The sequence below is a fragment of the Helianthus annuus genome, chromosome 3 (assembly GCF_002127325.2).
Source record: "Helianthus annuus cultivar XRQ/B chromosome 3, HanXRQr2.0-SUNRISE, whole genome shotgun sequence".
Lineage (NCBI taxonomy): Eukaryota > Viridiplantae > Streptophyta > Magnoliopsida > Asterales > Asteraceae > Helianthus > Helianthus annuus.
In genome coordinates, this window is record NC_035435.2 from 167,478,543 (window position 1) to 167,550,631 (window position 72,089).

The 72,089-nt window shown below is 33.9% G+C and overlaps 4 protein-coding genes and 1 non-coding gene across 19 annotated transcripts in view; 2 read left to right on the forward strand and 3 right to left on the reverse strand.

Annotated features, from left to right (window-relative positions):
- Positions 1 to 6,342: 6,342 nt before the first annotated feature.
- On the reverse strand, positions 6,343 to 6,888 carry LOC118490561. The gene has a single exon (XM_035988265.1). The coding sequence runs from the start codon at positions 6,886 to 6,888 to the stop codon at positions 6,343 to 6,345; it is 546 nt and encodes a 181-aa protein (XP_035844158.1).
- A 6,310-nt stretch (positions 6,889 to 13,198) lies between these two features.
- On the forward strand, positions 13,199 to 15,225 carry LOC110930579 (50S ribosomal protein L20). The gene is made up of 3 exons (XM_022173907.2): positions 13,199 to 13,333; positions 14,589 to 14,805; positions 14,907 to 15,225. Exons 2-3 carry the CDS (start codon positions 14,620 to 14,622, stop codon positions 15,096 to 15,098), a joined length of 378 nt encoding a protein of 125 aa, XP_022029599.1. The 5' UTR covers positions 13,199 to 13,333; positions 14,589 to 14,619; the 3' UTR covers positions 15,099 to 15,225.
- Positions 15,226 to 32,203: 16,978 nt separating this feature from the next.
- Positions 32,204 to 43,322, forward strand: LOC110930577. 3 transcript variants are annotated; one of them, XM_022173903.2, is made up of 14 exons: positions 32,204 to 32,537; positions 34,795 to 35,641; positions 36,151 to 36,513; positions 36,629 to 36,858; positions 36,958 to 37,376; positions 37,483 to 37,535; positions 37,624 to 39,086; positions 39,424 to 39,532; positions 39,684 to 39,864; positions 39,971 to 40,038; positions 40,121 to 40,230; positions 41,074 to 41,796; positions 41,870 to 41,945; positions 43,066 to 43,322. In XM_022173903.2, the coding sequence occupies exons 2-14, from the start codon at positions 34,804 to 34,806 to the stop codon at positions 43,077 to 43,079; spliced, it is 4,647 nt and encodes a 1,548-aa protein (XP_022029595.1). In that variant the 5' UTR covers positions 32,204 to 32,537; positions 34,795 to 34,803; the 3' UTR covers positions 43,080 to 43,322. The 3 variants fall into 3 exon arrangements, with proteins under 3 accessions (XP_022029595.1, XP_022029597.1, XP_022029596.1); XM_022173905.2 differs by having other exon boundaries at positions 32,204 to 32,498; XM_022173904.2 differs by having other exon boundaries at positions 32,220 to 32,495.
- A 1,022-nt stretch (positions 43,323 to 44,344) lies between these two features.
- Positions 44,345 to 50,744, reverse strand: LOC110930576 (O-fucosyltransferase 29). The gene is made up of 10 exons (XM_035987733.1): positions 50,566 to 50,744; positions 50,182 to 50,487; positions 49,324 to 49,417; positions 48,986 to 49,062; positions 48,163 to 48,251; positions 47,888 to 48,077; positions 46,930 to 47,111; positions 45,870 to 45,972; positions 45,177 to 45,505; positions 44,345 to 45,031 (listed from the first exon to the last, which is right to left on the reverse strand). The coding sequence occupies exons 2-10, from the start codon at positions 50,476 to 50,478 to the stop codon at positions 44,707 to 44,709; spliced, it is 1,686 nt and encodes a 561-aa protein (XP_035843626.1). The 5' UTR covers positions 50,479 to 50,487; positions 50,566 to 50,744; the 3' UTR covers positions 44,345 to 44,706.
- Positions 50,745 to 70,335: 19,591 nt separating this feature from the next.
- LOC110930575 overlaps positions 70,336 to 72,089 on the reverse strand; it is a 3,466-nt gene continuing 1,712 nt past the window's right edge. For 2 of the 13 annotated variants that reach the window (XR_004888851.1, XR_004888850.1), the window contains exons 6-9: positions 71,849 to 72,019; positions 71,672 to 71,764; positions 71,359 to 71,544; positions 71,111 to 71,268 (exon numbers count right to left, since the gene is read on the reverse strand). This is a non-coding gene — a transcript (uncharacterized LOC110930575). The other 11 variants (XR_004888857.1, XR_004888856.1, XR_004888854.1 and 8 more) reach the window with 10 other exon arrangements.

Genomic DNA, 72,089 nt, shown 5'->3' on the forward strand with positions numbered 1-72,089 from the left:
TGAGAAATTTGGACAAAAACTGAAACACCCTTATGATTTTAAATTTGGACAAAAAGTCAATTAATCTGAGAATCACAAAGGACACAAAATGAGATATCATCTTGTATCGGGCCCGATGAAACTGAATCATCCTTGATGACAAGCGGGAACGGAAGCAAAGGTTCATTTGCGCTGTGGTAGTCAAAGGATAGAGGTACTTTTGCCTTGTGAATCTCTTGAGAATCTTGCGTTCAATCCTAGTGAAAAAACTCATAATAATGTGACCTAATATAGAACCATAATTAAGTTGCTTTGAATTGTTTTCCTTCTTCCTCCTCTTCTTTCTAGAGTTGGTTTTATCAGTGGGATTAATTGCAGTGCATCGAACAAACAGAAACATGACTACAAATGCCTGAAATTAAAAAACAACTTTTCAATTAACATAATTTTGGAATTAGGGTTTGGGGTTGAAGATGAATTTGGGGGTGTTATTAGGGTATTAAAGAGGGGGAAAGACAAGTGGGGGTGAAATGATCGTTCTACCCTCATGTGCAGTGCACATGACATAATTTAACTGAAAATTGTAACTGGGTTTGCCATAAAGGACATAACATGCAACATTTTCAAACATTAAGGACAAAAGTCATCAATTTTAAAGGTAAACGACAGCGCCTGAAATTTGGGACAAACATAAAGGACAAAACTTGTAATTTACTCATTTTCAAATTTGAAACCTTAGCTATAATATACGCCTACACCAACATCCCTCATTTGATCATTTCAATTTCAGTTTGTATTAAAACGTGACAAACTTCTTAAGTTTTGTGTTTATTATGCTAAGTATCTATTTATTTTTTGTGGATTCTTCGTAATCTTTCTAATGAAAATTGCAAATTGTATTTTTAAATGAATATATAACGTTGTTTGTGTTCATTTATGTTCATGAACCTTTGTTTGGGTTCGTTTGTGTTTATCTACGTTCGGTAAGTGTTCATGAACATGTTCATTTCCTTAACGAATGAACACGAACAAGAAATCTTGTTCGGTAAGCGTTTGTGAACCGTTCATAAACGCTATACTAATAAATGAAAATCTTTTTTGACACGTGACACTTTCTGGTGTTTTCTCACGTTATTTTATTATTTATCTCTCATATTAAAATAATAATAATAATTTTAAACAAACATTAGATAAGAATAGATATTTGTTTTTCTAAAGAATTTTAAACAAAAATTTAGATAAGGATAAACGTTAGTTTTTTTTTATATAATCATAAAGTTATATCCCGAGTATTATGAGTAGACATATATACTTTGGAGTTCGGTGATTGAAAATATGGTAAATTAGGAATAAAAGGTTCATGTTTGATATATACTTAATTAATAATTGTATTATTGTTTTTTTTTCACTAGAATAAATAATTTTTCTAGGTCCGGAGCATATCCTTCTATCAAACTATACGCGTTTTTATATGCATCGCTATAATGGTTTGAAGTCACCATTATAGTCGCACAATTTTTTCAAATGTCAAATCTAGACAACATAGTTTCACCTTGGTAATGTTAGGCGTACTGTTATAATTGGTTTAAACCCATCATTTATCACACATCGTACCAACATTTAAAAAGAACATCATTTTTAAATATAACAATTCTATACTCCATTCAAAAAGAGAATTTAATTCTCGATTTTACGGTATTTCATAAAAAAATGATAAAATATAGAGTAAATTGCCATTTTAGTCCATGAGTTTTTGTCCAATTCTATACTCCATTCAAAAAGAGAATTTAATTCTCGATTTTACGGTATTTCATAAAAAATGATAAAATATAGAGTAAATTGTCATTTTAGTCTCTGAGTTTTTGTCCAAATTGTCATTTTAGTCCAAATAGTTTTTTTTCCCCTGGGTCCCTGACTTTTCCTTTTTCTTGCCAGTTTGATCACATTGTCTAACTTATTCTAAAAATCAGGTTATAATCAGGGGTATTTTTGCCATTAAATTATTATGAGGTTCATAAATTATGTTGTAAACTACCCCTGATTATCACTACACAACAGTTATGCCAAAAATACCCCTGGTTATAACCAGATTTTTAGACTGAGTTAGGCAATGTGATCAAAATGGCAAGAAAATGGAAAAGTCAGGGACCCAGAGGAGAAAAAAAAACTATTTGGACTAAAATGACAATTTGGACCATACTTCAGGGACTAAAATGACAATTTACTCTAAAATATATAAAAACGTGGGATCGATTTCCACCTTTTTGTACCGTGAATTCTCTTGAATACAATTTGTGATGGGTATTTTATGAATGAAATAAAGAAATAAGCATCAATGTGCATAAAACTAACTAAATTCAATGTATCTCATAATTTGAATTTGAATGTATCATAAAAACAGGAATCAACCTCATGTAATACATGTGTTTTTACCTGACAAAAAATAAATAAAAAAACAAACTAAAATGTTATAATAAGTAAATAGTACATCAAAGTTCATTTTTAAAATATAAATCTTGACGACTCTATACGTTAACATATAACATTATATTTTATTCAACACGTGCAATACACGAGTTTTTTTAAAGATATGTCTTTTTATTATTTATTATATAAGATTACATTTATGCAGCCCGTGTAATACACAGGTTCAAACCTAGTTCCTTAATGAACGAACACGAATAAGGCTTTATAAATGTCCGTTTGACTCATTTACAGCCCTAATCATAGACCAGCGTTGGTATTGATTTAAAAGAAAGGATACATTATACTTGAATATGATTAGACCATCCGTAGTGGGCATGATTCTGGCATTTTCCCCCCAATCACGCCAAATCCCCACCCCCTGGGCGTGATCTGGCGTTTTTTTTTTTTTTTTTGAAAAAAACCTCCTTGGCGTGTTTTGAATCACGCTTTGAAGGAGAAAACTTGGTCAATAGCATTTAATCTTCCTTTTTTAGTCCAATAGCTTTTTTGTGGGTTTTTTTTATTTTTATTTAATTCTTTACACCCTTTAAGATAATACCCACATCCCCACTACACCCATTTTAGAAAAACGCCCAATAATACCCCTTGCTGACTGTACCGCCACATGACGGAAAACGCCCAAGAATAGGGGCATTATTCACCCTTACCACTATGCATGGTCTTATAAAAATGGTCATTGATTAAGGAGATGTATTATAAAGAAAAGAAGAGGTTAAGGAAATCTTCGGAGTAAATTGCTAAATTCGTCCCTGAGATTTGGGTGTGTTTACTCGTTTCATCTAAAACAACTTTATGTACCATATTGCACTTCACTTTTGTGATTTTTTGTCATTTTCATCCAAACGTCTAACTCTTTTGCCAAAATCATCCCTGAGATTTGAGATTTTTTACCATTTTCATTCAAATATTTGATAGAAAATATAAAACAAATTAGACATTTGGGTGAAAATGGCAAAAAACTCAAAAGTGAAGAACAATATTGTACAAAAAGTTGTTTTGAATGAAACTGACAAACACGCCCAAACCTCAGGAACAATTTTGGCAATTTACTCAAATCTTCGTCTCATGTTTCGTTTGATTTACGTATAATGGTGGTCGTAGAATTGGTCGATTAGGACTGATGTTGGTAGTGTTGGTTGATTAGGACTGGTTGATTGAGAAACATTATTCAATAATTGCACCTTGAAATGTTTTGTTGTTTTTATCTTTTTCCTAAATTATAATTATTATAATCTCTATTACAATAAATGATTTTAAAAATGTTATATGTTACTAAGAGAATCACTCTTACACATTTATCTTTTACACTAATTTAATTTAAATATTAACTTTTATTTTCTACAATTTAATCTAATCTTCTATCTAACTTATAATAAAAGACTCCAAATAATGACACATGTCATTCTCTCCTTCAATCTTATAAATTTTATTTATATTTTATTTAATAAATTTCTTTTAATATTAATATTAATTAATAGCCAATAAATAAATATCACTTATTTTTATTCTTATCTTTATCTAAAATTAATAAATAACTTCAATTTTGCAATTTAGACCCTTTGTTTTTTTTTACTTTCAACCTAAAGTTTTTTATTTTTTGCAATTTAATTCCAACTCTTTTTTATTTTCAATTTTGGTCCATCATACTTTTCATCTTTCCCAAGTTTTTCGTTTCATTCTAAATTTTGTGAGTTAACGCACCGCAACGTGCGTGTGGGGTTCAACATTTTTTCGTATATTTTTTACCGTTTGACTTGCCTGTCGCGTCGCATCTGTTTTTCTGCGTTTGACAAGTTCGTCCAACACGCGGGTCCTGGATGGACTTAGTTATTTTTTTCTATGTTTTACGTTTCGGTTTACTTCTCAGCAACGAGCGTGCGTTATTCAAAGATTTTACGTTTGCTTTTCGCTTGGCGTTATTTTTTTTCCGTTTTTATTTATTTTGTCTTTACGAGCTTTTCCGGTGTTGGTGATCGCGACAATGGTATAGTGTTGCTACTACTTAACACAGTTTTATGATAACCGCTGCAACGCAGGGGCTTAATACTAGTATTTGAATATCCATGTTAAATCTTTATACAATATGTATCTCTATCTCTATATTTTTATTATTAATTATTATTTTATTTTTACATAATAAATAAAAATCTTATGGGACACATGTCATAATTCTAGGCGACCTTAATTTTTGTTTTTGGCCAAAACTGTGTACCCATTTAACTTGCAGGCGAATCCTTACTCGTTTCAAATTTACCGAATTTCCTTTTCAATATTACATTTAATATATTTCTTATTTTGTTTTCATCAACCTCGCACGTTTTCATTATTTAAACTTTGCCATTTTTAAGAGTTGTGATTCTCATTTTTCTCTTTTGCCTTTTATAATCCCACATATTTAAAATTACAAAAATAAAACCAAGTTTTACTAATTCAAACCGTGTAATACACGGAATTCTAACCTACTATGTAAATTAAAAAAAAAACTTATTTCTTAACAAGATTGATAGTGTTTTATCAAATAAGTAAACTATATTTTGTTAATATAATATGAAATATAGATAATTTTAATATAATATTATTGCTTCATAATTATTGTTGAGCTAAAACTCAAACATGATTATACTTTAATAATTCAAAAAAGTTGATAATCTTTGACTAACCCCATTTTCCATGTGCTATAAAGAGGTAGTGACCATTACAACAAATTAAGGTTCAAGTTAGTTCACATAGAAGAAGCAAATATGGCCCAACAATGCTCCAAGGGCCAACACTTAAGAGCTCATGAATAAGAAATAATTTGTTTCAATACAATCAACTTGCTTTTTTATTGCATGTGTGTTGTATTTGAAGTTTTGTTTTGTGTTGTAATGCATATTTAGGTGTACTCTGATTATTTTCTTGTTTACTAAAAACTCAAATGTTCATGTAATTCATTTGTGCTGGTTGATTCAATAAGGTAAACAAAGATAAACCAACACATATGAGTGGATAAAAATTATCTTGAGTATAATACATGTAAAAAAATTTACAACTTAAAATACACATAATATTCTTTTTTTATATGTTTGCTATGTTCATTCGTTGTTTATGTGCCGTTGATCTGTTAACATTGTTTAATATAAAGGAAAATATATGAACGAACTTCCACGAACAAATTATGGAATGCTAATGAAGGTAAATACGTGAAGTGACGTTTAGTCATGTTAGTTAATTCAAGTAAACACGCATAAAGTTCTATCAAGCTCGTTTAATTAATAAATGAAAAAACATAAACAAACTCCTACTAGATTGTTCATATGTTAACACACCAATGAAGCGGTAGTCCATTGACAAAGGCAAAACCTTTAACAGTTAGGTTCAAAAGGAAAAGGTCTTGAGTTCAAGTCTTGCAAACGACATGAATTCAAAAAATTTACCCTTAAAAATACTTGCTTGTTCACACAATAGTTTAGGTCCCTTTTACCTTTGCATTTATATCTCATTGCATATCAAACCTTTAAATTTATATAATTTATACTTCATTGCATATCAAACCTTTAATTTATATACAAAGAAAAACTAAGACTAGAAGGTATGGTTCGGCTCATCCTCATGGGGATGAGGCTCCACGTAGGCGCCACGTAGGCGCCACGTAGGCGGCTCGTGGGGGATGAGCCTCCATGAAGGATGGAGGGGGATGGAGGATGGGGCCCCACCACATATTTTTTTATTGTTTAATTCATTTTATTTGTTTAACTTTTATTTGTTTAACTTTTATTTGTTTAACTTTTATTGTTTATTTTTTATTTGTTTAACTTTATAAAAACTATTCAACATTTAAATAAAAATAAGACATAAAGGAAGATAATAAAATCCATTACATAACATAAATAAAAATTACATAACGACATCGGTAAAGATCGCCGATTGGTATAACACGTTGAGGTCGTTGAGTGAACCAGGGAGACCAAAGAAAGAATGCCATATCCACAAATCTTGTGATGCCACGGCTTCAAGTATCACGGTTGGATAGCCGTGATCACCTCGCGTATATTGGCCGCGCCACGCAGTCGGGCAGTTATGCCACCCCCAATGCATACAATCAATGCTACCAAGCATTCCCGGAAACCCGTGCCTTGCTTCATGAGCTTGGTACAACTGTTGAACATCATACGCGTTTGGTTTCCGCAAATATTTTTTGCTGTACAGTTTCACCACATTATGGCAAAACCGATACAAACATTCCCGCGTAGTTCTTGCCGACATCTGTAAGTACTCGTCCAAAGCGTCGGCCACTGTCACGTACGCCAGTTGGCGAATGGCCGTAGTACACTTTTGTAACGTGGTGAACCCTTCATAATTTCGAGCATCAGGTCGTTGCGTGAAAAACGGGTCTAGCCCCGCCAAATCATTAGCAATCCGTGTGAATAAGCGGCGACTCATTCAGAACCTGCGCCTGAAAATGTCGGCGTTGTAAAGTGGTTCATCCGAAAAATAATCGTTCACCAATTTCTCGTGCGCTCCTGTCGTATAAAATATATAAATACGAGTTAAAAAAAATAAGGATAATGAAATTTTGTAATGAAAAACCTTGGCGGTCTCTGTTAATCCGTATTCGTCTGGTAATAACATTTTCAGACGAGAAGTCTTCCTCTTCCTCTTCCTCTTCCTCTTCCTCTTCCTCTTCAATTAGAATCTGTCCCGCCCGTAGCACAGCGTTTGCGAAAAACATCTCCTCTTCGTCATCCGAAGACGAGGGCCACCAAGGATTAGAAGCCATTGTGGATGAAAAGATAATTTTTTTATAAAAGTGGGGGGCAAATGGTATAAAAGTGAGAGGGTTTTGGGTTGAAAGTGGGGAAATTATGGTGAAAATAGGTGACTTTATAGAAAAAGGATTTTTTTTTATTAAATAATGCCGTTGAATAACGGCTAGTTTTCAAAAAGGTGGAGCGGCGGACCCGGCTGTGGGTCGTCGGGTGTGACGAGCCGAGTCCCGGGGGCAGTGTGGGGGACCGGCGCCGGTCCTAGCCGGGCCTCAGCCGACCCCATACCTTCTAGTCTAAAAGAGTCATAAGTTTTAATAGCAAACACAATGATAGTATTGAAGATCAAATCAAACCTTGGATTTCTGACATTTTACAGCTCCTAAAAGCACCTGATCTTTTTTTTTTTTTTTTAAATTCACATGTAAGTCTGGAACTCTAAAAAGATAATATCATAATTAAAACAAGACCATCACTTTGATACTATATTTATTGATCCATCCAAATATGGAAACCAAGTACAACCCAATCATGTGGCAGTTAATTATTAATATAAGATCCATATTAGTATTACTATAAGATCCATATTAGTATTACTATATATTAACTGAATATATTATTTGTGGAATTATTAATATAAGATCCATATTAGTATTACTATATATTAACTGCATATATTATTTTTTTTGAACGGCCAACGAATCCTCCAAATGGGCTACTGGCGAAATTCACCACATCGGGATACACTCGCTTCCGAACCGGGGGAAACCCTCACCTAGGGCCGAAGCCCGTAAACACTCGCCCGAAGGCACGACAGTGCGGTGAGGTAAAATCCGCTCAGTTCAAGGATCGAACTAACGATCTCCACCTATTCGTCTAGTCTCTCATCATCACCAGTTGCCGCAGAAAATAATGAGGGCAAGAATCGAACTTGGCCCCCTTAGAACACCAAGCCCCCCCCCCCCCCTCTACCACTCCATCATCACCTCATTGGCAATAACTGAATATATTATATTTCGCTAAAACTGTTTAATGATTTTGTTTTAGTCTAACGATCTGCTTTTATTGAATACTCGAAACGACTATTTCATCTTTTTATAAAACTATAATGTCGTCCCTCATGTTGAAAAAATTAACTAAAAGCTATATTAACCAATTGAATTGTTATTAAAGACGTGTAATACAATTTATTTTTTTCATTCAAGTATTTTCATGATTAAATTGTTTTAGTGTTTGGTCCTAAGTATAAAACCAAGAAGCAACATTAGCTTGAAAGACCCTGAGACACATGATTTCCATCAATCAAGAATTATTTTCTACTACTTGTTTCAAATACAATTTCAAACACTAGTACACTAGTGGTTTCTTCGAAGTCACACAGTGTTTAATATGATAGACATAGAAATTATGTTTTATTTTTTAAAGTAAAACTCGGACTAAGTTAACCTACTAGAGTCGATTCTGGTCGAGGTTGACGGCGTTTGACCACCTAAAACCCGTGTATTACAGAATATTATGTTGAGATATAAAAATAAGAGATAAAATAAGCGTGGTAAAATATGATAAACGGGAAAGATAATCTTAAGCTCACAAAATTATAACACATAACACATCCGGTTATTTATGTAGTGTAAAGATCAAATACACATGAGTCTTAACATATAAAATACCCTTAACGTAAGAAGAGAAAGATGAAATTTATTTTCAAGTTAAATGTTCGTATACGTTCATTTGCTTTCGTTTGTGTTCGAGACCAGTGTTCACAACTGTTCTCGAACAACTGAATTTTCTTAACTAACGAACACGAACACGAACATAAACTTATGTTTGGTATGCGTTCGTAAACATTTCGCAAAAATGTTAACTTCCTTAACAAACGAACACGAACATAGCCTTATTCATGTTCTTTCGGTTCGATTACAGCCTTACTTCCGTTGATTAGACGAGAGAGGAACCGAAAGACATTTGCATATAAAGACTAGGTTTCAAGATTTAACTAAAAAAAAACTAGACTTAGCAAATACAAATTAGTTTGATAGTAATTTCTCAATTTTAATTTCAAAAAATATTTAACTTGTAAGAAAATCTGGAAATTTAAAAAAAAAATATATTTAACTTGTAAGAAAATATGGATTGAAACTGTACAAAAAATATTTAACTTGTAAGAAAATTTGGATTCCTTTTAAGATTAAATAATATTAGTGTTATTAATGTTTTGTAAACCATCACATGATTTGGGGGAAACACAAACATGTGACAAGTTACGAGAGATTCTTTGCCGGTTTTAAACATCTTGAAATACAAATAATCACACGTGCACACAACTACAAACACTAGAGAGCGTGACTTGGATCTTTTGCATAACTTCATGTACCAACAAAAGAGAAAGAAAACATAGTGTATAATTGACCAAGAGGGAATTTTTTATTCCAAAAGAGAAACAAAACATAGTGTATAATTGACCAAGAGGGAATTTTTTATTAAGTTAGTTTCAACAAATAAGTAAAATAGTTATTACCAAAATCCCAAAAATAATATGCATAGACACACATCAATTTATAGAGAATGCCAAAAGTTAACTATTAAGGATTAAGCGTGAATGGGATCAAAGGTCATAATATTGTAGACATCGGTTCAGTGTTCAGGTGCGCGAGAGAAGAACACAAAGGTAAGCTACACAAGTGTAGGTACCTTATGAGTATATTTATTGTTAGATTAAGTGTTGTGAATGTATGAAGTAACATGATGTATGTGGAGTTTAAAAACATTACATACAAACGTGTAGTTAAATGGATATCTTGAACAAATTGTTTTGTTACTAGTTGTATAACTTCATCTATGAGGCAAAGAACTATAAACGCTCACAAACATGTCTAGTTATATGTCACTAATTCATTTATCCTCCAAGAAAACCTTTCCCAACAAAATGACCAATCCATCATCTTTGATAAACATCCTTCAATATTCATTATCATCAATTTACATTATTTTTATAATAAACTCTTATTTCCAATGTAGAGGTTTAATTACTTATTTATTATAATAATATATAAAAAATAAAATTTAATGCATATAAAATAAAACGAATCCCATGATTTATGGCTTTATGCAACATACCCTCCTAATTTTACCTTTCTCATGATCTATTGCCAAAAAAAAAAAAATAATAATAAAAATAATAATAATAATAATAATAATAATAATAATAATAATAATAATAATAATAAATGGCCCTGCGGCCCCCACCTAGCCACATCCATTTGGACAAACACCTCACTACTAGAAAAAATATGGTTTTGCGACATCAGTATTTGTAGCAAACAGACCATAGCGACAATTTTCCGACAAAATAGGTTGGTGGGAAAAAACCGTTGTCAGAAATCAAGGTTTTGAGGAGAGTTAATTGCCATTTTCGTCTATGCAGTTTGTTCACTTTTGTCATTTCAGACCAATTTTCAAAACTGCACCAGTTTCCTCCCTGACATGCTGGAAACGTGCCACTTCAGTCCAAATATTAAAACCCAGTTAAGTCAAACATGTTAAATGAAGGGTATTATTGTCAATTCATAAAATAAGGTGAAAATAAAAGATTTATGAATTGACAATAATACCCTTCATTTAACCTGTCTGACTTAACTGTGTTTTATTTTTGGACTGAAGTGACACGTTTTTTTTTTGAAAATTAGCCTGAAATGACAAAAGTGAACAAACCACAGGGACGAAAATGACAGTTAACTCTTTTGAGAAAATATTGTAGCAAACTTTGACATTTTGCTACAAATTTCCAACAAAAGGTCATTTTTCTATTTTACTTGATGATATTAGTAAGTTAATAACTTAATAAATAAATAAGGTCTTGTGAGAAATGTGTCATAAATTTTGACATTTTGAGACAAATTATGAAATAAATTAATAAATAAAAAAGTATGATTTTGTGGGAAATTTGTCGCAAACTTGAAAAATTTTGCGCCGAAATTGCGACAACTTCAACTTATGTGGATAATTCTTCAGAAACTTGTGGGAAATATTTTGTTATTTGTAGTCGGAAAGTCGTCACAAGCTTGTCGAAAATATCAAGTTGTGGTTAGATTGTCGGAAATATTTATAGCAAAAAGGGACATTTTCTAGTAGTGCCTCCACCTATCCGCGGAAAAAGCCATATAGATGTGGGCGTGTAATGCGGTGTTTGTGGGTTTTGTGTTTTTGCCTTCTCCATTGCAAATGGTCTGATACATCATATGCAAAACTCACACATGATAAAATCTGATGTAGTGTGTGTATGTAAACTTAATTGTAAATAGTAACTACAAATACGGAAAAGATGTCAAAATGCTAGAATATCATAATTACGTAATATAGAACATACACTAAGTAATAATAACATATCATACAGGGTAACCAATGAGTACCGATTCACACTTAGTTATAGAGCTTGGTTCAAAAATACCAACTATCGAATGGATCTGACTCATGAATGTACTGCCTGAAAATTTGGGTTCTTTTTTTTCCTTTCAAAATTCATTCTGACGAGTTAATAAACGGGCCGGGGGGGGGGGGATACTACTCCTATAGTGAAAGCACAAGTAGATAGATACACACGCCATTGAGGGTTTTGTTTTTGTTTTTAATAGAACGACAAAGCTTGTACCTACTATATTACACCAACAATTCTAAATTATTCTACCTTGTCACTTTGAAATATACACGTAATATTAATACATTTAAAACATAAAATCAAATAAAATAATGCAAGTCACCTTACCATGTTGTGGTATTCCTTGTGTAACCAAAATGAATAAGTCGAGTTTATAACCCTTCCATGACTGGAGTTGCAGCTAACGATGGAGATACATAAATTAGCGAGGCATTAGCCTTGGTTTCAACCTTTGCTATGCAGTTGTGTTGAAAATACTTGGTCCTAATTCCTAAATGCGCCATTCTATCATTCTTTGGGTAACTCCACCAAGCTACAAAAGAACATAGTTTGAAAGAATGATGTTTAGTCCTTAAAAAACCCACATCTCATTAAATTCAGTGTAACAAACTAAAAAACATACACGAAAACTAACACAAAATCATGCTGCTATAAAAAAGTCTTTAAGATATAACGGAAACTAAACAAAATAATGTTTTTTTTTGAACCGTCAACAAATCAATCCCGAGCACTGGACAGACGGAATACTACGAGAGTAACCCGAGTCGTCCACCACCAATTCCAGGGAAAACCCGGTAACCCACCCGCCCGTAGGCACGACGGTAAAATTCGTTTGGCTCAAGGATGGAACCCAGGTTTCCCTGGGTCTCCTACCACTGCCCACTGCTGCGTCACTCATTTTTTGCACCAAATGAGAATTGAACTTGAGTCTTCAAAAAAGAACTTAAATCCTCTTACCACTTGAGCTAGAGGTCATTTAAACAAAATAATGTTGCTATAAAAAACGTCTAAGATATAGTAAATCAAATCAGGTATATATAGTGAGCGGTTAAAACATATATTTTACCATCTTAGAGTTGTATTTATTTGGTATGAAAGGTGCCATTTTCCCGTATAATCCCTTGACATATGACATGTGTAATTTAATAATGTTATTTAAATGTATAGATAAGTAAATGCTAACATTATGTAACATACTTATTTTTATCTACGATTCGAAATATAGTTGTTTTTTTTCTTACTCTAAGAACCGAACTCCTACCGTCCGAACAACACTGGTATTGGTATCCAGAGCTGATCTGAGGAGTGGGCTAGCCGCACCCTACCTGAGGCCCGTTTTTCCCAGTGCCTAAATTTTTATATTATTATATTTTTTTATACATATACGTTTTAAAATATAGTTGATTTTTACCGATACTATTCGAACAACACCGATATCGCTACTCTATTCGTTTTATGGTCATCTCAACCTGACAACATATGAGCTAGGGGTGTGCACGGTTCAGTTCGGTGATTAACATTATTTGTAACAATAACCGAAGTCATCTTTTAATTAGTTCGGTTTATTTATCAGTTTTCGGTTCGGTTATTAGCATTATAACAACCAGTGCTGGTCTGTCTTCCCCGCAATCGCAAGTCCAGCAGCCGCAAAAAGCCCCAAAGTCTCACTCTGCTCTACGGCGAAAAGGTGACCGCTTCTCTGTTAGCTACCTGTATTAGACTATCTCTCTCATTTCGAACCATTTGATCTTTCAATTTTTGAGAAATGCGTGTTATGTATTCCACCATTGTATTTTGAACTCTTATTATGAAATTAGGGTTTCGAAACCTTTCACATTTCTCATGAAATTGTAATTCGGTGCGTAGTATCTGTTTAGAAATATTTAGGGGTTGGGTTCTTAAATTAAGTCTGTTTGTATGCGTTTTTCATTTATCTGCACACCAACTGTTTGATAGTATGCGTCATTCAGGTTTTGATATGGATTTTGCCACTCAATTGCCTAACACTTCTGCATTAATCTTAAAATACCCAAAATCTTTAATTTTAAATAACACATTTGAATATCTTGATTGTTTCACTATCCTGAATTGGGTATCATTTACTCATGCTTTCGAGTAGTGGAAAGGAAACCCTCACTTTGGAGCGGAGGAGTAGAGGCATACCAAATTGACTTGGGATGAGCGGATTAGGCAGGATTTGATAGAGCTGCACCTCTATGAGGACATGGGTTAGGATAGGAGTTCTTGGAGATGTAGGATCAAGGTTAAGGACTATTTGGGGATAGTTTATATGTGGCTAAGCGTTGTCTTAGGGGGCGTAGATTTCCCTACACTTTAGGTGGACTTTGAGTGTGATTGTCTTCCAATATGTTGTTTTATGATGTTATATCTTGTTACGCTTTCACCTTTTCTTTTGTCTTGGGTAGCTTTCTCTTACTATTTTTAGTCTTGTATGTTATGGAGTTGGGTGTCTCTCTCTCTGGAAGCAGTCTCTCTATCCTCAGGGATAGAGGTAAGATTTGCCCAGGGCTGGCAATAGGTCACCTGTATAAGACACGATTAGACGTGTTTACTGAAAAGTACACTACGTGATGTTTTACTTTCTTTAAAATAAATTAAATTAGAAGGCTAGGATCAATCATATCTTCTCATTGGTACATAAATCATACAACTGTGTTATAGACACGAGATATAAAGTAGTTAAACTAGTTGTTTTCATGTTTAATACTTGTGTTATTCGCGTTGTCAGAGACCTGTTAAACAAGATACGACACGATTTGCCTACATTTCCCACCCTCCCCAGACCCTACCATTAGCTTGCTATTTGTGGGATTTTGTGGGTACCGTTGTTGTTGTAGTATTGTCATGCTTAATGATGGCAGGTTATCTAGATTCAGTAAAAATTAATGCTATAATAATTGCTTTGTGTCGCAACATTACAGGTAAGAGTGAAGAACAAAAGTCGGTAGAAAGATGAACAAGAAGGAAGTATTTAAGCTAGCCAAAGGTTTCAGAGGAAGAGCAAAGAACTGCATCAGGATCGCTAGAGAAAGGGTGGAAAAAGCGCTTCAGTATTCTTACAGAGACAGACGTAACAAAAAGCGCGACATGCGCTCCCTTTGGATAGAACGCATTAATGCCGGCACTCGCGTACACGGTGTATGTTTCTTATCTTATCTCTCTCTCCTCTTATCACACATACACGGGTCACGGGTAATTGGGAATTGCGTTTGTTGATTAATTGTACTTGATGATCTCAGGTGAATTACGGTAACTTCATGCATGGACTTGTGAAAGAAAACATTCAGCTAAACAGGAAGGTTCTGTCTGAGCTGTCAATGCATGAACCGTATAGTTTTAAGGCCCTCGTTGATGTTTCACGCACTGCTTTCCCTGGAAACAAGAACGTAACATCGGCTCCAAAGAAGGAAGGTCTTTCGATTTTGGTTTGATTACAACTTTCGTGTTATTTTTACTTTAAAAACCTTGTTTTAGACCTGGTCAAGAGTACCAAACACAACTTCCTGCCATAATATATTAATATCCTAAATAAGTCTCCAGATCCCCCTTCTTGAAACACATTTTTTTTTACTTTGATTAAAGATCACCTTCTCTATATATGTTTTTTAAAGACCCTTAAATAATTAAGAGTGTAACACCAAACTCAGCCAAGAGGGCTATGGGCCGGGCTGGTTGCCGGAGATTTTAGTTCCTCGGACTAGTAGTAGTAGGTTAAGCTCGCTGCTCTGCTTTTGTTTAATGATCTAATCCAGTCACACGTCGCAGGTTATAACACACATAACTGAACCGTTAGCAAAACCCGTAACCAAACCAAGCATGTAACTGAAAGTTGATTTTCAAAATTATAAGAAGCGAGTATTTTTTTTTTCTGTAAATTTATAAACACGACATATACATGGTTTGTCATTTAACTACAAACAAATATATGTGGTAACTGGTAAGTCCGTTGTGGCTAGAGGTGCACAAACCAATTAATTTCAATAACCGGTTAATTAGACTTTTTTGACTTTAACCGGTTATTTTTTAACTGTTCGGGTTAATTACTTTAACCAGTTCAGTTAATTAACATGTTATTTTCGGTTAATAACCGGTGTTTTTTTTTATTTTTTGGTTAACCGGTCTACCGGTTAATAATTGATTAATATACTAAATATTTATAATCGTTACTAACCTATGGTTAAAAATAATCATTAACAGGTTATTCCTCGAACGGTTATTAAGCCGTTACGATTTCAGTTAATAACCTAAGATTAATGAACCGGTTATTTTGTGCACCTCTAGTTGTGGCATTATGGGACGCATTGACTAACCTTCTTAAAGCCTTTGAACAAACTGAATTTATTGATTGCTTCTGCTAACCACACAGGTTAGTGTGTGTATGTGCTATTACATGTGGGGTATATATAGCAACTATGCATATGCGTTAAAATGTGTTTTTTTATTACTCTATTTTGAAATACGAATACCAAATGTGTAGCAACTTGCTACAAATTACCCATAAAACAATAAATATATGTTTTTAAGGATAATTATTATTAGTTATTAACTATTATTGTTGTTGTTTATCATTATTTATTCTATTATTCTATTATTAATATTATTGTTGTTAGACTTCTTATATTATTATTCTTTTTGTTGTTGTTGCTGTTGGTGATGGTGGTGGTGGTGGTGGTGGTGACGGTGGTCTTGTTATTATTCTAGTTTTTGTTATATTTTGTTTTATTACCATTTATATTATTTTTAGTATTATGATAATCATTATTAATATTATATTATTAATGATTTTGTTGTAAATGCATAGTAAAGTTGCGACCCATATATTAAAAAGGGGTAACTATATTCGAACTCGGGTCCTTCCACGCACAAGAACACTTGTCTAAGTCTAACACTCGACAAATGGTCCGTCGAATTTCTACTTTCTAGCAGATAAACTAATATATCTATTAATGGGGTGGTGGTTTATTGGCAAATGAAAAATCTTTAAACACTGGGGTTTGGGAGAGGGAGGTCTTGGTTGGATTCAAGTCCTATAGTCGACAAATATTAAAAGAAATTTGTCATTAAAAAAATCTAACATATCTAGATATTTGGAATGATTCACAAACGAGGAATAAAACCCTTATCCGGTGTCGTATTCAAATCCTTTCTCTCCTCTCCTCTCTTCTTTGCCGCAGCTAAACCGCCGCACCCACAAATCGAATTCTCTATCGCAGATGGATCATATTTTCAGCCGTAACAACTGAATACACGATCTTCCTTTGCGTTGTTACTTCTTTTGTTTTATAAAAGAATGTGGTTGTCCAATAATTTAATAAGCCAAACACTAGAAAATAAAATCACTATATTTCTTTATAAACAAACATTAGTACATTAAACAAAGTTATAGTATTTATTACATAAAAAGAGTATAAAAGACACTTAATAACATTATTACACAAGTAGATTTTAGCAACTACTTTACATATGACAACATAAAAATACAAAATATTAAACAAAACCAGAAACAATCAGGAACTCAGAATTCAAAGCAAGTTATAAATAATCAACAAACTAATTTGTTTATCAGCATGAAAATCACTAGTAATCTATTCACCACCTGGATTGATTTTATTCTTATTCTTAACACTTTTGGCCGCTCCGATAACGAACTTTGTTGTTGCCTTAGCAATCATGGTTGACACATGCTTCCTGGGCGCGGGGATCACCGACGCCCCATTTTTCTTCGATGTCTCTCCTCTGGTCATATTCGCCTGGTAGTTTTGCTGCTGGTTATCACCCATTATAGTCGAGGCGTTGGATATGTTTGTTTCGTTTCAAAACTTGTTGTCGTGTATTGATTGCAATGTTACTTATGATATGATAATACAATTAACTTCTTAAATAGAGGCCAAGGAAGAAAGCCATGCCTCATTACATTGTGTGTGCATGCAAGAAAATGTGTTGATATTATAGGCTTAACTTCGATGTTATTTCTTGATGTGGGTGTCTGTTATTTTGAGGATACAAATTACAAACACGGTATGTAATTCTGTATCAAATGTGCTGCATGTATACTTTTCAATTTGAGTTGAGCATATTTAAATATTTTCTTAATGAATAAATTTATATTGTTTTTTACTCTTTTTCATTAACTAGTTTTATGTCTCGTCCGTGTTGCGGGGCGCTAAGCCGAATATTTCTTACTTTCATAACATGTACGTCTGTGTTTCGGTTACTTGTACATACTACTCATAACACGATCTTAATAAAAATTACATCGAGTCAACCAATTAAAACAAAACACTCTCATAGTTTTGCTAAATAAAAAAAAAAACTAAAACGATGGCAAGACTGCAATTTTAAACTAGGGGCAAAATTGTCATCTGTCATGACCAATGAGCGAGTGTCATGCAGCCTCCTAGCACGAATAAAAATTACATCGAGTCAACCAATTAAAATAAAACACTATCATAGTTTTGCCAAAAAAAACTAAAATGATGGAAAGCCTGTAATTTTTAGTTGGGGCAAAATCATAATTTGTCGGGGCCAATACTACGAAATTAAAGCAGAGGGACTAAACACACATTTACATAAAGTTAACCAATAAACCTTCAAGTTGTTTTTAAATAGAGAGGCCAGAGACGTATATTAACAAAGTTAAGGGTTTAAAAGTAAAATACAAAATATTAAAAAAAAGTTACCTAATATGAAAACAAGGTTTATATAGTTATCTAATCAAGTACCATACCTCATTATCGTGTGTGTACAAGCAAAAAAATACCCTGCAACTTAGGAGTAACCTTCATTGTTATTTTGTGGCTCATAACTACTATTTCGTTGGAGAAAATTAACCTCCTCAAATTTCTTAGCATATACTTTGAAACTTGCATCTCTAAAATCCAAGCGTACCGTAGAGGATCCTGTAAAAAAGACCAAAAGTGTGAGAAGGGTAAGAAAGAATATCAGTCATTAGATCTTTCCATATCCATTTTATTAGATCAAGGATATAATGGTAATTGTACTAGTAATTCTAATTAAGGATTAAATTAATGTAACCGAATTTAGGTAGTTATTTTAGGATTAAATAATTGTAACCGAATTTATGTAGTTATTTTAGGAATTCAAATTTTGAATTTCAATCTGGTTAGTTTTCTGATGATTGTATGGTGTTTTTTGCATGGGTGATTTTCGTTTAGTATATAAGTTTATTTAATGACACCATGTGTAATCTTTCCATAGTCTTTTTATATGTACATGGTGTTTTGATGTATACTATTGAAGTTGAATAGTGTTTTTTATACCAGGTGTTTCTTTTCTACAGTTTGATTAGTTGTGTATGGTGTTATGTTGTAGATATTATGTTGCAGTGTCTTTTTTTTGCACATCGTTAGTTTTGAATAGTGTTTTCTGCATTAGTAGTATATTTTCATACGGTGTTTTACTGTAAAACACAAAGCCTTGAATCACAATACAATGAAAACACCATTGTATGAACATAGAAAAAACACCATGGACTAAAACATCCAATCGAAACATAATTTTTTTTCTCTACATAAGTATAACAATATAGTACTCATATTAAAGATAAAAAAACACTCGTTATTATGGTGTAAACTTTTTTTTTAAAAAAGAGTTACGTATAAAAAGTTATTAACGTGTAAAAAAGAATGGGGGAACTTACATGTGACTTTCTAAATTTAAAAATGTTAATTTTACTTTTATACAATCTAGAAAATTAATTATTTTAATTGTTACACTATTTACAAGATTGCCATCAAGATCTCAACCATTAGATTAAAGATCTAATGGTTTAGGTTCTTTCTTACCATTCTTACAAAAAAACATTTTTTTACAATAACCTCACCCTATATGACTGTATCTTTTTCAATAAGCTACTTTTTCAATACATTACAAATTATAAATTTGCAATATTTTTGTGCATTTAGGAATTGTACAAAATGCTAAGGCTACATTCATCGGTGACCAATTGATGGGTTGGTTGCACAAAAAGTGAAAAATAAAATAAAAAATGCATTTAATTTTCACTACCAATTATTTAATAATTTTAAGATGCCAGTGGTTGGCAAATGCATTGTTAGATTTTTATTATGTTTTTCATTTTTCTAGTATAACAATTAATTCTACATAAAACATGAATCTCTTTAATAACTTATTAATATTTAATTATTAAAAAATCTGAAAACATAGTGTTGTTTAACTTTTTTTGTGAACATATCAATATAAATTTTATCAAAAAACCGAGTTCCTTAAAAATATATTTTTTTAATTAAGTTTTTTTCATAAAAAATGCATTTTATTAAAAGATTTGATGAATGTATGTGTGTTTTTTTATTAAAAGATTTCTTATATTGTTGTTATATATTTTGCTTTTAAAATAAATCAGTTTCAAAAGAAAATATCAATTATAATTATTTCTAACACATTTATGGATAGATAATAAGCATAAAAATATATATTTAATAAAAAACGTTTTAAAGGTTGGGTTGTGAATGTGAGTAGAAGGTTGAGGTAGGTTGGGTTGGGTTGGGTTGTGTAGTGTAGGTGGAAAAGAGATAAATTAGTTTATTTCTTAAAAAGTTGGGTTGGATAATGTTATGAATGGACATAGCCTTAGCAAGGTTTTCAAAAAAAAAAAATGATATTACACTTTTAACTCACAATTATTTGAATTTTTACTTTTAATCCAAAAGTTTTCATCTTTTACAGTTTAACCTCACAACTTTTTTACTTTTACCTTTGTTTCTCTATACTTTTCATATTTCACAAATTTTTGTTTTACTATTCATTCTAGATTTTGTGAGTTAACACATGCTTTTGTGGTTCAACGTTTTTACGTTTCATTCTAATTAAGTGGGTTAACACGGTGCAACGTGTGTGTCTGGGTTAACGTTTTTACGTCGCCTATTTTTTCCCGTTTGACAGGTCTGTCGCAACTCGCGAGTCCTAAATGACTTAGTTATTATTTTCTATGTTTTACGTTTCGGCCTTTTTTTTTTGCATTATCACACCGCAACTTCAGTGTTGGTGGTAGTTGGCGGTTGTGTGACATTGGTGATATTTGGCATGGTTTTATGCCTCCACCCTAACGCGAAAGGGCTTAATACTGGTTGTAAATTGTAAATATTTTTTTAAATTAAAAGTCATTTCATTCCAATCTATATGACAAATTACATAAGGATAGCAGGTAGACAAACAACAAACTGCGCCGCCATCCCCTTCTGAATAGAAAACCCTAATCTACTAAAAACAAAGCCTCGCCCCTGAGGGGTCAAAAAGTTGCTGTGGACCTCACGCTGAACTCTTGCCAAGAACCGAACCGCCTCCGGCGCCAAGGAGCCAAACGTGTCAAACGTCAGGGGGACAAAGGCATGTTGATTATCCTCACAAGCTTTCGCGTGCTTTTCCACTTTCTTTGACTCTGCTTTCAGTACCGCTTGCCCCGCCACAAACTCATTTTCCTGGAACCCGGCTAGGGGGATATACCTGTGAGATCGACACAAGCATGTTTCTCGCCCTCCCAACAAAAAACTAGCACGTCAGTACTTGTAAATAAATAAATAAATAATAAAAGAAAAACAGAAAATTGTGTTTATTTTTTTTATTATCGTAAATGTATACAAGTAAGTACTTGTCAATACCAAATGCTACAAACAACCACACAATCAAAGTTGAAAATTATATTATGTTCTTGAACATATTAGGCTGGGTGTGGCTTAGCGCCACCCCATCATCTCAGCCTCCATAGCACCCTCGGGGCATCATCGTCCACATCACTGGAGTTCAAGGGAGGGGGGGCGCCATCCTTCTTCCGCCAGCACGTTAACGAGCAGCCTTGGCATTTTCGAAGTTGATGGTGGTTAAATGGGGGCGCTATAGTGTAAAGTGGGTAGTTAAACCACACCCTCCAAGTTAAAGGGGTTTTAAAGCCCCCTATGTGACGTGACGGTAAAGTGGCGTGATAAAGCCCCTAAAGGCTTTATACCACACCCTCCAGCCTTATTGTGATTTCAACTAACATTAAGTAGTTTTCTAAGGTAACAAACATTAAGTAGTTTTCTAATGTTTGGATAAATATATTTTTCAAGTCAGATAAGTACCTACTTCGAAACCAATTATACAAACTTACAAATATATACGTTTTACCTTATTTTCACATATTATGAAGTCTTATTTTATGCGTATTTCATTTTCAGATGCATGTCATGACATGAATAATCAATATTAAAAAAATGATTATCTAATTATTATAACTTTAAAAAAATATAACAAGCTATATGTGTTTACAAACTGTTTTGTTAATAAATCATTATATGTTTTAAAAAAGCATGTCTAATCGCAGGGCTAGTCTAACGTTTTTGGAAGCCCTAAGCAAACTATAAAAGTCGGGGCCCTATTGTTGGTATAAAGAAAATCAGCATGAACCTTTTTCTATAACTAACCTGAGTAGTGTCATCCAAGCCAACAAATCAGCAATACGAATCACCAATCGTCCAATCCCTTTTTTGACTCTTGAATACTTGACAACCCTATTGAGAATCTCCAATTGAGATTGAGATTTGAGACATTTAATAACCATGGCGATGATCACCCCTAATGTCGGCCCTAAATTCGCTCAATCCGTAATCAGTTTAACATTGGTTACCTAAAAGACGTCGCAAGTAACAAGGGTTAGTGTGTTGTGTCGCTGCTTCCGGATTTTGGAATGAAATGTTCTTGGATAGTGGGGACTCCTAAAGTAAAATTCTAAATATTGGGCCTAAGAACTTTGTTTAAATGGGCCAAAACAAGTCTAATATAATAAAAGAAAAAAAATGGAAGACCCTTCTCCTTTTGATGGTCCTAGGCTCTAGCCTAGGTTGATAAACCAAACAAGTCGGCCCTGTCTAATCGCCCCCTTTAAGGGTGCGCAACCAAGATAAGATACTAACCACAAGGGTTATTGAGACGTCAAATCCACAACATGGCACTGGTCATCCATCTTTTGATTGTAATTATATAGAATTTACGCAATTTAGGAGATTAGGATTGCCCCCTAACTGTTAAACCGACCCGACCCGAAACATATTCCAACCCAGACCCGTTTCAACGGTGAAACCCAGTGGACTAAAATGACAACGGTGAAAACTTTTTGGACCCACAAACGAAAAAATGAAACTTCTGGACTAAACTGATAAAATGGCGCAAAACACAAGAACTAAAATGGCATTTAACTCTTTGTTTTATAAAAAAAATGTGGTTGTCCAATTAATTAATAAGCCAAACACTACAAAATAAATCATTATATTTCTTTATAAACAAACAACTTTCTGTTCATGGCAAATTTATGAAAGAAAAACATCAGTACATTAAACAAAGTTATAGTAATTATTACATAAAAACAGTACAAAAGACACTTAATACATTAGTATTAGTACATTAAAGAAAGTCATAGTGTTTATTACATAAAAACAGTATAAAAGACACTTAATAACATTATTACACATGTAGATTTTAGCAACTACTTTACATATGACAACACAAAAATACAAAAGATTGAACAAAACCAGAAACAATTAGGAACTCATTAGTATGAAAATCATTAGTAATCTAATCACCACCTGGATTAACTTTATTCTTATTCTTAACACTTTTGGCCGCTTCCATAACGAACTTTGTTGTTTTCTTAACAACCATGGTTGACACTTGCTTCCTGGGCACGGGGATCACCGATGCCCCTTTTTTCTTCGATGTCTCTCCTCTGGTCATATTCGCCTGGTAGTTCTGCTGCTGGTTATCACCCATTATAGTCGAGGCGTTGGATATGTTTGTTTCGTCTCAAAACTTGTTGTTGTGTATTGATTGCAATGTTACTTGTGATACAACTTCTTAAATAGAGGCCAAGGAAGAAAGCCATGCCTCATTACATTGTGTGTGCATGCAAGAAAATGTGTTGATATTATAGGCTTAACTTCGATGTTATTTCTTGATGTGGGTGTCTGTTATTTTGAGCCATTGAGGACAGAATTACAGAAACACGGTATGTAATTCTGTATAAAATGTGCTCCATATATACCTTTGAGTAAAATGTATTGGGAAGTTTTGTCAGTTTACTTAAAATGTTTCATTTGTTGCTTTTGGGTCCAAAAAGTTTTTAACATTGTCATTTTAGTCCAACTAGCTTAACCCCATCCATGGTCCTCAGTTACTCACGTGCATTTTTGTCATTTCGTCTATTCGTCTAATTAAAGATTTATGTTTTCCCTCTCATTTTATTCCTCTTTTGATTAAAATAATAAATGAAATGACAAAGATACCCCTAAGTAACTGAGTACAATGGATGAGATTAAGTCAGTTGGACTAAAATGATAATGTGGAAACTATTTGAACCCACAAACGATAAATAAAACCGTTGGACTGAACTGACAAAACTTCCCAAACCACATGGACTAAAATTACATTTTACTATATACTTTTCAATTTGAGCATATTTAAATATTTTCTTAATTAATAAATTTATATTGCTTTTTGCTCTTTTTCATTAATGATTTCCTCTATGATAGCTAGAAACTATGAAAACAAGGTTTATATAATTATCTAATGTATCTTAGCATATACCTTGAAACTTGCATCGTCTTAAATCTAAACGTACCCTTAATTATATATATGATTGTATTTTTTCAATCTTTAAATACAGTACAAACTATAAATTTACAACATTTTTTTCATAGAGGAGTTATACCAAATGCTTAAGGAGGTTTTAAAAAAAGTTGATATTATAATTATAACCTTATTAAAAAGCAACTAATTTATGCATATGAGAGTTGTACAATTGGCTTTGGGAGTTTTTCAAAAAAAAAAATTGAAATTTTCCTTTTTAACCCTAAAGTTTTAATCTTTGAGAATTTAAGTTTAAAGTTTTAATTTTTGTTTCATTTTTAACCTTCAAGTTTTAATCTTTGACAATTTAAGTTTATAGTTTTAATCTTTGTTAATTTAACCCCTTTGATTAATTTGATTTTTCACTTCTAATTCAAAAGTTTTCATCTTATACAGTTTAACCCCTTTGATTAATTTGATTTTTCATTTCTAATTCAAAAGTTTCAATCTTTTGCGATTTAACCACTTTGATTTTTTTTTACTTATGTGTTGTAATCTTGGCTTTGAGAGTTTTTCAAAGAAAAAATGGTTATGCATATGGTTGTTGTAACTTTGGCTTTGAGGGTTTTTAAAAAAAATGATTTTTTTACTTTTCACTCAAATGTATTTCATAAATTACCTTTAACGCAAAACTATTTGTTTTTTACTTTTAACATAAAACTTTTTATCTTTTGCAATATATCCTCACAACTTTTTTTACTTTCAACTTTGGTCCTTTATAATTTTCATTTTCCGCAAATTTTCCGCTTTATGCTTCGTTCTAAATTTTGTGACTAAACACAACGAAACGTGCGTCTTTGGTTTAACGTTTTTACGTTCCATTCTAAATTTTGCGAGTTAACACGACGCAACGTACGTGTGTGGGTGAACGTTTTTACATCGTCTATTTTTTTTCCTAAGGTTCAACATAACGTGCGCGTCCTAAATCGACTTAGTTATAAGTAAAGAATCCCCGCCGCATTGCGGCGGGTCATAATTCTAGTTACACTTAACTCATAATTATTTGATTTTTTTACTTTTAACCCAAAAGTTTTCATCTTTACAATTTAAACCTCACAACTTTTTTACTTTCAACTTTTGTCCTCTGTACTTTTCATATTTCGCGTTATTTTTGTTTTACGATTCGTTTAGATCTTGCGAGTTAACACATGCTTGTGTCGTTCTATGTTTTTAGGTTTCGTTCTAATTTTTGCGAGTTAACATGGCGTAACGTGCATGTGTGGGTTAATGTTTTTACGTCGCCTATTTTTTTCCCGTTTGACAAGTCTGTTGCAACGCGTGTGTCCTAAATCGATTTAGTTATCATTTTCTATGTTTTACGTTTCGGTCTAATTTCTTTGCATTAACACGTCACAACTTCAGTGTTGGTGGTCGCTGGTGGTTGTGTGACATACTGACATTGATGTTGTATGACACGGTTTTACACCCCCACCACAACGTAAGGGGGCTCAATACTAGTTGTAATAAATGATAAAAAAAGATTGTGTTTTTTTATTTATGTTTCGATATATTGTAAATGCATACAAGTAATTGTTAATACCAGATGCTACAAACAACCACACAATCAGAGTTGAAAATTATATTATGTTCTTGAACATATAATTGTGATTTCAACTAACATTAAGTAGTTTTCTAATGTTTGGATAAATATATTTCTCGGGTCAGATAAGTACCTGCTTCGAAACTAATTATATGAACTCTACAAATAAATATATACGTTTTAACTTATTTTCACATATTATGAAGTCATATTTTATGGGTATTTCATTTTCAAATGCAGGTCATGGTACTTCATGAGATAATCAACATTAAAAGAATGATTATCTAATTATTATAACTTAAAAAAAAAACATAACAAGCTATGTGTTTACAAATTGTTTTGTTAATAACTCATTACTTACTTTTAAAAAGTATGTCTAATTGTTGTGCCTTTCCAATATTTTTGAAGGTCCTAAGTGAACTACAAAGTCAGAGCCCTATTGAATTGGTATAAAGAAAATCAACAAATCAACTCTTTCTATATCTAACATGAGTAGTGTCTTCCAAGCCAGCAAATCAGCAATACGAATCAACAATCGTCCAATTCCTTTTTTGACTCTTGAATACTTGACAACCCTGTTGAGAATCTGCAATTGAGATTGAGATTTGAGACATTGAATAACCATAGCGATGATGACCCCTAATGTCGGCCCTAATTTCGCTCAATCGGTAATCAGTTTAACATTGGTTACTCAAAAGACGCCGCAAGTAACAAGGGTTGGTGTGTTGTGTCATTGCTTCCGGATTTTGGATTGAAACGTGCTTAGATAGTGTGGACTTCGAGAGTAAAATGCTAAATCTTGGAGCTAGAAACTTTGTTTAAATAAGCCAAAATAAGTCTAATATATGAAAAGAACAAAATGGAAATGGGAGCCCTTCTCTTTTTGGTGGCCCTAGTTTCTAGCCTAGGTTGATAAGTCCAACATGTTGGCCTTGTCTAATCGCCCCCTTTAAGGGTGTGAAACCAAGATGAGATACTAACCACAAGGGTGTGATGACTTGTTTGGATCGGCTCATTATAGCGATACTTGAGCCTCCAAACAATTGATTGAACAAAATTAAAACCATGTTTCAGTGGTGACATGCTTTAGAAACACACCTGGTTTTGGTTTCACATATTTAACAAGAAAAACTATGACACGTCTAGATTTGATACAAAATCAGAAGTTATATTTTTTTTTTTTTGCCTTAAGTCGTATAAGTACAAATGAAACAGTTAATTTGAATAATTACATATAGCAAGATCTCTTGACGATTCAACACACTATAAAACTGTAACATTTAGGCAACGTCAATTATAGCACAATGGACTTGGATAAAAGAAAAACTCTATAGTTAATTGTGCTTTGGTAAAGGTATTCCAAGACGGGTAATCTCCTTAAATGTTTCCACTCGATTAACAAAAAAAGTGAACTCTTAGTGAACAAAACAGACAATATTGATTAGCAGCATGGTTAGGTGGAAGTAAACCATGGATGAGTAGCATTGTATTCTACAAAACAGGTAATGCCGATTGAAATGAAAGTTCAAATTTATACTTTTAAGAGTTAATTGCTTGGTTGGTCACTGTGCTTTGCAGATATTGCATCGTTGGTCCTCATTGTTTAATAATTACACAATTGATCCTAATGGTTGGAAAATGTTCACAAATGGCCTGATGGTTGTATTTTCATAACATTGATGGTCCTTTACCAGCTAACATTGATGGTTGTATTTTCATAACATTGATGGTCCTTTACCAGCTAACGTCGTTAAAATTTTCAAGTAAATCCATGTGAAATTACCAAACTACCCTCAGTATAAAAAAACTAAGTTACATAAAGGGAAAACATTACAGAATAGTAATCAAGTTTCCAATGTGTTCCAACTAAGTCATTCAATCTTTTTTTGTCTTACTAAAATCATTGAAGTTTTATTTAGTGTTTCAATCTTATGTAATTAGCAGGTTACAAGGTTACCATGATGATGTGTAAGGTCATAATGCTTATGTGGATCTATAATTTATGATATACTTATTATTTTAATTAACAACAATTTAGAAATTTTGGATTTACCAACTGTCCCAAACAATTTGTTCTTAAAAATCAACGTATCCTAAATAAAAACCTATATGTTCATCGAAGATTCAGATTCAAATTCAAATTCAAAAATCAAATCGGTTTCTATATGTTTTCTAGTGATTTGATGAATGAAACATGTGTTTAATGAATAAAATATGGTTTCAATATGATCAGATGGAAACGAAAAGGGTTTGCAAGTTTGATTAGTTAAAAAATAGATTTAATGAAAAAATGTTATATTTTATGACTAAAGAAAAAGAAAACTATATTTCTATTCTTACTTAAAAAGCCATCTCACCATTTTTAATCCACTCAAGCATTAAAAAAAAAATGTTACCTGACACGTCATCAAGGTAACCTGGTAACCTACTAAAGGGATGTTTGGCTAAGCTTTTCCAACCAACTTATTGACTTATCAAAAAGCCAATAAGCAGTTTTTAGTGTTGGACAAATGGAAAAGTGCTTTTTAAAATGACTTTTTGATATGAAGGAAAATGAGTTTTTGAAAAGTAAAGAGATTGTGACTTCTTGATCAGCTTATAGCTTTTCAAACAACAAATTACCAATATACCCCTTATTTTTTAACATCCTTTGTGAAAGAATGCCCCTTTTAGTCATTTTACATCAATAAGCTAAGCCAAACACTTTTTAAAAAACAACTTATTGACTTATTGGCTTTTTCCACCCTATAAGCTAATCCAAACACTTTTTTTTAAAAACTCCTTTTCAAAAAGTTCTTTTCCCAAAAGTCCTTTTCTCAAAAGTCTTTTTGACTTAAATAAGCTTAGCCAAACATGCCCTAATTGCGCATTATTGGAACATCATATGAAAGTTGAGTGACTTTGGAGAGACAAAAAAAGATTTAGGTTCTGTTTGTTTTTGCTTCAAACATCTGCAAATTGCTTATGTCTGCAGGCGGGCAGACATAAGATGTTGAAGACTGTTTGTTTTTTTTTTTTTTTTTACAGATCTACAAATAGCTTCTTTCTTCTTAAAAAAAAAAGCTAAGAACATTTGCTTCACACATCTTCACAAAACATCTTCACAAATAGCTTCTGATACATCACCTCCTCCAACACCACCTCCGCCACCTCCGCCACCTCCTCCACCTGCCACCACCTCTTCCGCCACTCTCTGCATCCCCGCCACCACCTCCACCCCCACATCCCCGCCACCACCTCCACCACCACATCTCCACCACCACATCTCCACCACCACCTCCACCCCCACATCTCCGCCACCACCTCCGCCACCACATCTCCACCACCACCACCACCTCCACCCCCACAGACCTGCATAAGAGGGAAAGAAGACAGAGAGACCCTAGAGAGAGAGGGAGCGACAGGAAAGAGAGAGGGGGATAGAAGAGAGAGATCGGCGGTGGTGGGTTTGATGTTCTTCATCTTCAAACAAAACCCCCAAATCGAACGCCAACGACAGTGGTTTGATCTGATGTTCTTGGCGGTGGTGGAACGACGAAGGCGGTGGTGGTGGTTGCGACGGGGGTGGGTTCTTGGAGTGGGGGCTAGGGATGGTTGAGGAGTGGTGGTGGCAGGTGGACGGTGGAGGAGTGGTGGCGGATGATTGTGGTGGTGGTAGTGAAGGCAGAGAGAGAGAGAGAGAGAGTGCTGTTCTGTGTGTGTTGTGTGTGTTGTGAAGGGTTTTTGTAGTAGTAAAAAAAACAAACCCTCTTCTCCTTCCAGACTGCAGACCTTTGGTCCACATCTTCTACTGCAGATGCCTGCAGATGTGGTCCGCAGACTACAGACCTTTTGCATCTGAAAAAACAAACACCACCTTAGTGACTTTAGTGAAACATATAGAAAACTTGGTTACTATTCTACAAAGTTACCCCTTAGATAAATATAATAGTTAAGGTGGCCCCATATTTTTATATAATATAACAATATTACACCCATCCTTACATTTTCTTCAACCTCTTCCTCAAACCCCTAATCCTAGCCCACCCTCACTCATATATCCCCCTTTATACATCATATTTTGCATTCACCACCACAACCAACGGTTAACCATTGAATCCATCACCACCACTCATATCGTCTTTCCTCTTTATCTCTCTCATGATATGCAAGTGTGGGTGAACGAAAAAAGTTTTGTTGGGAAAACTAGGGGTTGTTGCAGGTTATGGGACCAGAGAGTTTGTTGCAGGTCAGCGCCGACGTTGTTGCAAGTGTAGGATTAGGGTTGAAGCGATTTGTTGCATGTGTGAGTGAGGCGTCCATGGTTGTTGCATGTGTGAGTGAGGCGTCCACAAAGTTGTTGCAAGAGTTTTAGGCATTATAAAAAAATTATATTAAAACTGAAAAAAATAATATTATTATATAAAAAATACTTTAATCGGATCTTGCAATTCGTCGATATAACATCTTGTCGAAGTGGTTTTTGAGGCGTCCACTTTATTTATGTTCGTTGAACGGCCACTAGTGCTTTTTCTTCGTCCCTTTTTTTTCTTGTGACTTCTTTTTTTGGCCGATTTAGATGACAAACCACCAACATCTTGCGGTTGTGTTTCGGGTACGGAATCGGGTCGGGAAAGGTTAACGGGAATAGATGAATCGTCGTATGGAAAGTTTGTGAATACACGGTTTCCTATATACGACCCGAATCCTGCTAGATCGGGACACGGTGAGTAAACTAAACCTTGATGATGGTTGCAGTTTGTTGGTTGACGATTTTGTGGTGGGCTAGGGTTCGAGTTCTCTTGGTAACCAAAGGGGTTGGTTGGGTCGTAGTTTCGGTTAAATGGATGCATTATAGAGGATTAAGTGGATTGAATTTATAAAAAATACAGAGATAGAAGAAGTAGAGATGTAGAGGAGTGGTAAAAAGATTTGTAAAAAATGGGTGAGTATATATATACTATTAAAGAGAAAGGTCGGTGGAGACCTTTCTCTTTTAACCCTCAAGTTTTTGACTTTTTCATTTCTTTAAAGTCCTTACACTCTCTACTTTTTCCCCTTTACACCCTTAATTTTTTGACATGAAACACTATTAATCCTTATCTTTAAGTAAGTTGCACATTCACTTCTAACTTTCAGTAATTGACAACTTTGACCTTTTAACCTTTTCTATTTAATATCCTTTGGTTTAAATGACTTTTACAACTTTACACCACAATGTGGACAAATTATTATACTTTTTTTTATCTATGTTCTACTTATTTTGTGTACGTTCGTAAACTGTATTTGAAAGCAAGTCGGGTCAAATATACTACGCTTTCATTCGATGGCGATGTAATTTTTTTAAGTAAAGAGTCCGGTCAAATATACAGTATAAATACGAGTTACTTTAACTTTCAACGCCGCTGCAATGCGCGTCGGGTCAAAATCCTAGTTTATAATGTTTAAAAAATAATTTTTTTTTTTTGTAAATAAACTAGCCGTTAGCAACGGCTACCCCAAACGGTCAAGTCTCACCAGCCACTCCTAGCCAGCCTCCTCATCTTTCTCCCCCGCCCAACGCCAGGCTTCAAAGCCACGCTAACGGGGCAACGCCGTGGCCAACACCGGCACGATGTGAGTTAGCCAACATTGCCTGGCTTCCGCCACTCCAACTAACGCACCACACCCACTAGTCTAAGATCTACAATCCAAAAAAAAAGTAATCTATAGATACTAAGGGGCTGTTTGTTTACCTCTTAATGAGGCTCTTAATGGTTCAGACCTCTTACTGGTTCAGCACTTAATGGTTCAGACTGTTTGTTCACGAGCAGATGTCTGAATGGCTCAGACATTTGCCTCTGAATGGTTAAGATTTATACAGAGTCTGAATGGTTAAGACCTCTAATCTGAATTGGTTAGACATTTGCCTCTGAACAGATGTCTGAATGGCTCAGACATTTGCCTCTGAATGGTTAAGATTTATACAGAGTCTGAATGGTTAAGACCTCTAATCTGAATTGGTTAGACATTTGCCTCTGAACGGTTAAGCATTATACAGACTCTTAATGGTTCAGACCTCTTACTGGTTCAACACTTAATCGTTCAGACCTCTTACTAGTTCAGTACTTAACCATTCAGATGTTGCCAAACAGCCTAAAATATCTATTAAAATGTCTATGTAAGTATCCAACTCACAAACGGATTGGGAAAACTCATTCCACCAATCCACCCTACCATAAATTCAACCCACCATAATTTGTTGGCTAAAACTAATTACTTAAACATCATAATTAAAATTAGAAAAAAAACAAGCCGTTTAATTACCACCAAATCAAACCCCTCCACGTTTAAATACCCATTTACCAAAATACCCTCTTACCATATTCCATATTCCGTCATCTCACAAACAAACGCCATAAAAACAGTGTGTACCATCTTCTCTCTCTACACTCTCTCTCTAGGTTTCAGTTCGTCTGTCAGTTCATTGAAGATAATCAATTCGATTTCAACAACCGCTATTCGATCGAATCACATGCTAATTGCTGAGAACTTATGTTTATGTTTAAATTAGGGCTTGTTTGATTGGAAAAAAAAGGTTTGCGAGTTTTTCGAGCCCTAGAATCAAAATTTCTGTGAATAAGCAGCTGCAACGTTGATCAAACGGTCAGATTCAGTCACCGAATGGAGGGAGGTAGTTGTACCTTTTCTTCATCTTCTTCACTTACTTCTTCTGGTAATAGCTGTACTTATTTTACTTTATTCATATGTGTTATTGACTTATTGTTGTTAAATTGTTGTGAGAATATGATTTGGTTTGTGTGTGTGTGTGTGTCTGTAAGATTTTGATTGATTTTGGATATGGTGATGTGAAAATTGGGGTAAATGGTAGAGTGTTTGTTAAATTTGATTTTGTTTCAAGTGATTTTTGATGTTTTTAGTAGATTAGGGTTTTCTATTCTGTAATGAAAATTGAATTTTATGTTGGGGATTTTGTGTTTGTTATCCTGCATGTGTTATTGTTTGTGTGTGAAGCTGGTAATATCAGCATAGAATTTGTTATCTTGTATGTTTGGGTGTAAATAAGAATCATTTGACTGGTATTTGTTGACCTTATGATGGTTGGTTTTTTCTTTTTTGAAATGTTTTTTTTTTTACTATCAAATGGATCTCTTTTCTTGATTTGATGCTCGTGGATAGACTTTGTTTTCTGCATGGAGTTATTAGGGGCAAAGGGTTAGGGTTTCGAGTTGTTGAATATTGTGAGGCTTAAGGTTAAACTTGAATTAGTTGTTGACCTTTTGGTTGCTTTTATTCCACAATCGTATTGGGGCTGTGTGTTTGAAATACTTTTTTTTGAACTTGACCTAAAGATTCTATCTTATGGGTATGTTTGGCAAAAGTAGCGGGTGGCTGCAAGCTGGTAGCTGGTGGCTGGAAGCTGGTAGCTAGTAGCTGTAGCTTTTTAGATATATTTGGTGTTTGGCAGAGTAGCTGGAGCTTTTAATAAAATGTATAAAATGACCAAAATGGACATAACAAAAAATTTAAAAAGTTTGTGCATTAAAAAGTTCATTATCTTTAGAGGTTAAAATAGTCATTTTTCCCTAAAAGCTTGTAGCTCCTTCTAAACGCTACTAGTAGGAGCGTTCAACCAAAAGCTTCAAGCTCCTAACGTAAAAGCTTCAAGCTCCTTCAAACAAACAAGGCTTTTTATTGCGTAGGAGCTTTTTCTTAAAAGCTTAAAGCTAGAAGCTCCTAAAAGCTCCATGCCAAACATACCCTATGTCTTGTTTTATGGTGGAACAAAATGATTCATGACGCTGTAACTACAGTAAATGTTTTCTGTTAACGCAATGGTTCGTTCAGTTATAAATATATTCCCCCCAAATTGGAGCAAGGAGATTAAACTGCAAGTTTAAGTTACCTCTTGCATTCTTTTTCACATTTGAAAGCTTCCTCACATGGAAAGATTGTCTTGTATTGGGTCTCACTATCTTAATTTTATAAGGCTAGTAATGTACATTTTAAGATCATAAGAAATACCGAAATATTTTCTCATGAGGTCTGAGGATGAACTTTGAGTGCAAGTGACTGCTCTATGAATTAGAGTATTAGAGCTTTGACACAGGCAACATGAATAACCAGATATATTTTAAGATGTAATGTGGTAGTGATCCTAACGTAGTATACGGTGATGAATTGATAACCCGGTCAAAGGAGAATAAATTTCACAGCTTCAAACTTATTTTTTTATTTTAAGGTAGTAAATGCTTGATTTTGAGGCGTGGTCAGATCTAGAAGTTTTAGTTTGAACAGATGTGTAGCGAGGAATCGAGGATAATGCTTGCTAGATCTCGTTATATGAAAGAGGCAAAATTAAAATGATAAAAAAATGGTTAATTAAGTGGATAAGATAAAAAATGTCAAAAGGCTCTTTATGGAAGCATAGCTGAAACTGTAGTATTATGTTATTCTTGAGTTTTGTTGGTTTTTCTTTATCAATTAACATAATAATAATTAGCCATCTACTATGCAGTTAATATCGGTGAGATATCGGTGATATATCGGTTATATCGGTCCCTTAGTAAAATATCGGTGTCAAATATCGGTCAAAATATCGGTACCGATATTATCGGCGATATTGACCGATATAACCGATATTTGACCGATATAATCGATATATCACCGATATTTGACCGATATAACCGATATATCACTGATATATCACTGAATTATTGGTGTTAAGTTGCTATATATATATAAATTCTGCATTATATTAAAATTACCGATATCCTACCGATATCTCACCGAGATAACCTATATTTCAAATATCGGTCCTTTACCGATATCCGATATTTTACCGCATTAACTGCATAGGCCATCTAAAGCTGGAGAATTTTGTTCTCATACGTTGTGATTATCTATCAAATGTACACATAACTGTTTTTGTGTATAAATATATCTTTCTTACTACTTTATTTCAAATCTAGTGATACTCAATGGATACTGATGACAACGATGCTCAAGACCAAAATCTTCACATAGTTGGGGAAGAGAGCTCGAAAGTTTCTCCTGTATTGCAATCATTTTCTCTTCCCAAATTCGAGTTTGATGATAGCTTACAGGGGCATCTAAGGTTTGATAATCTTGTTAACAACGAGGTTTTCCTTCAGGAAGATAATAACTGGATTGAGGAATATTCAACTGCTTCGAAATCAACACGGAAAAATGTATGGTCTGAAGCAACATCTTCAGAATCTGTTGAAATGCTTCTAAAATCCGTTGGACAAGAAGAGAAGGTTCTAGAAGAAAGTAACAGACACAGTAGCTTAACTAATGTTATGGATCCCAAGGGGGAATTAGAATCAGTAGTTTTAGGTGACAGTAAAATAGCAACCGAATCTGTTGTTGACGAATTACAAGTAGATTCTTCTGTGTCTAAGGTAGAATGTGGAAATGCAGGTTCCTCACAGAATGTTGAAAATGCTAGCGGTAATAATGACTCTGATTATGTTGATAAGAGCAAAGAGAATAGTGTGGATAATTCAATCAACAGTGACACCGTTGCTGAAGGCGGTGTTTTAAACGTGGAATCGGTGGGCAAACCGTTAGTTGAAAGTGGTGTTTCTGTTAACGAGGAAACAGAAAACGGTGTCAGTAGTGATGCCCAACATGTTACTTCAGCTGAAATTCCGTCTGAAGACATCTTAAACAAGGATGATACATCTGGAAATACGGACGTAAATGTTGTTGGAGCTGCTGATAGCCCAAAGAATGATAAAGGAGTTAATGCAATAGCTCATGATGAATCTAATATGGATATTCTAACAGATGCTGGTATATTAACTACTCAGAGTAAAATGCCATTTTCGTCCTTGAGGTTTGGCCAGTTTTGCGACTTTCGTCCAAAGGTTTTCTTTTTTGCATTTGGATCCAAAAGGTTTGAAATCTTGCCATTTTCATCCGGCTTGTTAACTACAGCTGTTTTTCTCCGTTAAGTCGGGGGTATTTTCGTTTTTTTGGATAACTTGAAGGGCAATTCAGTCTTATTCACTTTATGTACAAGCATTTAGCATAATGTACATCAAGTGAAAAAGACCGAATTGCCCTTTAAGTTAACACAAAAGACGAAAGTTGAGAAAAATGGATGGAGTTAACAAGCCGGATGAAAATGGCAAGCTTTCAAACTTTTGGATCCAGATGCGAAAAAACAACCGTTGGACGAAAGTCGCAAAACTGGCCAAAACTCAGGGACGAAAATAGCATTTTACTTAACGTATGATTATAAGTATTAAGATACTCACGATAATATTTGAACTAATTCTTATTAATTTTATGTAAATCAGTTGTGGCTGTGGAATCAAGTAAATTATCATCTCCTGACACAACTGACGGTGTACAGTTACCATCTGGAACCATTGCTACATCTGATGTTGTTACAGAAGACCAACCAAGATCACCTATACTTGGGGTCAGTTTATTGTCGGATGATAATAAAGAAAAAGTGGAAGTAGGATCTACCAGTGAAGGCGCTTTCCAGAAGCAGTCCCCAGAAGTTGAAAAGGGCACGGTTTCTGACGGTGCTGAAAAGATCGTACACATCAATGCGGGCCAAAGTGAACAAACCGGAGATGATGAATCAGGAAGTTTACCGGATCCTAAGGAATCAATGACAGGAGAAGATGGAGCGGAACCTCTAAATTTAGCAGGTGATCATTATTTATATATACATACAAGGCTATTATGGATTTATGCCAGATAAAAATGTTCAGATACATTTTTTTTTTGCAAATACGATTCTGATTACTGGTCTGGCTTTTGCAGTTAATATGCCAGATCAGCAGCAGGCGTCTGTTGATATAGATAGTCCATCTGGATGCGACACTAATCCTTCTTCTTTGGATAAACCTCAAACTTCTTTGTCAGACGCAAAAAGCGTTGAACTTTCTCAAACTGCAAAAGATAAACATGATGTCACCAAGGGTACAAAAGAAGACAAGAACTTTACTTTCGAGGTCAATGCTAGTTCAAGTCAAAATATTAATTTCTCAACGGTAATCGTTTTTTTATTTCTAGTTTTGTGCTTTGCGTATTTTGTTTTTTATTGCGTCATAACTCTCTTTAACAAGGATTTTTTATTAACTTTTGCTTAGAATACGGTGTCATCTGTTAGTTCTCATGGTAGCCAGTTAGATCCTAACAAATTGCATGAGGATTCTCCAGTTACTCAATCACCTATCACTACCTCTGCTGCAACAAGAGCCAAAGGAACTTCTGAACGTAAACCGAGGAAAAAATCTGTTGGGACAGAAACCGCTAAGCAAAGTAACAACTTGAAAGAAAAGACTCCCGCTAGACGTTCACGTAAAACAGAAAAATCGCCTCCATTGCAAACATCCCCTACAACTGGACATGTTACTCCAGTCAGCAATCCTAAGCCAGGTGGCATGACTCCTATTTCCACATCAACTCTACCCATTCTGAATAACTCAACCTCTGTATTCCATCACTCTTTTACCGACAATCAGCAAGTGCAATTGCGGGCACAAATTTTAGTATACGGTTCAATATTGTAAGTACTTAGTACAATAGTACTTACACTTTTCATACATATGCATATACACATGTATGTTTTCATTCAGTTTTTAATTTTCTATACGCATGACTGAATATTTCAGGTCTGGAGTACCACCTGAAGAGCCTCATATGATTGCTGCATTTGGCCAATCTGGTTAGTCTATTTTACAGTTTTTTATTTAGCATTATTTATGTTTAAAAAACCAGATGACTCATATTAGTTCCATCACATGTGTTTACAGACGGTGGAAGGAGAGCCTGGGAGGCTACTTGGCATGCTTATCTAGAAAGGGTTCGTGGGCCCAAAGCCCAACCCAATAACCCTGGCCCAAGTACCCCTAATCAAGCAGTTAAAATAGGTTCCGCCCAAAGCAAAATTCTCTCCGGTATTTCTTCACCGATCGTTAATCCCATTATTCCCATTTCATCTCCCCTTTGGAATATTCCTACCCCTAGTGATGGCTCACAGTCTAACGCTATGCCCAAAAGTGATCTTTTTGGCCCGTTTCAAAACCCGGTGGTGCAGAATTTTGCTGGACATAACCCTATGTGGCCATCGCAAGGCGTGTTTCCTGGTCAATGGGTTGCGTCTTCACCGGTTGCTTCGTTTAATGCTCGTCTTTCTGCATTGCCTATAACCGAGTCTGTAAAACTAACTACAGTGAAAGAATCAGGTGCTGTAAGTATGCCGGTGATTTCTGTGGGCCCTAGTGCTTCTCCAACCATTTCTCCTATGCTGTCATCTGGTCAAACTTCTGGTCAAACTTCAAGTGATCCAAAAAGCAGAAAGAGGAAGAAGGTTGTCAATAGTAATATTACAACATCAGCTGCCTTATCGACACCTGTCGGTAATTTTGTTCCACCTATATCTTTTGCATCTACTCATGGTCAACCTAGCAATGTGACTCATGTTGACCAAAACATGGAGAAGATTGTAACAAGAGAGAACACCGTGAGCAAAATTGAGGAGTCAAAGGTTCAGGCAGCAGACGCAGCAGTGCATGCTGCTGCTGCCGTCAATCATTTCGAAAACGTCTGGAAACAACTGGAAAGTCGAAAGAATTCCGGTCTGGTTTCCGATGATGAAGCGAAGCTAGCATCTTCAGCTGTCTCAATAGCAGCTGCTTCTTCTGTTGCTAAAGTGGCTGCAGCTGCTGCTAAAATCGCATCAGACGTTGCAGAACAAGCAAGATTGATGGCTGACGAAGTTTTTTTATCAAACAAAACTGATAGTTATAATCAAAGTGGCACTACTTCAATCATTTCTGCTGCTAAAGAAGCTGCTCGTAGGAGAATTGAAGCTGCTTCTGCTGCTTCAAAACATGCTGAAAATTTAGATGCTATTGTAAAAGCTGCTGAGCTGGCAGCAGAAGCGGTATCACAAGCTGGAAAGATTGTTGCAATTGGTAATCCTTTGTCTATAAGAGAATTGGTGGAAGCTGGTCCTGAGGGTTACTGGAAGTTTCCGGAGTCATCCGTTCAGAAGGGTCGTTCTGATAAACAGAATGTTGAAACTGCTCTTAATGATAAAGAAGATTTGGTCAAGGATCAAATGATTGTTGCAAGCAATGAAAAGGGTCGTAACGGTCCTAACTTATCCAAAACTGCTGGATCAGTTCATACTTCTGATGTTGACCCGAACATGCTTCAGAGTACTTCAAGCACGTGGAAAGATAACATCATTAAAGAAGGTTGTCTTGTTGAGGTAAGGGAATTGTATCCATCGAAACGAGCTACGTTTTATTACAAAACAATATAATTACAATAATATCTACAAAACAATATACTAGTCTCCAGGCGATTTTCAACCTGTTTGACCTAATTATCCCATTTCTCTTGTATTTATTAATATTTTGTATGACCTGTTTTGAGATAAAAACACAACCCGAATCAATAGTGATATACGATCGATCTCACTTGCTTAGTCACACTTGTGATGTACTGATGTTTGGCAGTTTATTTTAAAGCGCTATGCTTATTTTATTATTATAATTTTTTTAGCAAAATGATACCATGTCTGAAGTATTTTCATTATTTTTTAGGTACGTAAAGACGATGACAAGAAGAAAAGTGCCTGGTTTGCCGCAAATGTATCAACTCTGAAAGATGGAAAAGCATTTGTCTGCTACACTGAACTTCAATCAAATGATGGTAAGATGTTAAAAAATAATCTTTTCTAAGAAGATTCGGTATTTTATAAATATGTAGCTGGCATCTTTTCTATTTATTGGAGCATCCTCCTACAAAGTAACAAAATCTTAGTTTTGGACCTTTGGTACTGATTCTATATTCATCCTTATAGGGTCGGGTAAATTAACGGAATGGGTCGCACTTGAAGGTGAAGGCACTGAGCCACCTAGGATACGCATTGCTCATCCTATGACTACCATGCGGTCTGAAGGGACGAGAAAGAGAGGCAGAACAACCCTTACAGATTATGGTTGGTGTAGTGGGGACCGAGTTGATGTGTGGGTCCAAGATTGGTAACCATTTCACATCTCTATTGTTCTTATTAATGGATTTTAAATAACCAATTCCCGTTATATTTAAACTGAGAAGAAGCTCTTCAATAAATGTATCTTTCTGTAGCTGGTGTGAAGCAGTTGTTGTGGAGACAAATAAGACTGATTTAACTTCTCTAACTGTTCAGTTTCCTGGTATGTATGGTTATATAAAACGGCCTTCAATCTTTTTAATGACATGTGCTGAAATCTGATTGTACCCCACCTTGGCTTGCAGCCCAAGGAGAGACATCCGTTGTTCGGTCATGGCATGTCAGGCCAACGCTTATCTGGAAAGATGGCAAGTGGATCGAGTGGTCTAGTCAGAAGGGGTCCCACTCTTTAGAAGTAAGGCAATCTGTCTATTATTATTATTATTTATTATTTTTGTGTTTGGTGGTTAGGTGTTGGTGGGTTGGATAGGCCTGTAAATAAACTGAAAGTTCATGAACTGTTCGGCGGGAAGTTCGTTTATTTTAATAAACCAACGAATAACATGAACACACGTTTTGTTCGTTTATTTATGTTTGTGAAAGTTCGTTTATTTACGTTACTTTACTCTGTTTAATTATTAATAAATTCATAAATAGTTGTATAAAGATAAACATTAAACGGGATTTCTTATTTATATAAAAGTAGCTAATTAGTAATTGGGCTTCCTAGTAATAAAAAGTGGGCTTTTGAATTGAAGCTAACGTAGATTATGTTTGTTTATGTTTGGTCATTTTTTTGTTCATTATGTTCGTATAAGTTTGTTTATGTTTTAAACGAACGGACATAAATGAACATGAACATGCTCATTTTCTTAAAGAACGAACATGAAAAAAAAACGTGTTCGATCATATGTTCGTGTTCGGTTAAAGTTAAATGAACGAACACGAACATACCCGTGTTCGCGTCCGTTCCGTTCGTTTACAGGCCTAGGGTTGGATGTGGATTCTAAAATCGATTTTCTGATTATTGCAAAAAGAATTAATAATCAGGTTTTAGCGTTTGGAAATTATGTTTATTTGATTATTTAAGGAATATTAATATTTTCTATCTACCACATTTTCATTGCCAGTGAATAGTGATGCTATTAAAATACATAATTCTTGGAATTTGTACAATAATATACAAGTAATTGCTTTATAATTTGTTGATGGATTATTTGGGTTTCACATTATTTTTTTATGAATTATACGGTTACAGGGTGATACACCACGTGAAAAGCGACATAAGATTGGTAGTAGCCCTGTTATAGAAGGGAAAGATAAGGCTAAACCGTCAAATAACGCTAATCTTATTGAGTCAGGGAGACATCAAGAATCAAGGAATATTCCTATATCTTCCATAGGAATATCAATTGACCTAGGTAAAAGCGCTAGAAGTGAAAACAAGTTCGACACTCTTAAAACCATAAATAGCGGTACGCAGAAGAAACAATCAAGGGTGGTTTTTGGTGTTCCTAAACCCGGGAAGACACAGAAGTTCATGGATGTGAGCACGCATCGTGTTGATGATAGAAACAATAAAAGTAATACACCAAGTGATTCAGTCAAGCTTGTAAATTATTTGATGCCTCAAGCATCCGGGGCCCGTGGGTCGAAAAACAATTCTAAAACCGAAGCCAAAGAAAAGCAAGTTGCTGAAGTCAAACCCAAAGTTATCAAGACTAGAAAACCACCGGTTCCTTCGGTCAAAACGTTGACCCAAAAGGATAAGTCGAAAGGTTCTAAACCCACTTCACATGATGCTTTTACAAGTGATGAGAATTTGTCGGGTCAACCTAACAGGATGGATGTTGACTCTTCTAATACTGAGGACGCAAAGGAAACTTCGACATCAAAGGCAACTAAAGTTGAGGTTGAAGATAAGTCAACTTCGGAAATAGAACCGCGTAGATCAGTTCGCAGAATCCAACCAACTTCAAGGGTAAACTGGTGATTGTTACTTATGATTTTGAAGTTTTGTTTTAAACTGAGTGTTTGAGCTTTGTTTCTTGCAGTTATTAGAAGGGTTGCAAAGTTCGTTGACTGTTTCACATCCAAGTCCAAGAAGCCACAACAAGGTTACAACAAAAGGTAAAGACGCTTGGCCCAATTTGAATTAAGCCCAATATAAATATAATAAAGTAAAATGCCATTTTCGTCCCTGAGGATTGGCCTGTTTTGCGACTTTCGTCCAAAGGTTTGTTTTTCCGCAGCTGGATCCAAAAGGTTTGAAATCTTGCCATTTTCATCCGGCTCGTTAACTCCATCCATTTTTTCCCGTTAAGTCCGGGGCATTTTCGTCTTTTTTGTTAACTTAAAGAGCAATTAAGCCTTTTTCACTTTAATGTGCAAGCGAGTCCTTAAGTGAAAAAGATCGAATTGCCCTTTAAGTTAACAAAAAAAAGAAAAAGACAATACCCCTGACTTGAACGGATAAAAATGGATGGAGTTAACGAGTCGGATGAAAATGGCTAGATTTCAAACCCTTTGGGATCCAGATGTGGAAAAAACAAACCTTTGGACAAAAGTCACAAAACTTGCTAAACCTCAAGGACGAAAATGGCATTTTACTCAAACAATATCAATTCGGCACCAACTTTTGACGTTTTCTGTATTAGTGCCGGATTTTACCTTCATGTACTGATACCGAACAGGACCGTCCCGGTATTTTTGATACCAATACTGGTTCGATACCGGTTGACACCAAGCTTATCCCAACCCCTGATATGAAAAAAAGATTAAAGTTAAGAAGTAAAGAAAATAATTATTATTATAATATTAAAATAATAAAAGTATTAAAAGACTATGTATTATTATAATAATAAAATCACTATTCATTTCATTTCCTTGATTAATATATAGTAATTCCTTGATTAATATATAGTAATAGTAATAATATAATATATGTGTGTGTGAAGGATTAAAAGAATGATATATATCTCAATCTTACGGTCCGGTTCAGTTTTATATGGTTGGACTTTAGTACAAACTGCATACCAAACCGTTCGCTACAGGTTGAAAATCTGAAGCTGACAAACGGAAAATTGAAAAAACCGCAGACTGATTTGGACCGTTTCAGGGTTTTAAATCAAACCGTGAACACCCCTAATATCAAAAGTCGAGTTTGAGTTAGCCCCGACGCTGATGTCTTCAGATTCTTTTTTATCTATGCATTTAGTTTCTTAACGATACTTTACATGGCTTTTAACAGGGAGTAGCAATTAGACCAGACGGGAAGCGGTCCAAGTCCAATGTTGTGTGTAAATTAAGCAGAGGTTTTAGAACTAGGAATGGATCTGGTTAAAATAAGCTTTAATAACGTAGCTTGTAGAAGATGTTCATAAATTTCTTACCAAATTGCGCTGTATATCGTTGTTTCTGAGGTTACAATATCATGATTGTGTTATAGTTCTTCTAAAGATCATTGCCATATCCGTATCGAGTTATTGATTTATGTGATTGCTGTGAGCTTCTGTTTGTTCAACATAGTTGCATCTTTTAAAAAAACAGTTGAAGTCCCTTGATTTTGTTAAAATTCTAAACTTATTAAAGTCTCTGTTACTACACTGGACTAATCTGCTATGCAGTTAATGCGGTAAAATATCGGATATCGGTCATGGACCGATATTTGAAATATAGGTTATCTCAGTGAGAGTGAGATATCGGTAATTTTAATATAATGCAGAATTTATGTATATGGCAATTTAACACCAATAATTCTGTGATATATCAGTGATATATCGGTTATATCGGTCAATATCGCCGATAATATTGGTACCGATATTTGACATCGGTATTTTACTAAGGGACCGATATAACCGATATATCACCGATATTAACTGCATAGCCAATTTGTAAGCTCAAATCCTTAGCTGGATTTGCATGCTTACAGCAAAGTATGTATGTGCTTGTCAGCTTGTATCATGTGATGGGTGTAGGTGTGGTTGAATTTAATGGTGTGTATATACATATGTATGCATGTGGGCCTGTGGGGTGTGTAGTAGATGTGAGGAGTTAATGCAATATTATTGTGTATATCATAATATGTATGTATGTATGCATGTGAGTTGTGGGATGTGTGTGGTGTTGATATTCTGATGGTATGCCTGGCAGTGGATATGATATAGATGCTACTATGCTAGATTTGAATCATTTAATTATAAATAGAGTAAACTTCCGTTTTGCTCTCTGTTGTTTGGTCACTTTAACGGTTTTGCCCCAAACCTTTAAAAATGGTCATTTTACTCCCTGTTGTTTTGGTTTTATTGCCAGTTTGCTCCCTGCGGGGAGCAAAATGGAAAAACAAACAATTTGGATGGAGTTGGAGGCGGGAAGCAAACTGGCAAAAAAACCGAAACATCAGGGAGTAAAATTAAAATGGCTATTTTTAAAGGTTTGGAGCAAAACCGTTAAAGTGACCAAACCACAGGGAGCAAAACGGAAGTTTACTCTTATAAATATTATAGATAACATAATAAACATTAATAATATAAATAAAAATAAATTAATAAAATAAAAAACTAGCAATGGTTCTATCCGGTTCTGCATTATAGATTGGCTTGAACCGGTTCAACTAACTGGTCCATCAAAAAGTCAACACTTTCTTATACACAATTCTTTTTTCACACCCTAATGACACTAGGGTAAAATGGACATCCAGAAAAAATAAATACAACACTGAGCCAACTTTAGCTCAAGATCTAAAATCAAAGGAAAAACAAAACTCAAACCTAAAACCACCAAGTTTCTTGTTGCAATTAGTCAACCAAAAAGTCAACACCATCCTTCTGTCTGTTCTACTAATGATCATTCATGACCCCCCTTGAATTTCAATTAAACCTGCATTTTCTATTTATTGCACATTATGCACACCTTGATCTTCTTCATTATGCCCGTACTCGGATTCTGCTTCGAGCGTTCTTGAAATTGTTTGGTTCTTGTGATGAATTCTTTCAAGACCGGAAAACTCGAAGGGCTTTTTGCAAATACAAGTCGAAGGGTATTCATGGAATTCAGCACGGCCCGTTTTCGCCTCGTCTGGTTCGCCTAAAAATCCTTGTTGGGCCGCTTTCACCTTTTTAGCGAATGATTCCCATGATATTTTCTCGCGTTTAAGAAACAAAGCATTAAGCTTTTTTGCGTTTGGACGAATGGTTCTTTTATGGCCCATGTACCTCCTATTGAATGCAACAACAAAGAGTTAGATTGTCCTTTAATAATAACCAAATCAATATTCAAGAATAGGGAACATACAAAATAGCTAAAATACATGAGGGCATTTTAGTCATTTTACATGAATTAAAGAGACGAACAAATGTGTACCTTCGGCCCGCAAGAATTTTCGCCATATTCCCGTTATTGTTGGCGACAAAAACATCGCTTTCATCACAAACAATGTAGTCAATGGCCGCAAGCCGAGAAGAATAGGGAAGAAACGGTTCAAGTTCTTCATTTGCAAGCATCTCTTTGGTGTATATATTTGGAAACAATTCCCTAAGAGGCTTTAAAGTTTCTTCCCCGCCGTATATTTCACCCGATGCAACATAAAGATACGTGTTATTCTCAAAACCGAGTGCCCGAAGCATTAAACCTACTTCATGAGGTGTAAGAGGACATTTTCCTCGCTTCCGCTCTCCATCAGGACTTGTTTCCTAATCAAGAAAGATTACAATTTAAAAACGTCGTGCAAAAGAAGCAACTTTTTTGTAGTAAAATGCCATTTTCGTTGTTGAGGTCTGGCCAGTTTTGCGGCTTTCGTCCAAAGGTTTGTTTTTCCGCATCTGGATCCAAAAGGTTTGTGATCTTGCCATTTTCATCCGGCTCGTTAACTCCATCCATTTTTCTCCGTCAAGTCAGGAGTTAACAAGCCGAATGAAAATGACAAGATTTCAAACCTTTTGGATCCTGATGTGAAAAAACAAACCCTTGGACGAAAGTCGCAAAAACTGGCCAAACCTAAGCGACGAAAATGGCATTGTACTCCTTTTTATATAAAAATGTTTATGACAATCTCACAGGTAATGTTGTCCATCTTTTCCTGATTTCACCGAGGTCGTTTCTTTCTTTATCGCCACCACCATAGTAGCAGCCAGAAAACGCAAGCATATCGGGCTCAAACCTGTAAATCACAAGACAATAAGTTACGGATTTCCGTCGTTCCATTTATTTAGAGTTGACAATTTTAACCCATTCAATTTTAAACGGGTTAGATTTTATCTTTAACGGGTCAAACAGGTCAAACGGGTTAAAAGTCACTCGAACGTTTTTAACTTCCTCAGTCGAGTTATTGAACTAGACTAGATATTGACACATTGTATTGATGTGATGGTTTTTATGACCATGTTACTACATTCAATAATCATTTAACACAAATAGCGAACAAGTTAAAGTTGTGGGGCAACCCTACCCGCCCATATAGACCCGCATTAAAAATTATCCGGTAATTTGTACCCTGAAAGAATCGGGAATTTGGCATTAGTGTAACCAGTGTTTTAAAAACCGGTAAATACCGGCCGGTTATACCGGTATTATCGTTTTTAGATGTAAATCCGGTACGAAACACCCCGGTAAATAAGTGAAACGGCATAAGGTTTGTACCGGCGGTAAAATCCGGTATACCGGTTTGAAACGTAATACCGGTACCGGCCCAGGGTTATTTTAGTTCGGGTTGTTACTGATTTTTTTTATTATATATGTTACTTATCTTACGTAATTTTTATATATTATGATTATTCGTAACTAGAAGTTCTTATTTAATATTGTATGAAACAAAAATAGTTATCCTCTAGTTGATAAGGATGACGATAATAGTGAATTTTATCTTTTATGCGATCGTGAACTTGATGTATTCAACTCTCAAATGGCTTAAACATATCGTACACTTCCATTTAAAAGAGTTTGTTGGATAATTTTTGGATTAACTTTTGAGTTGATGTTGTAATTTATGAAATTATAAAGTTAGGTAGTCAACCCGGTTGAACCGTTCGGTACAAACTGGTTCAACCGGTTGAACCATTTTTTAGCCTAATCCGGTTTGATTTAAAAACCGGTTTTTAAAACATTGAGTGTAACAAACCTCAAGTGAACTGCAATGAAGCGAGGGGCCATTTTTCTCATACGCATAACGATTTTCTGACCAAGATTTTGTATTGGCTTGGTGAACCGTAAAGCATGATAATTGACCCGACAACGCATTCTTTGTAGCTCTTCATCAAGATCATTAGCAAGCCTATAATCGAACTTCGTTAACTGAAGAACCTGCACGATTATAGACGTCACAAAAAAAAAGAATAATAAAAATTAATACAAATCACAAAGATTATAAAAATCATAAACAGAATATACGACCATATATACATCAGTGGCGTCTCTGAGAATTCACGTACCCTGTTCGAGCTCGAAAAATGGGCCCATATGCTTTAACGATAAACAATACAATTACGGAAACGACAAAAAAAGTAGTATTTCTTTTAATCATATTAGTATTGGATTGGGCCCAATAAACCTATTGTTAAGTTGGGTAAATTATAAAAAAGTACAAATCTTTTGATAATGGGCCTCTATATTGGATTTGTTATGTATGTACAATTTTTTTAATAACATATATATATCGATTTTTTTTTAAAATCTCGTGCCCCTCGAAAAAATGGGCCTTGTGCGGAAGTCCTCCCCGCACACCTAAAGAGCCGCCCATGTATGCATGCATAGCACAACAAAGTATTAACGGTAACGGGTCAAATGGATTAAATCCAAAAATTTGGATAAAATGGAAACACGTCAAACGGGCCAAACAGGTAAGAAAAATCTCCCTAAGTGTATTTATCAGCCTGTATTTTCAAAATAATGAGATTATTATTGTAATGATTAAAATTTGTTGTCATATTCGTCACACGCTATTATATATATTTAAAAATATATATATGGACCATAAAGTGTTAGGGTCAGCCCGACCCTTTTAGTCCGTTACCCAACCCATACGAATATACGATCTGCCCAATTTACCACCTATAGTTTGTATGGACTATATATCTTACCTGTCTCTTCGTAAGTATCGGCAGTACTTCATCAAGGTAAAATTGAGGTTCTGATTTCCGTGGGACCCGCATCGTGTACGGTGGTTTTTCAAGTGATCTCATGACTTTTTCGGGGACTCTTTTGACAACAGGCACATCCTTTGCGAGAAAAGATATGAACCAGTCGACATCAAATATGTTGGCAAAATCACTGCAAATTTGAATATAAGTTATTATGGTAAGTTCTACAATCAACATAAGTTAAAAAAAAATAATATCTTTACTCCCTCACGGACCTATCGTCCTTCCAGTACGAGTGATGATCCAACTCGGGAATCACTAAAGTAGCATTTAGAATCCGCGCCACGACTACAGCATCAGTAATCTGCATCAAAGAAATTTGTATTAAAAAAAGAGAAAATATTTCAAAATAAACTTCCATGCTAGAGGTGCAATATGAGTGTGATGCATAACAGATAAAACAAGGTTGGGTTGAAATATGTCATTTTTAGTCTTTATGGATTTTTAAAAGAGTAAATTACGTTTTTAGCCCCTGTGGTTATATCACTTTTACTATATTAGCCCAAAATAAGAATTTAAACATATCTGCCCCCCATGGTCTCTATAACTAACCATTTTGGCCTCTAAGTCTAGAGATCATGGGGGCCAAAATGGTTAGTTATAGAAACCATGGGGGTCAAAATGGTAAGACTTAGGGGCCAAAATGGTTAGTTATAGAGACCATGAGAGCAGATATGTTAAAAATCCTTATTTTGGGCTAATATAGTAAAAGTGATATAACCACAGGGGCCGAAAACATAATTTACTCATTTTTAAAAAAATAATTGATACATGAAATATGATTACAAAAACAACAACAACAATAATAATAATAATAATAATCAAAATCTTTAAATAAAGTGACTTTGGAGGTCGTGTGCGTTTTAAATACACTTCAAGTAACTTTCAGTCTGTTGTGTTCGACCCATTTGACATGTTTCCTTTAAGGTATTTCTTCCTATGAGAAATTAGAGATAGTAAAAGACCCAAACATCTCATAATTGAGTGATGCAAGCAACAATGATGAAAGAAAGACCAAGAGTAGAAATGTTTACTTACCCCTGTTCTTTGTTGGTTCAGCCCACCACTTGCAGCAATTAGCAGATAACCATTTGACATCACTTGATGAGTATGACCTGCATATGTCATCATTTTCAGAGTTACTTCAAGGATCTATGGAAAAAAACACACACACACAAAAAAAAAAAAAAAAAAAAAAAACCCAAATAAAACAAAGAAACAGACAAACAACTTTTTGCTAGACAATTTAAAAAGAAAGAGTAATCATTAGGGTCAAGTTAGAGATTTCACATTCAAAGATCATCATGGACAAATTAAAGATAAATGCTGTAATTATCATAAAAAAAAAAAAAAAAAAAACTTTAAAAGAGTCTTACTTGCATAATAAGGGCTTCTCTCACTGCATCCATAGTATGATTTTGAGAATTTAGTTTCCCATATATCAACTTGTTGTACATCATTAAACCTCTCCTACATTTAACCAAAAAAAAAAAAAACAATAACAAATTCTTCAATATTTCCTACATTCTTCAAAAAAAGAACAATAACAAAAAACAACAACAACAATAATAGATTCTAAACTCAAAGATACCAATCACATTGTTCAACAAACTTCAGATCCAAACACAAAAAACACAGACCCAAAACAACATTACTAAAATTAGACATAAAAAAGTTCAAAAACAACAAACATGAAAAAAGCTTCAGATAACAACAACCCAGATTTTTCATCTTTTTTTTTTTTTTCCTCTGAACGGCCAACAGAATCAATCCCGAGCACTCTCAGGGCATCCACCGGACCAAACGGAGTACTCAGAGAGTAACCCGAGTCCACCACCAATTCCGGGGAAAACCCAGTAACCCACCTGTCCGTAGTCACGACAGTGAAATTACTGGTAAAACCCATTTGGCTCAAGGATCGAACCTACGTTTTCCTAGGTATCCTATCATTGCCTTATTAAGCATGAAGTGAGAATTGAACCTGCATCTCTTAAGAAAAAATGCAAGCGTTCCACCACTTGATCTAGAGATTATTGAAGCACCAAAACAACATTACTAAAATTATAACATAAAAAAGTTCAAAAACACCAAACAACATGAAAACAGTTTCAGATAAACAACAACCCAGATCTTTCATCTTTCATCTTTCATACATTTCACGACACGTGTCCATGTATCATGTACGTATACATGTATGTATGTGAGAGAGAAAGAACAAGAGAGAGAAAGTTTACCACTTTTTTCTTCAACAATCTTCGTTTAACAATAACTCTTTGTGAACACCACTCAAGATCAGAAGCAACATGACCAGTAAAAAAAGATATCAACCCCAACACAAACAACATCACCCCACAAACCACCGTCCACGAGATCCTCCGCCGCTGCCCACCACCCACCACCGCCGCCGTCTCCGGCGGCGCCCACAACACACATTGATGAAACTCCGGCAACAAATTCTGCTGCTTTAAACTGCCTTGTTTAGCCACGACATACACTTTTCCGGTGTATATCCAAGATTTAGCAACACCCATTGATCAAAAGTAAATGTAACAATAATATTAATATTAATATAATTAATAATATTAATAATAATAAACTGTTTCATATTACATATTTACATGTTACATATATCGGAAATGGATGTTTGTGGGAATGGGTGTATATATTGGGCCGAAATTTGAAGCTGTGATCGCGGGTCAAAGGGTGATTTTTTATTGCAAATTGCAAATAAGAAGAAATCAAGATTGGAAGTGGGAGAGAGAGAATAGGGGAATGTGGAGTGAGAGAAAGAAGGTGTCTTGGATTTTGTGATTTAAATGATTACGTAAATTAATTTGGGAAATTATTTTTTGAATTTATTTCAGGAATTTAATAGTGGTTTATGGGCTAGTGGATTGTGAGTGCCAACTGCGACACGTGTTTCCTTTTATGAAGTTTTATAAGATTGCTAGTAGTGATACTAGGGATGGTTTTTAAAAATTTATGAATATTACATTTTATACTTTATAGATAAGTTTTTGGATTCGGATACTTATTTTGGCGAATTTGGTTTTGGTCGGTAATAGTTTGATTGGTTACGGAATCAATATTTGGTATAGTTTAAGAAATCAAATTTAAGTACAACGAAGTTTTTAATAAATTTTATTTTGATATACAACTGATCCGGATTATGCCAGCGCCTTCGAACGCTTGCATGAATCTCTACCTGACTTTGATCTCGGCGGTTTCTCTAACAAGGACACCGCCCCCAAAAAGCCACAGAAAACTTTGGCGAATGCCCTTTGTTGTCGAATCGCACAAAGTTTGGGAGAAGATTTCTATTTGTCACCCCGCCAGAAAGCCGTCATTGAATGCCTACAGAGGCCTCACGCTCAGGATTTCTTAACTGTTATTCCTATTGAAGGTTTGGGTCAACGTATGTCAGCGGTGGAGTACCGGTCAATCCTTAAGTACCGTTTGATGATCCCCATGTTCCCAAATGATGAAACTTGCTCAGTCTGCCGTAAAGCATGCCTGGATAAATTCGGGGAGCATGCGTTACACTGTAGAGAGTTGCCGGGGTTTAAGTATCGCCATGACTTTGTGCGAGACGCGTTAACGGATATTCTCAGACGAGCAGGGATCTCGGCGAAGAAAGAGGCACCAGTTAATTTTCTTACAGACCCGTCGAAGGGGAGATCCACCCTACGCCCAGCTGACGTGCTAGTTTTTGGTTGGGAGGACGGGAAACATGCTTGTGTCGATCTCACAGGTGTATCCTCACTAGCCGGGTTCCGGGAAAATGGGTTTGTGGCGGGGCAAGCGGTACTGAAAGCAGAGTCAAAGAAGGTGGAAAAGCACGCAAAAGCTTGTGAGGATAATCAGCATGCCTTTGTCCCCTTGGCGTTTGACACGTTCGGCTCCTTGGCGCCGGAGGCAGTTCGGTTCTTGTCTAGAGTTCAGCATGTGGTCCATAGCAACTTTTCGACCCCTCAGGGGCGGGGCTTTGTTTTTAGTAGATTAGGGTTTTCTATTCAGAAAGGAATGGCGGCGCAGTTTGTTGCTCGTCTACCTGCTATCCTTATGTAATTTGCCCTGATGATTAGAATGAAATAAAAATATACAACTACGAATTCAGTTGTTTATCTAAGTTAACCAATGTAAGTTATTATAAAACAATCAAATTAACTGAAAATTAAATAGGTTAAAAATGTATATATATTTTTTAAAATATATAGGGTAAAACAGAAAATAATAAATACATTCCTTATCCTTTTTAATAAGTATTAGTAATTGTATTATTATTATTATTATTATTATTATTATAACGTTAGGTGGAAAACCCTCTATGTCATATTGGTGAATGATTTGGAGGTTTCGGAATGATTTTTTTCCGTATGAAAGAAGTAGAAAAGATTTTATTTTTGACTCTATCCTCAGCTACTTATATTGGTGGTTAAGTAACAAAGATACTAAATTATTAGTTAGTTGGTTAGAATGGATTAAGTATCCTAAGTAACCTCTTCAAAATATAGCATATTTAGATGCGCTATATCACAAGTATTCATAGAGTAACCTCTGCAAAATATAGCATATTTCGATGCGCTATATCACAAGTTTCTTGTCATCTAAAGTAACTTCCGCAAAATATAGCATATTTAGATGCGCTATATCACAAGTTTCTTGTCATCTAAAGTAACCTCCGTAAAATATAGCATATTTAGATGCGCTATATCACAAGTGTCTAACAATGGTATCATATGAGCATGGGAATCATATTCAATTATATTAAGGACCATACAATGATAATTTCAAAAGAAATAACAACCACAAGTAACATGCATTCAAAACGAAGAATCAAACTCAAACACAAGTGAAATAAATCAACCAAGGACATCAAATATCGAGTAGTGACTACACCTATCAAGAATCAAAGCGCACTAAAAATGGTCACAAAAATCTTGATATTAATTAATTTATAAGTTAGATTAATAATTGATTTCTTAGTTGTCATTTTTAAAAACATATTTGCATGAGTTAATAGCTTTTTTTCCCTAATAAAGTATATGTTTGAACGTTTAGCTTTACATTTGGATAAATATTACCCATTATTAAAGATTGATAATGATGAGGTCTTTTATAAGCAATTTGGAAGATTGCGACAAACAATGCAACAAGGAAATCTGTTGCTTTTTGACCATGACCCATATACGTACAAAAGGATCTATTAAGATTTTTCGCTTTATTTCAAATACATATACACCAATTTAATTATAAAAACACTAATGTGGTAAAAGAAAATTATGAAAGTTTACATAGAAGTATAGAACTAAAGTATATTACTAAAAACACAAATGATACGTAAAATCAAACATCTCGTACCATCATTCTTTTTTTGAAACGGTGAAATTCATGTACAGGTTACCACACTCTCTAAATTGGAGAGCCCCATACTCATGGGTGAAGGATAGTGGCGGCGGGAGGGGGGCGACCAACCCCCTGAACTTTCCGCTTAGTAGTGGAGGGTATGTATTTTTTGTATAGAAAGTTTTGGGTATATACCTTTCTGACCCCCCGTTTTATAGAAATTTTTGGGTATATACGTTTTCGACCCACCGACTCCGGTCAGACTATGTTGTTTTAGCCGGGCCCATGTTGGCTTCAGAGTTTGGCTTTTTTGGGTGTTCCCCCGTGAAACCATACCGTGGGTTGCCACTTAACAGTCATTGTGCCACCACAAAAGCAAAACTCTTTGGCATAACACACAGTGGGACGAAATTCTGGGTGGGTTCGGGAATCGAACTTACAACCTTGCACAATGCCTAGTTCAAATCTTTCATTACCTATCTACACCCCAAAATGACACAAGTGAGAATTGAACTTGAGTCTCCAATCTCCATTAGAACACCCAAGCCTCCTACCAATAGACCACAAGTGGGGGGACATCTAGTACCATCATTAGGGTGAAGGGAGTGGTTACCTATTTGGAACACGTAAACTCCTCATTCAACCAATCAAACCGTGTCACGTCAATTCACCTAATTAGTTTATCTATTGCTAAAAAATGTTGGCGATGGTTTACCTAATGGGGTTTAGGTAAACTATTTAAAAAAAGGAAAAATGTGTGATTGGTTTAGAAGGAATGGATCCCACCACACACCCATCTCTCTCCCCCTTCCCTCCCTCTCACCTAATCGGTGAAGGTTCACCGCCCACTTCATTACCGATCGGTAAACACGGTACGGCGGTGGTGTTACCGCACAGGACTGACGTGTTTACCGACCCACTCCGCTCACCCTTATTACCCGTTTTGCTTACGAATTTATTTTTTCACAATTGTACCATTATGGTGGTGAATTCTTTCTTGGAACAACAATTTATTACACCTAAATACCACATAATCATACATTTATCAGGATTTGAACTCAAACCACTTTTGTGGAGATACCACTAGTCCACTAGGTCATAGGTAACCGCGTTTAATTGCGGAGTTGTCCTATCATCGACAACAATTATGTTCAAAACGCGTTTGTAATATTTGAGGTGGTAATTCCTTATTATTAAGTATTTGTTACCTTTTATGTGGCGCATAACGATATGAATTTTGCCTAAGATATTAAATAATCATAGCTTATAAGAATTTGACAAAATAATATAAAACAAAAACTATAAATTGTGGGTTTACACTTTACACAATTTCTGAACTAAAAGTTTTAAGAACAATTTATTGATAAAAAATAAAGTTAATTACATAAATGGGTCCTGTGGTTTATACCTAATTTCGCCTTTGGGTACTAACTTTTTTTAATAGGTTTAGGTTTTATGGTTTCAATTTTGTAACACCTTTGGGTACTAACACCAAAATTAGTTAATTAATGACTAAAATACCCCTGTATTTTTTTAAGTTTATCAATGTAACACATTTGGGTACTAACAACTAATTTTATTTAAGTTTAAATCAATTTTACAAAATCTATTTTTTTATTTTCATCTTTTTATTATATCTCTTAATTAACATAAAATTTATTTATTTTTTTCATTTTCATATTTTTATTAAATTTCTTATTTAACATAAAATCTACTTGTTACACCAGTATTTTTTTTAAACAGATTTTTTTAAATAAAATCTACTAGCTATATAGTTTTATGTAAATTAAATTTCTTACTCGTTTTAAATAATGTAAACCTTACTCGTTTTCAATATTGGATAGATACAATTGATAATAATAAATATCTTTCATTTAAAAAAAATTAAGCCATTTTAACTCATTTTTTTGTTCATTTACATTTTACGATTTTAGAAAAATATTTAATTTACATAAAATCTACTAGTTGCACCAGTAAAATCTACTAGCTATATAGTTTTATGTAAATTAAATATCTTTTTTTTTACAAAAAAACGAGTTAAAAAAAGGCTTGAATTTTTTTAGTTTTATCTAAAATACCTAGCTATATAGTTTTATGTAAATGAAATATTTTTCTAAAATAGTAAAATGTAAATGAACAAAAAAACAAGTTAAAAATGGCATAATTTTTTTTTACATGAAAGACATTTATTATTATCAATCATATATATCCAAAATTGAAAACGAGTAAGGTTTACATTATTTAAAACAAGTAAGAAATATAATTTACATAAAACTATATAGCTAGTAGATTTTATTTAAAAATCTATTTAAAAAAAATACTGGTGTAACAAGTAGATTTTATGTTAAATAAGAAATTTAATAAAAATATGAAAATAAAAAAAATAAATAGATTTTATGTTAATTAAGAGATATAATAAAAAGATGAAAATAAAAAAATAAATAGATTTTGTAAAATTGATTTAAACTTAAATAAAATTAGGTCTTAGTACCCAAATGTGTTACAATGATAAACTTAAAAAAATGCAAGGGTATTTTAGTCATTAATTAACTAATTTTGGTGTTAGTACGTACCCAAAGGTGTTACAAAATTGAAACTAAAACTTAAATCTGTTAAAAAAAAGTTAGTACCAAAGACGAAATTAGGTATAAATCACAGGACCCATTATTTGTGTAATTAACTAAAAAAAATAATAACAAAAATGTATTTTGAGAAAAGATGAATGAGAAGATTTTATGTCTCCTATGTGAGGTCACATCCTCTATCAATGACCACCTAACGGAGTGGAATCACGTGCAATGTGGTGTTTAAAGGTAAAAAAAAGTGTGGCTGTGATAAGCTAGTGGGAGACACCACAATTTCACAATCATTCAATCTGTATTTGTTCTCAAAGCATCCACCGAGGGGCAGTTTTGGCACAGTTTTGAGTTGTAGCTTGCCTATTTCATGATGTTCGTGTGAGTGGCGAACCTTGAAATTACCTACAATGGTCGAAACAGTATATACTATAATAACCCTCTTATAGACCCCTTACTAACCCTAAATGTCTTAAAATTTACCCCGTATACGAGAAACGGGCCTAAACTACCCTTATATTAACAAAAATCAAATAAAAATCAGTAACCGAAGCTCTCGCGGGGCGCGACCCATCTCTTTGGGCCTGTCGCGGGCCACGACAACGTGTCATCACCAGACGACACCATGATCTGCCACGTGTCCCTTACGTGTTGAAGCAAGATAGGTGAGTCGTCAAGGCTAGGGCTTACCCTACTAGCCTCACGGGCCGCGAGAGAGGAACAAGGGGGATTCGCGGGTTGCGAGCCGCCCTTCGATCAGCCCTATAAATAAAGGCTTCGGCCTCATTTGTCAAACGTTCAATTCTTTTCTTTTTCTCTGATCACTAGTAGGATAAAACTCTCGGGAATAATACCTCTATAAAGCGAAGCTCTGCCTTGTTGTAAGTATTATAACCCTAATTGTTATTCTACACGGTCGATCTAGGGCTCCGTAACGCATGTCAAGGCTCTGCCTGACTCAGTCGTTGGAGTTCTGTCTCGTGTTACACCCGATTGATCTAGGACTCCGTAATGCATGTCAAGGCTCTGCCTGACTCAGTCATTGGAGTTCTGTCTCGAGTTGTACGGTTAATGTGATTTGGGTTATTTTACTAACACGTGTGCATTGTTTAATTTTAATAGATAGTAACTAGGAGAATTATCAAGAAGCTATAGTAGTATCACCTAGATCAGCAAAGTGAGTCATTCCCCTTTTATAAATTCTTTTAGTGAGTACATCTTACCTTTTGTCACCTTTTTGTAAATTGTTTTTACAAAACCTCAAATGTTTTAAATTACACTTAACAGTAATTGAGTATTTGTGATTCTACAATTACTGCCGGTATGTTGGGGTTTTGTATACATTACTTGAAACTCGTTACTATTGCGAATAGTAGCATGACCATAAGTCATGATTGACAGTACTAATGGGGTAATTGGATAGATATAAACAATGTAAATGCGGATGCTCTCAACTACTGTAAAAGTAACTGTTTTGATTAAACTGAGATGCACTCGCCAGTATTTCTTGCTGACAAAACCTTTTTAAAACGCGTTTCAGGTAACTTAATGTGAAGCTAATAGAAGACAGCTGGAGAGCATTGAAGGCTTAAAGTTGTGGCTATAAAAGTTACCAAATAAAGAAACAGAGTTTTTGTTTTCAATAATTAGGGTTTATCCCTACAAATGTATTGTCAAATGAACTTGGGTTTTATCCAATTTATTATTATAAAAGTTTTGTGTTTAACTCTGATAAAAATATTTCCTAACTACGGTCCTGATGTATGAATTCCGCTGCCATATTGATAAACACCGATACCATCTAACTGGTTCGCGGTACTCGCTCCCGGGGCAGGGGTCGCGGGTTGCGACATATACAAAAAAAAAATTTATAGAACCGGAGAGTGGGGGGGGGTCGACTGTCACACCCCAACCGATGGCGGAAACATCGGGGCGCAACACTGAGCGAAACAGATTGTCCAGAAGTTTTCATAACAATTATATTTACCAAATGTTTTAAGTAACACGTCCCATACCATGTCATATAAGATAATATAATTATTACAGTACAAATCTAGGCAAATTGTTCTGTTCCGACAACTCAGGTTTCATTAGTACAGACAACTATTTGTTGGTCTCTAAGACTCTTTCCTAGCCTTGATCTCCAAGCAAATAGACACCTTAAGCACATGTCACATACGTTAAAATAAAAGTCAATACACATAGTGTAAAGGCGAGCATACAAGTTTGATAATAGCATATAGAGTTCGAAATAGTTTACGCATAACCAGCACGTACACTGAGTAAAACGAAGCATGTTAGTTATCGACATGAACCTATCGATACCAATGACTGCGGGTTGACTGCCCAAGGAAGTTCGTAATACATGATCACCACTGTAATCCATGCAAATAATTGTCTTTAACAACCCCCGAGTGAAGGACATGGAATACTGTCTACCTGCCTTAGCAACAATAGTACTATAGTTTGGACTCAGCACCCGTTCACTCGGGGGTTGTTAAGGACAATTATTTGCATGGATTACAGTGGTGATCATGTATTACGAACTGCCTTGGGCAGTCAACCCGCAGTCATTGGTATCGATAGATTCATGTCGATAACTAACATGCTTTAATTTACTCAGTGTACGTGCTGGTTATGCGTAAACTATTTTGAACTCTATATGCTATTATCAAACTTGTATGCTCGCCTTTACACTATGTGTATTGACTTTTATTTTAACGTATGTGACAGGTGCTTAAGGTGTCTATTTGCTTGGAAATCAAGGCTTGGAAAGAGTCTTAGAGACCAACAAATAGTTGTCTGTACTAATGAAACCTGAGTTGTCGGAACAGAACAATTTGCCTAGATTTGTACTGTAATAATTATATTATCTTATATGACATGGTATGGGACGCGTTACTTAAAATATTTGGTAAATATAATTGTTATGGAAACTTCTGGACAATCTGTTTCGCTCAGTGCCGCGCCCCGATGTTTCCGCCATCGGTTGGGATGTGACAGTCGAAAACGTTATTATGGTTTGTTGTCGCTGACTTTTGTTCCAATTGTCCTAAGTTTTTATGCAACTTTTAATTTAATCATCCACACAAATTTGAAGTATTTATAATTAAGTAATTTTTACGCAGTACCCGCCAAGGACTCTGCCCCTTGGACTCCATCGAGGTGGTAACCCCTTCAGCCCCTCATGGTCTAGGGGTTTTGATTTTTGTGTCCTTAACATATTCTAACTTGAACCGATGTTTATTTTAATATCTCATTTGATTTAAAGTAAATGCAATTACGCTAAATAGCATTAAAGACACCAAATCATCAACCGAGCCCACGTGAAGTAGAGAGCAGGGGATGACACTGGTTTGGATGAAAGAGGGAAAAGAGTTATTCTTGTGAAATAACACAGAGGAACGGGTTGTGAAAGAATGTGGACGAGAAAGGTAAGGGCAATCGTATAGAGTCTGATGTGACGATGTTCGTGAGGCAACAATTGTTGATGTTGTTCTAAAGATGAAAATAGCTACTTATTCTTTTGTTATCTTTTAAGGGAAAGCAAGCAAATGTTTTTAAAACCAAACCTTTGAACCGTGCATACTAATAAGCTTTATGATATATCGTAAGAACATAATTTAAAAATCCGGTGAAGTTATAGCTAATATTTAAACTTACATAAAATTAGATAATTATATGTTTTTGTTGGTTATATTTTATTGAAATGTGTATTAGTTAGTTCATTATATGTTCTTATTGAGACACCATATAGTTCTTTCTTTTTCTTCTGTTTTTACAAACAAAAGTGTGTTTATATATGTATATTTTTATCTGATATAATAACAAAAAGGTTCTGTGATTAAATGAGTGAGTTCTTCAACTTGCAGCGAAGTGACTCAGGTTCAATCCTCGTCTTGTACTTAATAGTTTTGTACTTGAAAAGATGTTTTGAGTATTTAAAGATAAATAATATCCCCCTTCATTACCCATTGAACTTAATTATGTTATAGTAACCTGATCTATCTTATATATAAGATTTCACAGTTCTCTTTTAGAGAAGAATGAGGCTAAACGGTAATAAAACCTATATCTAATCGAACTAAATTTATTTCCTCTTAGGTTTATCATCTTTTATTGATTTTATATTTCATGTTTTAACCACAAGTATAATAATACGGCAAGCGTTTCTAAAACTATGGAGGAAATCAATCACTTGGGTACCTTTGGATAAAAATAGGTCTCCGTTTAAGTCTATCTCATGAAACAATTTGTGTAACTTCTTTCTCTAATTGTTGTTTTGTTACGCTAGCTCCTTGCTAGTCTTTTAATGAAAGTTGCCGTTCAAAAAAAAAAAATAGTTAGACATATAAAAGAATCATACTTATCATGTTTGTTTGTGTGTTTTTTTACTCACAACCTCCACAACGAGAAACTATAAAAGTACATTCACATCAACCACTTTTATATGCATTTGTTCGGGATTTGCATCTCAAAAAAAAAAAAAAAAAAAAAACAGCTTCAAAAACGCGCACTTTCCTCTTTCCTCCCCTTCCCATATAATCAAATTTTGGGCGTTTTTAGCAAAAACATTTATCCTCCCTCTCTAATTCACATCAGCCGCGCATCGTCTTCACGTGAGCCCAAAATTATCAAAAAGAAAACTTGAGTTAGGGTTGCTCTTACCCCAAAAAGATAACGACCACCTTTGACAAAACCGGTACGATGAAGACAAGAGAATAAAACAAAGATTAAGACAACAAAATAGAACAAATAAAATGAAGTCCATAACTAGTCAGTCTATATATTTGGGAGGGTATTCGGAATGGGGGGGACCTTGACCACATAGGTCTTTCTAGTCCTTATAAGTGGTCCTATTTATTTATTCATCATTATGAACCGAACCACTATGTTATTGCCTCGTTAAAGCTAGCAAAGGGTAAACCAATAATTGATTTTTTTTAACCACTTGGGTTGTAACCCACTAAGAAGACCAAAGCTCTAATTTTAGGCAAGATGTAATTTAAGAGTACTGTGGTGAGTTTGTATTGTTAGGCTAAAAGGTGTGGGGTTATGATTGGGACATGATTCGACACGTAGGAATATGAATGGAAGGTTATACCACCCCTTCCCTAATCAGTAGCAACTTGGTCCATCAGTAGCAAATGGTCATCGGATTGAATTTTAGAGAGTACCATCAATCCATCAATATTCAATCAAACGGTAATCCATATAAAGTTTTTGAGATAGCCAGACCATTTGCAAACTATAGACTTTTAATCTTGAGTAACTCATGAGTGACTCGCCTTGTTATACTCGTATTCGTAAGGTATTCAAAACACTAGGTGTTCTAGATATAACATGTCGTGGTGGTAAGTTACTCCAGATTATATCCAAACATAGCAGGCTATATTATAAATTTGTGGCAACTATTTTATTCCTGTAAGTTTTCAAACTTCATCAAATTGCTTATATTAAATATACAAAATAAATATTAAATGTTTAATATAAGGATCATGGATAAAAGTCAAACACAAATACAGTTAATGTAGTAATACGGCCTCGGTGCAATTTTTTTATTATTTTATGTAGTATTATAATTTATCAAAGATCATTGTTGGTGATCACTAACGTACACAATAAGTCCCAGAAATACTTACGCCTTACGGTACAACTAATTATTCTCATAAGTTTTAACCAAGTTGGCGGTTATTTATGTTAATAATACCACTGCTTATTTATGTAGAGGAGGGGCAGGGGTTAACGTACAATATTCTTTAACGTACAGGTGTACGGGATGAAATTACGCACGTTATAAAACTTAAAACCATAATCATACATCGTTATGATTCTTCAACATGCGTGATTATTTGTTTTTCATCATGTGTGATTACGGTTTTGAGTTTTATAACGTGTGTAATTTCATCTTGAATGCTCGTACATGAAGGTGTATTATAATTTATGTATGTGTTATACGGGATGGACTATGAAAAAAAAAATAAGGAAAAGAACTCAGTATTTATTTAATAATATTAACTATTATTAAAAAAAAACTGTTATTTGACAGATAACAGTTTAATCTAATACTAATAAAAGATTCAAGTTAATGTCACATGGCGTTCTAGGAATCAAGTTAATGCCACATGACATTAAGATTTAATTTAGTAATATTATTATTATTATTATTATTATTATTATTATTATTATTATATCATTTTAATTAATATATCCAATTTACTAATCTATACATAACTATAGATAATTATATAATACATAAAAATATTTATCTTATATTCTTGTAGTATTTTATTTATTTATTTTTATTTTCATATGTGACATAACGTTTTTAATTTTTAATCACTGCAGATCAAACCAAATTAGGTTATATACTTGTAGACTTAGATTGTATAATCTAACCTAATAATTTGTTTGCGAATAACTACACGTATGTATCTCTTAATTATCAATATTATTATTATTTTATTAATAATATATTAGATTAATATCCAATTTTTATTATTAATATACAACACATGTGGTGCCCGATACAAAAAAGTACTTTATTGCGAGTATAACACTTTATTCAACGAATTTTATACCACCACATCGATAAACCTATAAAAATGAATACGGTATATAGTTTAAAATTAAACTATGTTTTATATAAGTTAGATAATATTTGCATTTATTTTTTTTGTAATTTAATATCAAAATGACTAAGTTAAATCTCATTATTGTAGAATAAATACTTAGCTCCTTAAATTCACCTTTATACGTTGATATAAATTAATGGGGTGGGTTTTATTTGCATTTAAAAAAAACATAAATTAAATAAATAAAAGACGAAAATGCCCTCATTTAACTGACTTTTTTGATGAAGTTAACGGGTTGGATAAAAATGGTAAAAAAAATGCAAACCTCAGGGACAGATGATAACAATTGTTATTACTATAATTGTGAATTATTATTATCTAAGTCACTAGGTTATAGTCTCGTTTGTTACATGGGTGTACGTAAGATATTGTCGTTATTCAATCCGTGTAGTACGCGGGTCTATAACCTAGTTCGTAAATATAAATATGTATTTAAATATTATTTTGACTATACATTAAATAAATATTTGTAAAAGAATAAAAATTGGTATAAGATTGATAAGTTATCTCACATTAAAAAAAACTATATTAACTATTGTAGTTAGTTTTTTATGCAACGGGTTGATATAAGTATTAAAATACTAGAATGTCGTTTTAATTTAATTTAGTTATATTTTGTTATATAAGTATTAAAAGACTAGAATGTCGTTTTAATTTAGTTATGTAATGGGGGGAGAGTCATGTGACCCAATTTATATATTGTATATATATATTTAGGCAAAATAATTGAGAGAGAGTGAAGCAATTCTATATAATTTTAAAATTTTCGGATAAAAAATTAAAAATGTTTGTCTTTATGGCAAAGAAGAAATATGTTTTGTCTTTAATGGTATAAGAGGATCAGTACACAAAGCAGTGAAAGATATTAAAGAAACTTCTTGTGAGTGCGTGATGCAGCGATCAAAGAATAGGCTACTCGGTGTGTGTGTGAGACAAGTCTTTGGAGGATGCCTTCTACATCATCGTCATGTCAACATCCAAGAAGGATGCCCCTCCAAAGATGAACCAAGGAAAATAAAGGATGAGCATCCCCCACTTATTTCATTTTTTTTTCTTAAAAATTCAACATGTATAAAATCATTAATATTAAAAAACAAACAATACATAACTTAAAAAAATATTATATTGGTAAAAATTAAAAATCCGAAGAATTCCATTTTTTTTTGCAATCTTTTCTTTCATTTTACGCAAAATTGAACGGTCTTCTTCCGGATACGAGTTGATATTGGTTGCCATTATTTCCCATTCTTTTTAGTGCATGCTTTTCTTGCTTCAACCAAACCCGTTCGTCCACTTCACGTTGCTTCACTTGTGCCTATTGAGTTGTGACCTCGGTGTATGCTTTGAACTGGGACATGAAGTCGTCCATTTTCGAACCATCCCCCGTTGCAGTTAGTTTTTTTGCAGCCGCTGCCTTTTTGGCTTTGTCCCCGCCCGGTGGAAAACAAAAAATACATAACTTAAAAAAATATTAGATTGGTAAAAATTAAAAATTCTAAGAATTCCATTTTTTGCGATCTTTTCTTTCATTTTATGCAAAACTGGACGGTCTTCTTCCGGATACGAGTTGATATTGGTTGTCATTATCTCACATTCTTTTTAGTTCATGTTTTTCTTGCTTCAACCGAACCCGTTCGCCCACTTCACGTTGCTTAACTTTTGCCTATTGAGTTGTGACCTTGGTGTATGTTTTGCACTGGGCCATCAAGTCGTCCATTTTTAAACCGTCCCCCGTTACGGTTTGTTTTTTTACAGCCGCTGCCTTTTTGGCTTTTTACTTGCCTCTTGGACTTGGACGTGCCTCCTCTGCTTTGAACATTCATTTCCAAGAATGTAAACACTGAATTCAAGGATTACTAGATTAAAAACATTCATTTCCAAGAATGTAAATAAAAGACGCCAATATTAAATTATTGAATAATTTTACAAGTCAAACATATGTAATGTGAATTCGAGGCAACCTTTGCTTTCTTTATTTAAATCGGATTCAAATTTTGTCTTTTTAAAATGAATTTCATATTTGCCCAGACAATAATGTCTAGTTGTATCTTTAGAAAGAAATAAAGTTTAAGATTCATTAGGTTTTCCTAATGAATCTAAGTATCTTTTCATTCTAACGACGTGGGTCTTTTTCCAGGTTTTCTTCTAAATTAATGTATAAATAGGGTTGGTTTCGGTACAAAACATATTTATCCTACAAACCGTAAGAACAGATCCTACTCCTAGATATTATTGTCAAATTGAGATTGATATGAACGGGTGGTTCCGTTTGTGACATGATGATACTCATGTGGTCCCAGCTATCCAAATTTGTCGTTAAAAACATTGAATTTCAGATTCGATCATTCGGTTTTTATATTGAACTATTACCTGTACTTCGTGATGGGTTTGAAAAGTAGATAAAAATAAGCAAATTGCAAAGGGACATTCTATATGACGATAAAATCATGTCGCGACAGTGTATGCGAAAGTCACCGTAAATTATGTCGCATATGAAAGCCAAGTTATTCGAACAAAATCGACACTAAAACGCATATAATGATAAGCACGATGATCGTGCATCATAACATGTCAGTTTAAACGTATAAAAAATACGTTGCAACGATATATTTGTAGATGAGTGTCGGACGGTAAAAAACCAAACGGTTTAGAAATTTTTGAAAATAACTTATTAGTTTAAAACAACATTACGAAAGTTCACATTGAAACGTTGATATAAATAATGAAATCGTTAAATAATTCGCTTAATAGAGTATACGCTAATAACTCAAAATGTTAGCTTTATTAAAGTTTAAAGAAAGAAAAAAGAAAAAAATAATAAACCAACTAAATTGCATAGGAGTGTAAACAAAAATTAAACTAAAGAGTAAAATAAATCAATAAATTGTAGGAGGTGTAAACAAACATTAAACTAAAGGGGGGGGGGGTTGCTAATATTTGACATTAACAAAATAGCCTTTTAATGGTATACTGGCTTATAAACATGTGTATTGCAATGATTAAATATAAAATTACTTAAATTGAATAATATTTTAATTTACAGGTGTTACAAACTCGTGTATTACACACACGCAAAATATAAAAAAAATGTAAATCATACTTCTATATAATCCTGATCACATAGTTCAAAAAAAGTGTAATAATAGTATAATATAATTATTGCGTTTTTCCAATTAGTATTAATATAAAGATGGTTTAGTAAAAAAGATCTAATTATTGTATTTTTTTTATTTTTACGATAATATTTAATAAAATACATTATATTTATCTAATAATATTAACAAAATAGTGCATCATAATATGATTATTAACATATTTAAATTAAATTTTATTATATTAGTAAGGATAAAGATTAAAGAAATATTTTAAAATAAAATGTAAGTCTAAATTGTAAGGTTGAAGGAGAGAATGACACATCATAATAATTGGAATCATATATTAAAAGTTAAATTAGATTTGATGTTTTATTTGTAACTTTACTATATTTATCAATAATTAATCGTTTAAAACATTTGGTTTTAAAAATACATGTGGTTAATCTTAACTAGATGTTATATTACCAAATAAAGTTATTATAACAATACATAAATAATTAAATTGGAAATAGCACACCAACGTTTCAAATTATTTTACAAATATGAATAGTGATGGACATTTTTGTGATAAATGAATTGGAAATGGCATATGTTGGAAGAAATATTGAGGAGTTAAATAACTTTGTTTCATTTATCTATTACAAAAATGCCCATCACATACTTCACATGTGAACTGGATTTAACACCAACGGTGGATGGAGTTAGGTACTTAGGTAGGTGGATTAAATCGCAATAAATTGATACGTTGGTGTGTTATTTGCAATACTTTTCATATTTGTAAAATATAGCAATGTGCTATACTCATAGGGACCAAAACCGTAATTTACTTTATTGATAATAATAAATAATAATAATAATAATAATAGTTTTGTTATAGATAATAATAAACTAACGATTAAAAGACTTTTGATTTTAAGGGATATTTATATTAAATACAAACATATTAAAAAAATTATAACAACCCTTTATCGTGTGTAATAGAGCCGAAGATAATCTTGATATCTAATATGTAAAATCGGTATATTTAAGAAATAAAGTAATGTTTATATTTTCATCTCTATATCATATAGTATAATTTATTAACCAAATATCATGGTATATCAATTTCTTTTTAAGGAAAGGAGGTTTATTTAGAATTATTTATTAAAGTGGATAATGGTCTTTATATTAATTTACTTATTATAAATTATGCTTGAGGTAGCATAAGAAATTACCACATGTGATTTTGATGGAATCCTTTATTATGAGATTAATTTACTTATTATAAATTATGCTTGAGGTAGCATAAGAAATTACCACATGTCATTTTGATGGAATCCTTTATTATGAGAGAACTAGGTTATAACCCGTGGTACACACGGGTCGCTCTATTTTAAGGATATTAATATTTTATTAATTTTATTACAAGGGTTCGTTTTATAAAATTTGTGAGGATATATATAATATGATTCAATGTTAATCGTATATAATAATATATGCAAACAATGTGATTTATCAATGGTAACAATTACCATATAATTTTCAACATATTACCAGATAATTTTCTACGTATGTAGAATGATTCAGACTAAGATGACAGGATGATAGTCCGTCTCGCCATTCTCTGGATACAATTACCTGATGTGTCAAGCTATTATAAATAGTTTTGAATTTATAACGCAACAAATGGTCCAGAGGTTGTACCCTCTTATACTTGTTTTGGCAAGTGCAAATTTTCCTTCATTAAATAGCTTGTTAAGCTTGTTACCTCTAATGTTTCGAAAACCCATACAAAATGTTATATTGTTTGTTTTTAAATTATATTATATTATTCTTTTAGTTGAATTTTCAACTAATAAAATTTATAAACATATTATAAACAACGTTTTTTTAGGAAATTTTATATATTTTGTTTTTTTCTTTTATTAAAACTCATCAATTAATGTCAAACTTAGTACTCTGATCATTGTGATGAAATCCTTACACGACAAATGATAAGTTGATTAAGTTGGATTTAAATCATAACCCAATGCTTTTCCCATTTTTATATAAAAAGTAGTTATCTCTTACCTAAAAAAATGTTTAAATTTACATATGTATGCTAAGGTTTGAGGCAATTTCAAAACATAAATAGTTGGGGGAAATAAAAATTTAAGAAAAAAAAAGTACATAAACAACACTTTGAACCTCTAAAGTATCCTCTTTCCTTTCTCCACCACAAATTTTTAGTTCGGTTTCATAAGTATCACAACTTTGCCTCCATATATATTCAAAGTTTTCATGTAAAGCTAATTCCTTTTAATTCATAATGAGATCTTTGTATAAGAATTTTTTCGAAACCCATACGCCTAAGAAGACACGCCATGATGGATGAATAGCCAAAGGAGACTATTGCCCATAACTTTTTAGGATCACATCAATTATTTAATTCAACAATATATTTCCACTCATCATCAAAAGTAAAATAACTATATATGAAGTCAAACTTTATCATAATAACAAAATTATAAAACGACGCTGTTAAATGAGCATCACATGTAAAAGAATCTGTAGAATATCCAGTTGTAATACACCGGTGGCTCAAAGTAAATTATATTAAAAATTCTTTATACGTCACATTTGTTATGCCCCAACAATTTTTATGCCTCGCATAGCCAAGGGTATCACCCTGAAATGCACTCCTTTCAAATGGTTTCATTCCCACATATGTTGCCACATAAACCAAATGCACCCATAAATGTGTACATTGTCTATTATCTAAGGATATCCGATATATGAAATTTTTTTAACCCTAGGCATTGTGATGTTCTTATAATATATACATTAATTACACCAAATGATCTTTTGCTGAACTCTTCATAACATATAAGCTAATTAAGCAACCCGCCATTTTTGTATTTTGTTTTGAAGTCACTTTATCCTTGCAAAAACGTTTGTTTGTTTTGTATCCATGCAAGAAAGATAGTTTCTTTGTAATTAAATGCCAATAACTGTTGTTAAAAACAATACAGCAAAACTTCAAAGTTTACATATAGGACTCAAAAGCCAACAAATTAAATTAACAATCATATTGCATCCATCTTACATTCAACAATAAATAAGAAAATAAAATAAGCCCTATGATTATATCATTTAATCAATAAACAGAATGAAGCTGATTCTCAGTTCCATTCCATGCTATATATATATATATATATATATATATATATATATATATATATATATATATATATATATATATATATATATATATATATATATAGGGGAAGGTTCATTTGAGAAGAAAATTTAATTGAGAAGAAAAAGAACAAAGGGTAATTTTGTAAAACATTAAATAGTTTTTCACTTATCTTATTTATTATCATTTTTTACTAATTAATTAGTCATAAAGGCTATTATCCTCCACACTAACTTTTTTTGCCTACACACATCAAAAAGTTGTTCTACATATTTCGAAATTCATCTTACACGTTGAAATTTATCTTACACAACTCGTAATTTATCCTACACAACTTCTAATTTATCCTACACTTTAAATTATTTTATTTTATTTTTTTGAAAAAATATATATTTTGAATATAAGTTACAAAAAAATTAATGTATTAGCTATTAAAGAGGAAGACTATAAATTAATGACCTATGTAGAAGTTCCAATGTACCCTTATAGTAACATTAAATACTTATATTAAATGAAGTAAAATAAAGGATTCTTATTGGTTGAAATTTGTTCTTTTTTCTTCTTACAAAAAATTTCTTCTCATTTGAACTCTCCACTATATATATGTGTTATACCAACTAAATTCCCGCACGCATACAAAGAAACATTTGGGATATGAGCAAACACAATGGAAAAGGGATCAACACGTATGGGCTCTGAAGAATCCACATTCACAAGCTCGATGTGGTATCTCGCCATTTGAATTTACTCCTAGTTCTTTACCATTAAGAATCATCACTTGACTGTGTAGATCCCCGTCTTTAGCGGTTAAATGGTATTCTTCTCGTGTGTTTGTTCCACTAATCTTGGAATGGCGCGGTTTGTTTGATTTATGGCGATGATAATGAACATGCGAGTTTAGTTTATGTAAACTCCAAGCGCTATCTAGAGACAAGCTTACAAAAACTGTACTTTTGCTGTCTAGATTGATCAATAGTAGTGTTATTCCCTCATGCAATAGATATTAGAAGCTTCGTGAGAAATGACTTTATTACTCTTTCGAGTTTCGTTGCAATTTTCATAGATAAATGGGACAGGTCAAGTTGGGCTAACCCGTCAACATTTTTTGCAGGGGTGACAGGTCGTGTTCGTAGGTTGGCGGGTTCAACCCGACTCGAACCTGAAAATTTTAGACAAACCTGAACACGACCCGTTCAACATGAATTTTTTATCTTTTAATTTTTTCAGCAAATTAGTATCTTAATATTAAAATTTACTACAAAATATACAATTGCATATAATACGATTACATTTAAATTATAAATTTTATGTCAAAATCATTTTTTAAGTTATAATTACGACATAAAGTACACACCCAATTTAATTTATGGTATAAAACGTATTGTAAAAAATACTAAAATGTAAAAGGGTTAAACAGGCCAACCCGCCAACCCGACTGGTTGACCCGAACCCGACCCGTTTAGCTAAACAGGTTCGTGGGTTCAACCTAAAAATGACCCGAACCTGTTTAGACTAAACCCAAACCCGCAAATTTCGTGTTATGTTCGTATCGTGTTTCACGTCATGTCAGAAATTCAAACCCCTAATTTTTTGTTTCAAAAATAAGAATAGAAAAACTACAGTATTCAAATACTATAGGAAGCTTACAGATTCTTTGGCGCAATGCGCATACGATCGTGTTTTGTTTGTCCCGTTAAAGTTTACAGAAAGAACTTTTTGACCCATCAAACGATGCCAAAGTAGAGCGCTGAAAAGAAAGAACAAAATCCCATCATAATATATAACTTTGACCTCAAAAGTCAAAGCATAATGCAAAAATAAGTTATATAAACCCGTAGTAATCCGGATTTGGCTCAAAAGTTGTAGTATTAAGCAAACCATAGTTTCCTCCAATCAACGTCTGCCTGCAGTTTAACATGATCTACTGGGAAGAAACCCATGGTTGCACCATACTCGGGTGACATATTTGCAATAGTCGCTCTATCAGCCAATGACAGTCCGCTCATGCCTTCACCTGCGTGTCAATTAATAGTGCACTGTGAAGAACTGTTAAAGAAGCCAACTTAAAAAGCAATTGACGACTGGCTGCAAAGGCATTACCATAGAACTCAACGAATTTGCCAACAACACCATGCTTTCTTAGCATCTGAGTCACGGTTAACACCAAATCAGTGGCTGTAACACCATTTTGCAACTTTACAGAGAACTTGAATCCAACTACACCAGGTAAAACCATGCTCATCGGTTGTCAATATGAAAAAGAAGCATCCAGTTAAAATAGTTGTACTGCAACTTTAAAAAACCATATAATTGGTTAATTTCAAATCACTTATACAATTATATTATATACCTGTCCAAGCATTGTTGCCTCTGCTTCAATTCCTCCAACTCCCCAACCAGCTACTCCAAACCCGTCAATCATGGTTGTGTGGGAATCGGTTCCGCCAACACTGTCGGGATATAGAATTCCATCAGTATTGAAAACAACGCGTCCAAGATACTCTAAGTTGACCTGGATAAATGAAAATAATTATCTTTATGTTACAATAAAGGTTTCAATATATATGTTAAGAATAATATGTTTGAATGTTTAGAACTTTACCTGGTGAACTATACGAGAACCAGGAGGAACTACAAGCATGTTGTCGAAAGCATGTGACCCCCATTTCAAAAAAGCAAACCGCTGATAGTTGCGCTGAAATTCAAGGTTCATGTTTGCTTGAATAGCATTTGCGCTTCTTGCAACATCAAGTTAAACTGAATGGTCAATCACAAGGTCTACATGCACCTGCAAATACCAATTTTTCAAGGTATGAGTTAACTAACAATGCTCCAAAATATGCCTTCATGGGTCATTATTTCCAAATAATGAAAACCTTATTTAAAAAAAAACAGATGAAATAGATATTACTTACCAGTGGATTGATCTTCTTAGAGTCACCGCCGAGCTTGTTCATAGCATCTCGCATACAAGCAAGGTCAACTACAGCTGGAACTCCAGTAAAATCCTAAAATAAAATATCATGAATTACTATTACTAAAAGTGAATAAACGGCTGCAATCTCTATAGAAGTGTATTTGATGATATTCACCTGTAAGAGAACACGAGCAGGTTTGAACGGAATCTCCACTTGCTTCGGTGAAGTATTTTCCCAGTCAATGATCTTTTCAACATCATTCGGGGTAACTTGAAAATTATCACAGTTGCGAAGTTGCGAATGGCAGACTCCAGAAGAATATCCTGATGGAGTAAGGGAGCTTGTCTGCAAACACGTAGCTTTACATATTAAAAAGAATGATTTTCTATGACAAATGGAAGGACAAGATAGCTTC

What these genes read in the sequence shown, in the direction of transcription:
- LOC110930579 (XM_022173907.2), top strand. Translation starts at nt 14,620, where the DNA reads ATGAACAAGAAGGAAGTATTTAAGCTAGCCAAAGGTTTCAGAGGAAGA. An exon ending in CCGGCACTCGCGTACACGGT is followed by an intron (nt 14,806 to 14,906) that starts GTATGTTTCTTA and finishes TGATGATCTCAG; the next exon opens with GTGAATTACGGTAACTTCAT.
- LOC110930577 (XM_022173903.2), top strand. Translation starts at nt 34,804, where the DNA reads ATGGATACTGATGACAACGATGCTCAAGACCAAAATCTTCACATAGTT. An exon ending in TGCTGCATTTGGCCAATCTG is followed by an intron (nt 37,536 to 37,623) that starts GTTAGTCTATTT and finishes ATGTGTTTACAG; the next exon opens with ACGGTGGAAGGAGAGCCTGG. An exon ending in GAATCCAACCAACTTCAAGG is followed by an intron (nt 41,797 to 41,869) that starts GTAAACTGGTGA and finishes TGTTTCTTGCAG; the next exon opens with TTATTAGAAGGGTTGCAAAG.
- LOC110930576 (XM_035987733.1), bottom strand. Translation starts at nt 50,478, where the DNA reads ATGGGTGTTGCTAAATCTTGGATATACACCGGAAAAGTGTATGTCGTG. An exon ending in TCGTACTGGAAGGACGATAG is followed by an intron (nt 48,078 to 48,162) that starts GTCCGTGAGGGA and finishes TCAAATTTGCAG; the next exon opens with TGATTTTGCCAACATATTTG. An exon ending in AAAGATGGACAACATTACCT is followed by an intron (nt 45,506 to 45,869) that starts GTGAGATTGTCA and finishes TTTCTTGATTAG; the next exon opens with GAAACAAGTCCTGATGGAGA.
- LOC118490561 (XM_035988265.1), bottom strand. Translation starts at nt 6,888, where the DNA reads ATGAGTCGCCGCTTATTCACACGGATTGCTAATGATTTGGCGGGGCTA.